At 37.9% G+C, this 60,948-nt stretch overlaps 2 protein-coding genes across 3 annotated transcripts; one reads left to right on the plus strand and one right to left on the minus strand.

The window, feature by feature from the left end:
- Positions 1 to 34,137: 34,137 nt before the first annotated feature.
- Positions 34,138 to 38,635, plus strand: RRM2 (Ribonucleoside-diphosphate reductase subunit M2; the record flags this gene model as incomplete). Its single annotated transcript, XM_012944831.3, has 4 exons — positions 34,138 to 34,263; positions 34,304 to 34,333; positions 34,367 to 35,227; positions 35,262 to 38,635. 4 exons carry the CDS (start codon positions 34,138 to 34,140, stop codon positions 35,421 to 35,423), a joined length of 1,179 nt encoding a protein of 392 aa, XP_012800285.2. The 3' UTR covers positions 35,424 to 38,635.
- Positions 38,636 to 38,941: 306 nt separating this feature from the next.
- On the minus strand, positions 38,942 to 52,997 carry CHMP1A_1 (Charged multivesicular body protein 1A). 2 transcript variants are annotated; one of them, XM_035732397.2, is made up of 6 exons: positions 52,721 to 52,997; positions 52,599 to 52,676; positions 52,396 to 52,542; positions 52,163 to 52,366; positions 46,196 to 46,317; positions 38,942 to 40,313 (listed from the first exon to the last, which is right to left on the minus strand). In XM_035732397.2, exons 1-6 carry the CDS (start codon positions 52,769 to 52,771, stop codon positions 40,292 to 40,294), a joined length of 624 nt encoding a protein of 207 aa, XP_035587413.2. In that variant the 5' UTR covers positions 52,772 to 52,997; the 3' UTR covers positions 38,942 to 40,291. The 2 variants fall into 2 exon arrangements, with proteins under 2 accessions (XP_035587413.2, XP_051072249.1); XM_051212109.1 differs by having other exon boundaries at positions 39,835 to 40,313; positions 52,163 to 52,542.
- Positions 52,998 to 60,948: the final 7,951 nt, after the last annotated feature.

Below are 60,948 nucleotides of genomic sequence, written 5' to 3' on the forward strand. Positions count from 1 at the left end.
ATCATCTTTCTTCAAATGATTTATTACCTTATAGTACAACTTAAGTAAACTCATCTCCAAAACCATCAAATACAGAAAAAACAGATAGATAAATAACTTCAGAAGTAAATAATAAACTATAGTTTACGATATATTCTCGAGTTGACCTGTAATTTAGAAAATCCTCATTAGTATATCACAGTTTCTTGGAAAATAACGAGTACAAATCTCTGTACTCAGATTTAACTTATATTTAGTAATACAACCAACTAGGTGGGATAAGATCGAATCTACGATTTACTAGTTGAAAACAAACTTTCACAACCAATAGGCTACCTATACACACTGAATCAACTCATTATCTATATCTATATATCAACAGGATTTGTTAATATTTGTTGTTTGAAATAAATCATTTAATAATTTGGCGGTTTCATTTTTTTTTTTTAAAAAAAGTGAGTAGAATAAAAATCAATATTACAACGAATATAATTCTATTCACCTATTTTACAAAATATTAATGAAATATGAATAATTTATACATTAGGAAACATGTGATCAAACAAATTACAATTATCAATATTTAATAGAGAACAAAAATTTAAACACATAAAATGAATTAAATTAATACAATCTAAAGATGACAAAACATACAGTTCATATAACAATAATTCATTTATAAAAAGTCTTTACAGTTTTAGTGGGTACATAATTTTGTATCTATGAATCAATACACTTAAATATTACATATCAACAAATTATTGAAAGTAGTATAAAATAGAACTATTTATGTTGTAAGCAATTTTATAAATCAAATAAAAACAGTCTAAAGATTAATGATAACAATACAGACTGTAATTTTATTTTTTTGGTTAATTTGCAGAAAACAACTAGACCCCTATTTTATAACCATCTTTAAGTGAATAACAAATTGATGTTTATTGATTTTGCTTCCGGTTTAATTTCATATTGAGGCTTAGTTTGATTAGAACTATATACAGCTGTCTCCAAGTTTTAAAAAGATGACAAACTGAAACGCGAACATACATTTGTAGACCTCATCTTCCTACATATGAGAATTTACTAAGATTCAATCAAGAATAAATAATAAACCTATCCCACCTTCTAAGCTGATTAAATTTTAAGTAGTCAGTGAGATGTGAATGTTCTTTCTTAGTGTTCAAGCTGGTAAATATCAAAGTGGTTAAGCACAACTGATCTGTATTACAATAATGATTTACTTGTGATATGGATTTATGCCTTGAAATCATCGGGCTTTCTACACCGGTAGTCAATGTAAGACAAAGTAATGTTGCACGGCAAAAAGCTGTACAGGATTGGCTTCTGTAGTTCTAACACAAACCTCTGATTGGGATCTTAGAGTTAGCACAATCCAGTGGCTTTAAACGCTACCGGACATGACTTAGTATAAAAGCCATTAATGAAGCTATTTGTTTCTCCTATATTCTTCACAACAGAGAAACTCATTTAACTAGAAAAGATTCTTTCTTAGTTGCATTTTTCTTAACTAAACCATATTTGTTCACCTGTATTTTCATTGTATCTACCCCCCATATCTTCACGACAATATTCCTGTATTTGATGTAGGACTTGCGCTTTTGTGCCTAGTTGTGCTATATTTTGTATATTAAATAAAATTTTGAATACCTAACTGGGTTAGTAAAGCAATAAGCTCAATGATATGTGTGGCTGGCCAGTTTTCTTTTTATTTATTTGTTAGAAGGTATGATGCTAAATGACCAGTCAAAAACCAACTTAATATGGTTGTACAAAATTATATCATCTAAGATACAAAAATGCTCTGTATCTGTACGAAGAATGAATTTTGTGCAAAAACCCAAACGTTATCTTATGTCTGGATAGTCCGTTTATACAGCATAACGCCAATGTTAATTCTTTTTTTAAGACCTAAGTTTAAGATTTAAACGTAGTGTTGATTCCCCTTTTATATACAATCCATATAGAAAGTAATTGATCATTTTATGATTTTAACACCAACACCTTTACTCTATGATCGTAAAAAATAATCCTCACTTTTGGATCTAAACATTCTCAATACTATCGAAAGGTTTTTTGCTGCTCATTCAGTATATGTGATATAAGACGTCGTTTATTTTGAAATTTGCCCAAAATGCCTGAAATTCACTTCGATTTTGATGTGCTCATCTTTATATTATACTTTCACCGTACCAACTTAATGTGAACTTAGTTCAGTATGACACGCAGCTCGGCTTTTCGCAATAATTCTGTTTATTCTTCTTTAGATTTCATACTTGTTAACTAAATATCACGTATGAGTGAAGTTAACGTGTGTATTTTTACAATTCGAACAAGTTTTTGTCAAAAAGTCCATTAACAAAACATCATTTATAATATCTGAGGGATACTTACACTTGCTAACAATGGGAAAGTATGAAATAACTATAATTTATCATTGTTAAATACAATTCTACAAAGCTTTTCCAATGTTGTTACACAACCACCACCAAAACTACATAGGACTGTGTACAGCATCAATCAGAGGGATATGATAAGAAACACTAACTTCCACAAATAACCTAGATTTGTTTGTATCTGTCTAAGTTTAGACCTTTCTACTTTGAACTCAATGACTTAATATATGAAGTGATTAAAAAGAATGCTCCAGTGAAACAGCCGGTCACAGACAACACCAGAAATAGTAATATGTTTTAGTTTAAGTTAGCTCACCTCATATCAGCAAATTTAAACTAACTAGATAGAAATTAATAGAAAGGAGTTAGTTTCAAGTGAAGTGGAGATCTAAATATAAGGAGTATAGTTTGCAGATAATAAATAGGACAGGGAAATGACAAGTATGAATAACATGAAACTCGTGGTTGATAGAAAAATTAAAAAGTGAACTCCACTATGACTGGTTGTTTCCTATTGTCAGCAAACGTCCCTAACCATTAAATAGGCTGAAATGTTGGTGTCGGATTACATTATTTCCTGTCAGGAACTACTTACACAATTTCTATATTTCGCTTTCAAGTCTCACCTTACATAGATACATAGGGACGGTAAATTAGTAGCTCTATCCATAAAGCTTTAGCTAATTCCGCTCGGATTATTACCAGATATTTCAGAAAATTAATCCAAAATGGAACTTGGTGGTTTATGGATGCAGAGGTTTCTCAGTTGCATACAGTATGGATTTTCGAGTTCATTGAGTAAAACCTATGGTGTGTAGTGTTCAGTTATTGTTTCATCATGGACTAAGTTTCGCTACTTTAGTTTTACTTGTTTTCTGATATGAATATCATCTGTTTCACCATAGTTTTTTAGGCACTGATAGATTTTAATCATAAGGCGGAAATCCAGTTCAGATGAGTGAAATTTAGACGATCAATAAGTTTTCCATTAACGCTATTGCTTCCAAGATCAAAGGGAATACTTCTGTTTCCAGAAAGCCTAGCTCATAAACCTTCTGGTGTACCAATGCTAGCCAATCAACTGATAGTTGTAATTGTGAGACGAAAACCCTCGAAACTCATTCGGAATTTCAAAAATAGAATCCGTCTTGCACGAAAGCTTGGAGCTATTTCGCATATATCTATTTAAATGAAAGATAAAGTCAAGGAGTGGATGAGCTATTTGAATGCTTGACCACAGATTCCGGCGCTGATCCACCAGCAACGACTTGGGCGGATAAGCAGAGCTGTTAACCTCCATTCTCTAGACATGGTGTATGGCACTACGTTAGTTTTATACTTGTTTGATAGGAAAATGCAAGCTTCTATATGTAAGCTACTCCGTTAACAATACACATATACCACCTTAATCAAATGTATGACATATTTTCACCTGTGTAAAGTTTGACATGCTTTAAGTATTTTACGTGTTTGATGGAAATACAGTATGTAAAATCACTGCATCCTGCAAACGTAAACTACTTGAATGAACTGTGTATATTCGATAAAATTGGTTGGGATAATCTGCATATCTTCAGATGACATAATTCACCGCAACAGCCTTATTACATCAGAGCTAAACATTACACAGCAAGCACGTGAGAAATCATCGAGCTATCTGAGCTGAATTCCTCCAAAAATATATCTAACACCTCGCGGCGAGACTCTAATTTAGGGACGAGCCAATCAGAAGCGTTTGGGCAATTTCAAGGTCACGGAGCCAAGTTCAACACGCGATGCTAACATACGATCGGTTCACAGCGGATTTTAGAGAGGAGGTGATTAATAAGAGGTTACAACAGATGGGACGGCGAGACTCTAATTTAGGGAAGAGCCAATGAGAAGCATTTGAGCAATTTCAATTATTAGCCAATCAGAAGGCTGTATAAAGTAAAAATATATTACAAGAAAGTAATGAATTACAGTAGATATTCTTCTTTTACATGATTTAAAAACTTGTTAAGGTTTGATAAAGGCTCAGAAGTTCTAAATTCATAATGCATACGGTATAGAAACTCGTCCATAGGGTTAGGTTAGGGGTTAGGGTTAGATTAGGGTTAGGTTGCTAACATGCGATCGGTTTACAACGGATTTTAGAGGTTAGGGTTACGGTTAGGGTTGTAGCCTCTCAATAAACACCTCTTCTCTAAAATCCGATGTAAACCGATCTCATGTTAGCACCCTAAACCTATGGACGAGTTTCTATACCGTATGCATTATGAATTTAGAACTTCTGAGCCTTTATCAAACCTTAACAAGTTTTTAAATCATGTAGAAGAAGAACATCCACTGTAATTCATTACTTACTTATATATTTTCACTTTATACTAACTGTCTTCTGACTGGCTAATAATTGTCAAGGTCATTTAAGATTCGTTCAAAGGTCGTCCCTAAATTCGAGTCTCGCCCACTTCGCAGTTTTGTAAAATAGTGGGAGCGAAATCAAACTTAGAAACATCTATCTAGTTGCATAACAAAACTGATCGCTGCGGAAAAAATTCATGGAAAGCTCCATATACAAAGTCAGACCAGTATAAGATAGCGGTGCCTTTAAACAAACGACTGTCCTGTTTAGTTAGCATCTCCCGATTCAACAGAATCCAGAATGACTAGAAAGATTAAAATTATTAGTTTATCAACGTCTCATCGCATATATAAATCAAAGCCAGAAGTCAAAGTGAGACAGAGAAAGCATGTTGCCTTCGAGAGATAACTTCCTAAAATGTCCTTAAACAAAAAAGTTTATCTTTTTGGGGATTTATTAAAATGAAAAATATACATAAGTAGAAAGCAAAATAACATCTTATATGACGCGAATTTAGCAACAAGTGCTTCCTTAGAATACACAAGTGCTACATTAAAATTCAGTCAAAACTAGGGAGAGATTTACTACTCGAAATTAAAATCCACTGTCGAAATCATCAGACTTGACCACCAGATAAACCAGAAAGAAGATGGTTGCAAACATAAGCGTGTTGGCTGATAACGTAAGTCCACAAGCACCCCATAATATCTACAAGAAGCAAATAACTTTTCGCTTTATACTTACGAGGGGATTTTCTTTAGGTGCTCGAGCAAACAGTATAGGCAGTGCATATGCGGATACTATCACGATTGTGGTCAGAAAAACACTCACATCCCCCAATGAAGAGCTTTCCTGGAAATTTTTAGCGACCAGCAATGGAATTGGTGCTAGTATGTAAAATATCAGCATGAATAGTGGCCACCAAACACTAAACACGATTAAACTCCTAAATAATTCTGTTACTTGTACTGTGGTAACGCACAGGCTAACAGTAAGAATGTGAATGAAACTGATCCAGCAAGCGAAACAAAAATTACGGCTTTAAAGTTTCGAGTAATGATATCGGTTGTAAAGCAACATACTCCTAATCCCTGTCATTGTATCCCAGGTAGCGCCAGAAACTGCAAACGACCTAGACTATTAGAAAACCCGCTGAAAGTAAAGTGACCATCCAAAACCCGTCAAGTTTCAGTTTCAGTTCGGAAAGGACAAGAGGCTTGATGGCTTGTGTTAGCCCTGGTAATGACAGTTTCTTAATTTATTTTGCAAGAGTCGACGGATGGAGCCTCAAACACATGCTGAGGTAATGAATTACACTCGATAATGATTCGATGGGAAGTTGGTAGTGTGCTGACAAGTAATATGTCCTGAGCTTGTGAATTTTTCTGGAGTGTCCTTGTAAATCCTCTGTTTTCGAAGACAAGAAAAATGAGGGCATATCATGTGTAAATTTATCACTAAGCAATTTGGAAACAGTAATCGATTACCTGCTTGCACATCCTAAATTACATGATACTGTTGTAGAATCCGCCAGAAAATATTTACAAAACTCCCTCAAGGAATACGAATGGTGTTATGGATCTGAAAACTTAGTTTACAATTGGCATTTATTACAGCACCTCCCTGATGACGTTCGTGAACATGGACCTTTGGATAGTTTTTCAGCCTTTCCATTCGAGGCTTATATGAGACAAATTAAGGATTCTGTGTTTAGTGGGTTTGCAGTAGCTAAGCAAGCAGTTCAGCGTTATGCTGCAAAAAATGTCTTTCTGCGATAAACATCAACTTAGCTCTTTAACAAATACCACCCCAACATGCGCTCCAATAAACAAGTAATTATGTTTAAGAATATTAATATAACTTCATTTAAGCCAGATAATGTAGTAGTAGTAGTAAACGGACAGCCTGGTTTAGTCACTGATATAAAGAAGGATGGACTACTAAAATTCAGATCTTTCACTGACCCACGTAATTACTTTGAAGATCCTTTCCCATCTAGTGATATAGGAATCTTTATGTGCTCCGTAGTTAGCCATGAACACACATGGATATCACTTAAGGACATTGATTGTCAATGTATAGCCATAAATTGTATCAATAATCTCGTTATAATCCCATCGTTGCATAATTTAATGTAAATGCATTTTGTTTCACTAGTGTTGAATTAATGACGATAAACAATTTAATTACGTCTTATGTTATTTTTAGCCCACTAACAAGCGATACGTCATTGTTGACGTCCTCAGCAAGAAACAACTTATGATAGCATCCAAGGAGTGGATAGTAGGCAAGGAACTTTGCCTTTTTCCAACGGAGCTGGTCGACACGCACCTGCGAAACTGCGATAAACCAGATAACAACTGGTCAGTTATGAAATGTAATGTAATTTACGAATTAGGTAAGTAACAAACATAGAAACTATAATTCACTATAGATTGTTTGCAGTCTGCGAAAGATCTATTAGTTTCTTTACAAATACTAGGATCTCGCCGTAAAAACACTTCTACCGATGAAAACACATTGTCACAGAGCACAGAAAAGCTCAAGAGGTCTGTACAATAATCTTACTAACATTTCCTAGAGGTGCAATGAAGCATAAAGAACAATTTATTTACAATTCAGCTGACATTGACGTGGCTGAGATGCAGGCTGGCAATAACCATGTTCAATATCCGAAATTCCGGTTGTTTGACAAATTCGTCTCGCCAATTGCCAAGTAACTTTCATTACTATTTAGATGTTCACGAATTAGTTCGACGCAATTAGAGACATCACCGTCAACATCGGAATCTAAGCATGTCAGTGGTGATGTAGCGGACCAGTAAGTCACCTGCATCATCAAGTGAACATTTTTAGATTCGACAGGTTGCATACAGTCGTGCAGAACAACTCGTCAACTATGACTGACTTTAGTCAAATGCTGACGTCTAGCTTTACAGTTATGCCGCCACCGAAAACTCTTCTGAATCTTCTAAAGTCCAAAACCCAGAAGAAAGTAATCCTGATGTAGCTGGTGTCCATCCTCTTAAGAATGTTGACTTAGATTCAACCCGAAGTAGTTGTGCTGATGACGAATAGGATAACACAGTCCGAACTCCTGTTAGTGCAACACCCAATTACAGTAACTGTGCAACGAATAACATGAAAACTAATCATAACATTCGTATAACTGACCACACACTTAACGTTAATAGATTCGAACCTGGCAAAACATCTCAAGTATGTTCAACAGCACATGGTAAGCGTTTTTTTAGCGAGTTAGTTTTCTACGGCATGGGGACGCTAACCCCATGCCCAACCCTCCTCCTTTACCCGGGCTTGGGACCGGCGGTAACTCTGGAAGTGCTACAGGCACAGCACATGACCCTCTCCAAATTATGAAGGAGCCGTGATTAACCACAAACCCTGGAAATAAACGTCTGGAACATGTTACCCATACGTCAGGTATAATTAGTGATCTGAATTGTAATTGGCCACTTGGTTGCACACATAGACCTGATAGCCTTCTTGGTCCGGCTCCCAATATGTACACTATGCCTTTATCAGATGTTATATCCAACGGCAATGAGAAGACTTTTTGTAATTCCGCCGGCTTTCCTGCCGGCAACGGTAAACATATTTCACATGATGACAAAGTGGTTGAATCTATTTCCCCTCGCAACACAACTCTTACCTTAGCCAATCCTACGAGTATTCATGGAACTACCAATTGCGATTTATACTCTAACCTGCTTCACTATGATAACTCTGAGTTTCTTATTCTTTCGTTCAATTCCCGCCCTCTGTTCAATGAAATTATTCATCTTAAAACTCTTTTATTCCTTGTAAATCCAACCATTATACTTAATACGGTCATAGTCAAATTGGGTCATTCAATAGTTGAGATTACGATTGATTAATTGGCCTTGATGTTGGCCAGGGGAGGGGGAGTGGCTGAATATATTTCTTCTGTGCGCATAGCTCCGGTTTCTTCATTCGGATGGCCACTGCTTCAGCCGTTTGAAGGACTTTCAGTCTGACCAGTTTTGGCAAAATTTACTTACCTTATAAATAATTGAAAAAGATTGGTTTATACTGGCACTATGACCGGTTTGTACTAATTGGCCCATTTAGTACAAACCGGTCATAGTGCCAGTATAAACCAATCTTTTTCAATTATTTATAAGGTAAGTAAATTTTGCCAAAACTGGTCAGACTGAAAGTCCTTCAAACGGCTGAAGCAGTGGCCATCCGAATGAAGAAACCGGAGCTATGCGCACAGAAGAAATATATTCAGCCACTCCCCTCCCCTGGCCAACATCAAGGCCAATTAATCAATCGTAATCTCAACTATTGAATGACCCAATTTGACTATGACCTTTCGTAGTCAATTGTAATTGTCCCTGTTATCTTTATTCATAAATCTTTGTATTATTCGTATTATTACTCTTTATTATTATTATTATTATTCGTATTATCGGTCAAACATCATTAATCTCCCTATACATGATTTATTCACTTCGCATTCATCCCTCCGTATTACGTCTTACTTATTTGATCGAATTGTAATTGCACTATTATTTCTCTCTCACCCTATTGGACCCATATTTATTCTGATCATGGATCTTAAAATTTCATTTAACATATACGCAGATTCAAGTTAACATTTTATATGAGTCATATTAACATTAACAATTTTATTGTATTTTGTTTATCACAATCCTAAATTCACATGCTCTAAACGATGTACTTTACCCTTAACTTGGCCATTTTTCGGATTAATAATTTGGATATAAAATTGTAGAACCTGAAGAGAATTTATTGAAAAGAATACTCTTCGTTCAAATATTAGTCTTTTAATATGACGGGGATCTTTAAACAATTACTATTTAAGTCCAATGAACGAGAACAACCGCACCAATTCGATTGCGGAATCTCGAGTCATCAGTTTCCTTCGTCATCTGAAGAGGAACTGCAGATGCTGGACACTAGTTTGCGGCATAAAGAAACCAGGGACCGGTTTGTAAGTCATCAACATTAATTTTATAATTTGTTCGTATTACAGATGACAATGGTAACGAGGTTAATGGATGATGATCCTAAAACATCAATGCGTCATGTTCTGTCGCACCTCTTGACACCTGAGGTTGCCAGTAAATTCACGTTACTTGGCACCTCTCCAAAACGAGCACTTCAGAAATGCCGGTTTTATGGCTGCATACGAAGTAACTCGTATTTATTATTTAAACTTCAGGTGCCTTAACAAATCGCTTTCTGTCATCTGGTGTCAACGAAAAAGACCTTGCTCAATGTTATGGATGCTGATCTACCAAGGCCGATCATACGAAGCCCAAAATTCGGCCACAAAGTCTTGTGAGTTTCTCAATGCTTTATTTGTCTTACCCTGAAATTTTTTTTCTACAATTTTATACCCTCTCATATCTTTTGATTTGCTATTAGCCCTTACTTCTTTAAACCATTAGTTATTTTCATAGCATTGTGATATACTATATGGACATCTAACCCATAAAACAAACTTTTCAACTATCTGATTTGCTTGTAACATGGACCTAGTAGAGACAGTGTATTCCAACTATGGGCTTTGATTAAAGCAGTATTCATACTTACCACAAACGTAAGAGAGCCTAACGTCACAAAAGGAGGGAGGGTGGCGTTACTGAGCAGCAAACATGATGGTGGGGAGATAAATTCAATCCACCCATGTCTGTAGGGCAGAACATTTTGTTTAATTACGGCTCCTTATGGTTTAATGGGATGTCACGAACTTATGGTATTGATGCTGATTTATCACGCAAAATACCTCATTAAATCGTGCTACGAACGTTGAATTGGTTTCACTTCCTACCCAGTAATCCTATTACAAGCAAACTAGACAATTCGCGAATATACGAAGCCTACTCAAGACCCTATAATACCTGAAAAAATTAATAATACAAAAAAAACGAAAGGGGCTCTAATAGCTTCGATAAAAAAGGAAGACAGCTAATTGTATATCACAATACTGTTTCTAGCACTATATTTTATTTTATAATCACACATAATCCCATACTCTCAGCTCCTTTCCGAATCGCCTCCATTTGTCAGTTGTATGTCCACTCACACCTTGTTAACACTTATTTTCTTTAACCTATTAAAATGCGCTTTCTTAACAAATACCTTAATAAAAGAAAATTAGACTGAGTAATCATACCTTAAACATTTCTTCATGAATATTGGCTATTCTGCCTCTCGTCCTTTCTTTTACTTGCTCCCTCTTTCAGCCCCCTTGTGATATGGAACGAAAGATTTCATCCTGCACCATCCTCAAAGCCTTAGACATTCCAAAGGGACATAAGGTTGCGACATTTAGAAGCTCCCATCTTCAATGGACCTAACCTTGACCATCAGTTGCACATTCGCAACGCAACTTTCGTGAAGCGCGCCAACTGTAGTACTGATTAAAACCATCTACATTCATATCTTATAAATTATCAACCCAGCTATGTAATTTACTACAGTGGATATTGTATCATTTGTATCAATTTGATCTTGCCTGTAAACTGGCATGCCTCATGTGACAAACTGTTATTTGAGAATAAAATTATTATTATTATTATTAAGATGTGCGACATCGCGACACAAGGTTATTTTCACGATATCCGAGACAAAATGATAAAGCGTAATAGAAGGAAACCAGATCAGGTATGTACTAATTTAAAGTGATAACTTCCCTACGGCCCTATAGTTACAGCCTACAGTATTAACGAACACAACCGTAAGTTCAGCCTAAATTATTTGGCTGTGCCAAAGCATATCATTCAGATGTCGTTGTGACTTGTTTCGGTTTTTAAACTTCAGAATTCATAGGACGACTATTTCAATTCTCAAAAGTCGAACATACGTGGCTGAAGGCAAAAGTTCGTACAATCTTTTTATGTTCTATTTAATTTTTAATAAACATTTTTTGGTAAAACAGCTTGCTTTTTTACTGACATGGGAATCTATTGAAGTGTTGAGAAAGTATGTTTGATTGTCAGTGAACTAGCGATTAAATACACATGCCTTATAAATAATGCATCATCTGTTCCTTCTTTTGCAGGTATTTTCAAATAACAGTGAATAAGCAATTGCTATGGAAATGCAAAACAATCGATGCTGAAGCTTATGCTCTAATGTACAATAATATGCTTTTCCTTTTAAATAAAAATTTATAAAAATATACCGGTTTTCCCGTGGATTGCAATTTTATTTTGGGTTATGCCAATGCATCGAAAATATGGAGTTCTGTGTGTATTTAGGCGAGAAGTAGACAATTAAGCGTATCTGTAGGCTCAAAGTCGACAATTCGGCGGATATTCAGGAGAAAAGTAGGCAGTTCAGCGGATATTTAGGCGAGAAGTCGGTAATTTATCGACAAGGTGGCAAAAAGGGGGAAATCCGCATTATTTCCCCCGGACAGGCGAAAAAGGCGACATTCTGGCGCATTTCTCCTTTTATTTACCCTTTCTCTTCCAATGCCTTCTCCCCTTTATTTCCCCTTTGTTCGCCTTTATTTCCCCTTTTTTGGTTGTTTGGGCAATCTTGATTCGATATTATTGAAGTTTATCATTATCAATCAGATGAGCTTTCTAGCTTTGGATACTTGAGATATAATGCGCTCAGAAAAGTTCAGACTGTAGCTATATCTTAAACCCAGGTCACGAATAGTGTTGAGAGGTTTGAGTGTATGTTTGTGCACAGTCAGATTCAAGTTAAGGCAGCGGCCAATGTGAATAAATCCACTTTTTTCAACAATTAGTGGCAAATTCCACGAAACAGTCCATTCGTATAACTTGTTTATTTCCTCTTGGATTACCTTTGAAATATAGCTTTCTTTCGTGGGAGAAGAGAATGAATAAGCTACTTACAGGTCGTCGGCAAAAAGGAAAGGTTTACCATACTGAAAGAGGGAACACACATCATTGATAAAAAGGAGAGAGTAATGGACCAACCACACTAACTTGTTTAACCCCACTGGTTACATTCACAGGTTTAGAGTAGCAAGATCCAAAGCGAACGATTTGGCTACGTTCTTCTAAAAAAGATTTGAGCCAAGATGAAAGGGGATTCTGTATGCCAAATGAAGAGAGTTTTAAAAGAAGAAGTTTGTGTGAGACACTGTCGAAAGACTTACTAAAACCGAAGTAAAGAATTATCACCGACTGACCAACATCTCTTCTCTGGGCAATTTGATCAAAAAACTCCAGGTGCGATGTGAAACATGAGCGTTTAGTCATAAACCCGTGTTGAAATGGGCCGATCAGACTAGCCGAAAGTAAAAATGATAATAGCTGTTTGTGAATGATTTTTTCCATGGTTCTTGAGAGCACGGATGTCAAATTAATTGGCCTATAGTTAACAATATCACTACGTGATCCTGTTTTGAATCCAGGGGTGATAAGGAATGTTTTCCATACAGATGGATAGGTCCCATATTCCATAGATAGGTTGAAAAGTTTCAAACAAAATAGTGGGAATTCTTTACTCCCATATTTCACAAATGATGAAGGTGTCCCGTTAGGTCCACCATCATAAGACTTTTCAGGGCAGCTATGGCCTGCTTGGTGTTGGAGGGTGTGAAATCAATTTTCGACAGATGTCTGGATGTTAGCATTGGAAATGCAATGCTGGAGCTTTCAGTTCCAGTTTTGTAGCACTGCGAGAAGTGCTTGCTGAATTGTCCGCATATAGTATTCGGGTCGTTAACAATTTAGTCGTGCCAAGGGAATTTGACTTTACACGGGATTTGAAAAGCCGAAGTATTGATAATTCTGGGCTTTTACTACGTAGAGCTTTATTTTCTATATTCATAAAATACTTACGTTTAGATGAAGCATTTCTGTTGATTAATTTAAGTATACTCTGAAGTGCATACACATCATTCTGCTCGTAGTAGCAGCATTTTAGTTTCCTCAGCTTTCTTTTAGAAGTATTTTGGCCCCTATTAGCATTATAAGCCACACGGCCAATAACTGGAGCAGTGCAGTCAAGGCAATATATCAGGTTGTGGTATGGATTGGAAAGCACAATGTCAGCATAATTTGTGGTAAAATAAGTGTCCCATGGTAAACATTGAATGGGACTTTCAGTCCGTTTCCAGGTTTGTTGATCAAAATGTCTGCTCTGGTACATCATTGAAGCTTTAGAGTTCAATTGTATGGCGTTTAAAGAGTGAATATTACTCAATACAACTCTATGGCCACTCATAAAAAACCCATGACTGGTATGCACTGAGATAGAGTCTATGTTGATTGTGAACATTAAATCAAGTATATTATTCCCTCTGGTCGGTTTTCGCACCTGTTGAACCCATCCACAAATTTCTAGTGTTTCAACTAGCTTGTTATATCGACCTGATACCGGAGTCAAGCCCCATGTAATTTTTGACAGATCAAAATCACCTCCGATGATTTTAAAAGTATGCGGTTGGTGCGAAGCGATGGAACAGATGTTTGTTAGTAATCTGTCAAACTTCGTATCCGCATTAGGTGGTCTGTATATGCATCTCACCAGTAAATAATTTTGAGATCCACAGTTTACAGTAACCCAAGTGGAGTGGTCTACAGCATCAAGGGATTTATGCTCAAATTTGCACGCTTGAATGTCTGAACGGACATAGATAATTATATCGCCTCCTAATCCATAACATTTATCGGTTCTAAAGAAAACGTAGTTATCTACATTCAGGGAATGATCGGATATAGATGAATTGCACCACGTTTCCGTATTAAGCGTAATGGTTGGATTTACAAGGAATAAAAGAGTTTTAAGATGAATAATTTCATTGAACAGAGAGCGGGAATTGAACGAAAGAATAAGAAACTCAGAGTTATCATAGTGAAGCAGGTTAGAGTATAAATCGCAATTGGTAGTTCCATGAATACTCGTAGGATTGGCTAAGGTAAGAGTTGTGTTGCGAGGGGAAATAGATTCAACCACTTTGTCATCATGTGAAATATGTTTACCGTTGCCGGCAGGAAAGCCGGCGGAATTACAAAAAAGTCTTCTCATTGCCGTTGGATATAACATCTGATAAAGGCATAGTGTACATATTGGGAGCCGGACCAAGAAGGCTATCAGGTCTATGTGTGCAACCAAGTGGCCAATTACAATTCAGATCACTAATTATACCTGACGTATGGGTAACATGTTCCAGACGTTTATTTCCAGGGTTTGTGGTTAATCACGGCTCCTTCATAATTTGGAGAGGGTCATGTGCTGTGCCTGTAGCACTTCCAGAGTTACCGCCGGTCCCAAGCCCGGGTAAAGGAGGAGGGTTGGGCATGGGGTTAGCGTCCCCATGCCGTAGAAAACTAACTCGCTAAAAAACGCTTACCATGTGCTGTTGAACATACTTGAGATGTTTTGCCAGGTTCGAATCTATTAACGTTAAGTGTGTGGTCAGTTATACGAATGTTATGATTAGTTTTCATGTTATTCGTTGCACAGTTACTGTAATTGGGTGTTGCACTAACAGGAGTTCGGACTGTGTTATCCTATTCGTCATCAGCACAACTACTTCGGGTTGAATCTAAGTCAACATTCTTAAGAGGATGGACACCAGCTACATCAGGATTACTTTCTTCTGGGTTTTGGACTTTAGAAGATTCAGAAGAGTTTTCGGTGGCGGCATAACTGTAAAGCTAGACGTCAGCATTTGACTAAAGTCAGTCATAGTTGACGAGTTGTTCTGCACGACTGTATGCAACCTGTCGAATCTAAAAATGTTCACTTGATGATGCAGGTGACTTACTGGTCCGCTACATCACCACTGACATGCTTAGATTCCGATGTTGACGGTGATGTCTCTAATTGCGTCGAACTAATTCGTGAACATCTAAATAGTAATGAAAGTTACTTGGCAATTGGCGAGACGAATTTGTCAAACAACCGGAATTTCGGATATTGAACATGGTTATTGCCAGCCTGCATCTCAGCCACGTCAATGTCAGCTGAATTGTAAATAAATTGTTCTTTATGCTTCATTGCACCTCTAGGAAATGTTAGTAAGATTATTGTACAGACCTCTTGAGCTTTTCTGTGCTCTGTGACAATGTGTTTTCATCGGTAGAAGTGTTTTTACGGCGAGATCCTAGTATTTGTAAAGAAACTAATAGATCTTTCGCAGACTGCAAACAATCTATAGTGAATTATAGTTTCTATGTTTGTTACTTACCTAATTCGTAAATTACATTACATTTCATAACTGACCAGTTGTTATCTGGTTTATCGCAGTTTCGCAGGTGCGTGTCGACCAGCTCCGTTGGAAAAAGGCAAAGTTCCTTGCCTACTATCCACTCCTTGGATGCTATCATAAGTTGTTTCTTGCTGAGGACGTCAACAATGACGTATCGCTTGTTAGTGGGCTAAAAATAACATAAGACGTAATTAAATTGTTTATCGTCATTAATTCAACACTAGTGAAACAAAATGCATTTGCATTAAAGTATACAACAATGGGTTCGAAATTGCTGCAGCAATGCGGAGATACAACCTAGAGGTGCTTGGGATCAGTGAAACACATTGGACACAAGTTGGACTACAACGACTAACTACAGGAGAGCTCCTGTTATACTCCGGCCATGAAGAAGAAACTGCTCCACATACACAAGATTTGCATTGATGCTGTCCAAACAAGAGCAAAATGCGCTTATAGGATGGGAATCTCATGGACCAAGGATCAACAAAGCCTCGTTCAAAACAAAGAAAGAGGGCATTTCAATGAACATCATCCAATGATATGCGCCTACCAACGACTACAATGAAGACGCTAAAGATCAGTTCTACAATAGGCTGCAGTCAATCATCGAGAAGTGCCCAACAAAGGACCTGACCATTCTGATGGGAGATTTCATTGCCAAGGTTGGAACGGACAACACTGGATATGAAGACAACACGGGACGACACGGACTGGGAGAAAGAAACGAAAATGGTGAGAGATTCGCAAATCTATGTGCCTTCAATAAGCTGGTCATAGGCGGCACCATATTCCCACATAAACGCATACACAAAACCACATGGACTTCACCGGATCACTCTACACAAAACCAAATCGACCATATTTGCATCAACAAAACGTTCAGGAGGACTACAGAGGACGTGAGAACCAAGAGAGGAGATGATATAGCATCAGATCATCACTTGCTGGTCGCCAAGATGAAATCGAAACTCAAGAAGCACTGGACAGTGGGGCGGACAATACCACAAAAGTTCAATACGGCCTTTCTTCAGGTTACTAACAAACTCAACAAATTCAAGATAGTCCTCAGCAGCAAGTTACAGGCCTTTCATGATCTACTCAGTGGAGAAGAGACTACTGTGGAGAGCAACTGGAAGGGGATCAAAGAGGCAATCACTTCAACATGTCATGAGGTCCTGGGTCACAAGAAGCACCATCACAAGGAATGGATCACTGTTGATACACTGGATAAGATTCAAGAAAGGAGGAACAAGAAGGCAGCAATCAATACCAGTCGAACAAGAGCAGAAAAAACCAAGGCACAAGCTGAATACACAGAAGTAAACAAACAAGTGAAGAGGAGCATCAGAACCGACAAACGTAAATATGTGGAAGATTTAGCAACGACGGTGGAAAAGGCTGCAAGAGAAGGAAACATGAGACAATTGTATGACACGACAAAGACACTCTCTGGAAATCACCGTAAACCGGAGCGACCAGTGAAAAGCAAGGAAGGCGAGGTAATCACCAACATTGAAGAGCAACAAAACAGGTGGGTAGAACACTTCGAAGAACTCTTGAATCGACCAGCTCCACTGAACCCACCCAACATCGAAGTAGCATCCACGGACCTCCCAATCAATGTTGGCCCACCAACAATTGAAGAAACCAGCATGGCCATCAGACAAATCAAGAGTAGCAAAGCAGCAGGACCGGACAACATCCCAGCAGAGGCACTAAAAGCAGACGTAGCGGCAAGTGCAAGGATACTCCACATTTGGGATGAGGAACAAGTACCAAAAGACTGGAAAGAAGGACTTCTAGTCAAAATACCGAAGAAAGGCGATCTCAGCAAGTGTGATAACTACAGGGGCATCACTCTTCTCTCAATACCGGGAAATGCCTTTGTAACAGCTTAGGTTGGTTGGTTAAGAGTTGACCCCAAACAACCAAGTATATGCCAAAACAGTATTGTTCAAGTATTCATTCACTTCCTTGTTTTGTATAAGCGTTATATTCCCTATTATCTTATATTGAATGTTGAGAGCCTTTGTTTGTCTGAACAGATAATCCAACGCTCCACTGTGACTGCGCTAAGATCGAAATAAAGACCTATTCACTACTTGTCTGGTTTCTTCTATCAATAGCACGAGGGTTACCTATAGACACGAAATTGGTGAGCCCTTTTGAACACAAATTTAACCTCATTTTTGTTATTAATATTATATTTTTTGTACTAAGTCGTAAAAGTAGACCTGATTATCCGTAAACTAAGTTGGATATATAAATAGTTTTTTTCTTTTTTTTAATTACCCTAAGTTATTCGTGTTATAGAAACCATTTTTTCGTGCTAACTTTATTGCTATATTTGTCACATACCTCATGTCAGACTCAATAGAAACCCATAATCTGGATGATTTGTCACCAGTGGAGATAGACACTGTTATGACTACGAAATCCCGACTTCCAGAATTTGATCGTAGTGATCCTGAGTTGTGGTTTGCTCAACTAGAGCATTATTTCACGAGACACAATATCAAATCTGAAGGGATTCGCTATAGAGATTTGTGTTCTATCCTTCCTCCTTCAGTCGCCAAAGAAGTCCGTGACTTGATTTTAGATCCACCATCACCACAACCATACACCATCTTAAGACGAGAGATAATGAACCGTTTATCATTATCAGATAGTCAAAGAATTCAAAGACTTTTTCAAGGTGAAACACCAGGTGATCGGTCGCCGTCACAGTTTTTACGTCACCTCCAAGTCTTAGTGGGTGATAACACAGTGGGTGAAGCAGTCCTAAAACAAGGATGGATACAAGCTCTCCCATGCTACGTCCAACACTGTTTGGATGCACAAGATCCTGAAACTTCATTATCTCATTTAGCGCGTATAGCCGACAGAATAATGGAAAGAGGTCCTCCAACTGGATCAGGCACAACAAATCACACACAAAAAGTAGAATCAGCAAAAGACCCCGTAATAGAAGGACTCATTGCGAGTGTTAAGAGCCTCACTGAGGCTGTCGCCAGAATGCAAATGGGTCATAGAAACAGGAGCAGGTCACCACAACGACCACGAGCCAAGTCACAAAACAGGTCACAAATGTCCAGACAATCTGGGCAGTTTTGTTGGTACCACTGGAAGTTTGGTGTCAACTCAACCAAGTGCATGCAACCATGCGCCTGGCCTAAGCATAATCCTAAGGCAGCGGGAAACGAGTAACCCCTCCCCAGGTCGCGACGACTGAGGAGGGGCGCCTAAACAGTCGCTTGTTTTATGTTAGAGACAGAAACTCTGGTTTGAATTTCTTGGTGGATACTGGCGCTGCTCTTAGCATCATCCCTCAAAATAAAACTGAGATTAGTCGAGAAACATCATCAATTACACTTCAAGCTGCAAATAAAACTAAAATCGCGACATTTGGGCAGAAAACTTTAACCCTAGATTTGGGGTTCAGGAGGCAATTCCCTTGGGTTTTCACGGTAGCCGACTTAGATCTGGCAATACTGGGGATGGACTTTCTAGAGAGGTACGAATTTCTAGTTGACACCAAGAAACGGCGATTAACACTAAAAGAAACTTCGTATTACACAAAAGGCAAAGAAAGTCACATCAGCTCTCTTAACTTGATTCAAACTCCCCCAGTAACAACAGCGAAATTCCAAGATATACTCGCGGAATTTCCAAACTTAGCTAAACCAAACCCAAAGCCTTCTAAAGACAAACTAAAAGTAGGTCACACTATCAAAACCGAAGGTGCACCGGTTTTTGCAAAACCCAGGAGACTAGCACCAGATAAGCTCAAAATCGCTAGGGCCGAGTTTGATTATATGCTACAATTGGGTATTATCCGTCCCTCTGATAGTCAATGGGCATCCCCTTTGCACATGGTCCCAAAGAAGAATGAAGGTGACTGGCGACCGTGCGGGGATTACAGAGCCCTAAACCGTCAAACCGTACCAGATAGGTACCCAATACCTCATATCCAAGATTTCACCAACGGTTTACAGGGTATGAACATATTCACTAAAATTGATTTAGTCAGGGCATATCACAATATCCCGGTGGCTGATGAAGATATTCCCAAGACAGCTATTACTACACCCTTTGGCTTATTCGAGTTTGTACGCATGCCATTCGGCCTGAGAAATGCGGCACAGACATTTCAAAGATTCATAGATAACCTACTTCGAGATATGCCATTTGCGCAGGGGTATATAGACGACTTGTTAATTGCCAGCCCCGATTTGCAATCACACGAACAGCATGTACAAGCAGTGTTGAAAAGACTGGATGAACACGGAATAAACATACATCAAAGTAAGTGTGTTTTCGGTGTTCAAACTTTAGAATTTCTCGGTCACACAATAAGCCCAGAAGGGATTAAACCTATCAAAAAAGAAGTGGATACCATCAAACAATACCCCATACCTAGTTCTCTAACACAACTGAGAAGTTTTCTAGGTCTAATTAACTTTTATCGCAGATTCATACCAGGTTGTGCACAATTAATGCAACCTTTGACAGATTCACTTAAAGGAAAACCAAAAGAATTCAAACTGTCTTCTGACGCCATCGAAGCTATTAAACAGCTTAAAGATAAACTGGCTCAAGCAACTACGTTGATATATCCGAATTCTCTTTCCCCACTTGCTTTGATGGTGGATGCTTCAGATAAAGCAGTAGGCGGTGCCCTTAACCAACTGGTTAAAAACGCCTGGAAACCAATTGCTTTCTTCTCGAAAAGACTCGCTCCAGCCGAAACAAGGTATTCTACCTTCGGGCAAGAACTTCTTGCAATCTACCTGACCATTAAACACTTCCGACACATGTTAGAAGGTAGGGAATTTATAGTCTTTACGGATCACAAACCATTAACGAATGCATTAAAAGCGAGAGCCGATAAATACTCACCTCGAGAAGTCCGACACCTTGACTATATATCACAGTTCACAAGCGATATCCGACATGTCAAAGGTCAGGACAATCAGGCGGCAGATGCTTTATCCAGACTAGAAATGAACGTGCTACAGCAGTCTACAGTAAACTTCGAAACGTTGAGACACGAACAAGAGCAGGACCTAGAATTACAAAACCTACTTAAAACAAACAATTCAAGTCTTAATTTAAAACAATTCCCATCACCTATCGATGGTATTCTAATTTATTGTGACACGACCAAGGCAATGCCGCGACCTTTCGTTCCCAAAAATATGCGAAAGTTGATATATGATAACTTTCATTCTTTGTCTCATCCTGGCGCAAAAGCTTCAACAAAACTAATCAATGCCAGATATATATGGCGGAATTTACAGAAGGATGTACACAAATGGGTTAGAGAGTGTTCAGCATGTCAACAATCAAAGATTAATCGTCACACAAATTCACCCATAGGTGTTTTCTCGCAACCAGATGCACGTTTTGCCCATGTGCATATCGACTTGGTAGGTCCTTTACCACGTTCAAACGGTTTTAATTATCTGTTTACATGCATAGATCGATTTACCAGATTCCCTATAGCCATCCCGATAGCGGACATCACAGCGGAAACAGTAGCCAAAGTTTTCATGCAGAACTGGGTAACCATTTTTGGTACACCCATAACAATAACGACGGATAGAGGAGCGCAATTCGAATCCGAACTATTTAATAACTTGGCTAAACTTCTAGGCTCCAATAGGATACGCTGCACTGCATATCATCCTCAGGCTAATGGGATGGTAGAACGTTTTCACCGTCAGCTAAAAACCGTCCTTATATCTCACTCAAACCCCAATCAGTGGACAGAATTCCTACCGTTAGTTATGTTGGGAATACGAACATCTGTCAAAACTGACGCACAGTGTTCAGCTGCGGAACTGGTTTTCGGAACAACTCTGAGACTACCAGGTGAATTTATTAACCCTAATACTAACAGTCAAAAACTTAATTTAGAAAATTATGTAGATCAACTACGGGACCACATGTCTAAAATTAAGCCGATTAATACTCGTGAACAATCGCGCGCCGTATATATACCTAAAGACCTAAGCAATTGCACGCACGTCTGGATAAGATGTGACAAAATAAAAGCACCACTCAGTCCTCCATTTGAAGGTCCTTTCAAATTCGTCTCAAGAAAATCTAAATATTTCGTGATAGAAAAACATGGAAACATCGACACAGTAAGTATTGATAGGCTAAAGCCGGCTTATCTAGATCATGAACCACCATACGTGTTGTTAGATCGTTTAACTGACAAATCCATTACGGAATCGAAATGTAAAGATAATAAATCTTTACAAATGACTAAAACGGTTCGCTGGGCACATCCAATTAGTCAGTCAAGGATGTTGACAGTTTCGGCTGCAGGATAAAATCTAACCACGCAGCTAATCACACCCTGCATCTACTTAAAAATAATTTTTTTTTCCTCATTCCGCCTCACCGACAACTCCCCAGACCTTTTACCTTTGATATATACGTGTTATGTTAAATATTTTTTTTAAAATACTGGATACATAAGCTAGGTATTCCGCAACGATGGCTGAGGATTTTAATCAAACTCATACAACTAACACTGGCAAATACAACGAATTCAAAAAGCAACCCAGGCGAGTTTTATAATTTCTTTTTCTGGTTAATTAACTATGTTGGCTGTACTTCTTATATATTTATATACATTTTTCACGTAGACTGGCTATACATATATACCATATGAACTACTTCTAAAAGTTTTCGGTTGAGGATATGTTTAGTAGCTTGATACGATCAATACTACCATTAATAAGTAGTTTTCTAGACAAAACATTTTGGATTAAACCATGGTCAAGTACTTATTAAAGTTCTCATCATTTTTTTTTCATGTTTAGGAAACTTACGTAATGACTTAACCAGTTTCCCTGCAGCATGCTTTTTAGTGTGATCATATAACCCATCTTTATTGGCAATATTCAGAATTTTTTTAATTTCTGACATTTAAGAATCAATAACCGTGAAGATATAGTACAGTGCGTTACTGTAAGGTTACTATGTCAGCCGCATTGATTCCACATACCTAATTTTAAACAACTTATAAGGGAACTGTTTAGTAATCATAACATTGAACTGACAATATGAATATCACGACTATGCTAACGTTAAACCAATTATTATTAGTGGCCCATACAAAGTCCTGGAACTTAACATTAGCGTTATAAAAAGACATTTTATGTCAATAACTGATATATATATATATATATTCGTTAGTTTAAATATAACGTAAAATGGAAATTTACTAAACTTGTAGTTTTTTTTCTATAGTGATAATATTCATGTAAACAAAGAACTTATACTTTTCCAATATGGCACTTTGATATATCAATCTGTCCTCTTGTCATTTTTTCTCTCATATGTGCGCGACTTACGGGCAACAAACATCGTATTGAAGGTGGGCCTGGTGAACAAAAACGCAGGCTCCACACGCACTCGAACCTCTGCCCTCCTGAATGTTAGACCGCGTGCTTAGCCGTTAAGCCACATCAGACCACGGAGAAAGTGACTTCAATATTTCCTTACACCAATTAATCACTCATAATACTGATGAGTAATAGGACTTACACACTTCTGAGGTACAAACCAATTCGTTACTTGGATGAATTGACGATATATTGCTTCAATATATCATGCATACCTAAATCAAACAAGAAAAGGGTATTTGACACAACTGTACTTGATCCGCATACTCTACACAATTTTTTTTGCTTCTTAACCGTATATTCCTTTCCTTTTCGTGGAGTATTCTGATGCGCCCTTGGTTACGCACCTAGTTGTAAAACGCGGTCATCACAGGCTCAAGGTCACGCGTTTGATCGATTTTGTTAAAGAGTCCAACTTCTAGCAAGTTTACCCTTCTACATATATGCATTACAAAAAAGTATTTTTTTGTTTTCATGGTTTTTCGTGCACAAGATATCTACACTATGTCTATTCTCTTCCAGAATACCAATCCGTTCTGGAGACCAAGCACTTACATGGAACCGAACAACTATCAATTACATTTATGTATTTCCATTTTGTATCTTATTATTTTATGCAGGCAGTGGAGCAGTTCTTCAGGTTTGCTTGATTTTCACCATTACCTTTGAAGTAGATTCTTCTTTACCTTTTACTTGAGGGCGACTCAAGAGGCAGGTGAGTAAACACCTGATAGCCGGTCTGAGCACGGAAAAATCGTACCTCACCAACATGGTGTTGGGTAGCCCGCTCGCGGCACTTCCTCAGATATTCTTATTCCACATTCTCACACTTTCTCTTGAAAGCACGCAGCAGACCGTCGTCGATAGTTGTAGAAGAAATCACATGCTACAAAATAAGATAACAAGCTAGTAAAGAAGAGACATCCATGGACTATCGTTGACAGCGTCAGTCGTCACTGATTGTAAGTCAAACAGTGAGGGAGTTGATAATTTTCCGTTGGGATGAGAAATAGAACTAAGGTGTTTTCGATAGATAGGTTAATCGAACCGACGTTCCTACGGAAGTCGACTCTAGGGGGAAGCTAATGTAACAGCTTAGGTTGGTTGGTTAAGAGTTGACCCCAAACAACCAAGTATATGCCAAAACAGTATTGTTCAAGTATTCATTCACTTCCTTGTTTTGTATAAGCGTTATATTCCCTATTATCTCATATTGAATGTTGAGAGCCTTTGTTTGTCTGAACAGATAATCCCACGCTCCACTGTGACTGCGCTAAGATCGAAATAAAGACCTATTCACTACTTGTCTGGTTTCTTCTATCAATAGCACGAGGGTTACCTATAGACACGAAACCTTCACCAGGGTATTTTTAAACAGGATGAAGGACTGCGTAGTCAACCAACCTCGTGACCAACAGGCAGGATTCCGTAAGGATAAATCGTGTACAGTCCAAATCGCAACTCTACGGATCATTGTGGAACAATCAATTGAATGGAATTCATCACTCTACATAAACTTCATTGACTACGAAAAGGCATTTGATAGCGTGGACAGAACAACACTATGGAAACTTCTTCGACACTACGGCGTGCCTCAGAAGATAGTCAATGTCATACAGAACTCAGATGATGGATTACACTACAAAATCCTGCATGGAGGGCAGTTGACAAAGTCGTTCGAAGTGAAGACCGGTGTTAGGCAAGGTTGCTTACTCTCACCCTTTCTCTTTCTCCTGGTGATCGACTGGATCATGAAGACGTCAACATCTGAAGGGAAGCGCGGGATACAATGGACATCTAGGATGCAGTTGGACGATCTAGACTTCGCAGATGATCTGGCCCTTCTATCCCAAACGCAACAACAAATGCAGGAGAAGACGAACAGTGTGGCAGCAGCAGTAGGTCTCAATATACACAAAGGGAAAAGCAGGATTCTCCGATACAACACAGCATGCACCAATCCAGTCACAATTGACGGAGAAGATTTGGAAGATGTAAAAACCTTTACGTATTTGGGCAGCATCATTGATGAACAGGGTGGATCTGATGCAGATGTGAAGGCGCGGATCAGCAAAGCAAGAGCAGCATATTTACAACTGAAGAACATCTGGAACTCAAAGCAACTGTCAACCAACACCAAGGTCAGGATTTTCATTACAAATGTCAAGACAGTTCTACTGCATGGGGCAGAAACCTGGAGAACAACGAAAGCAATCATCCAGAAAATACAGGTGTCGATCAACAATACTTCAGATCCATTGGCCGGACACTATTAGCAACAACGTATTGTGGGAGTAAACAAACCAGATCCCAGCGGAGGAAGAAATCAGGAAGAAGCGCTGGAAGTGGATAGGACACACATTGAGGAAAGCACCCAACTGCGTCACAAGACAAGCCATCACATGGAATCCTGAAGGTCAAAGGAAAAGAGGAAGACCAAAGAACACATTACGCCGAGAAATGGAGATAGACATGAGAAAAATGAACAAGAATTGGATGGAGTTAGAAAAGAAGGCCCAGGACAGAGTGGATTGGAGAATGCTGGTCAGCGGCCTATGCTCCATTAGGAGTAACAGACGTAAGTAAGTAATGCAACAATGGAATTATAACGAGATTATTGATACAATTGATGGCTATACATTGACAATCAATGTCCTTAAGTGATATCCATGTGTGTTCATGGCTAACTACGGAGCACATAAAGATTCCTATATCACTAGATGGGAAAGGATCTTCAAAGTAATTACGTGGGTCAGTGAAAGATCTGAATTTTAGTAGTCCATCCTTCTTTATATCAGTGACTAAACCAGGCTGTCCGTTTACTACTACTACTACATTATCTGGCTTAAATGAAGTTATATTAATATTCTTAAACGTAATTACTTTTTTATTGGTTTTGCTAGTGCATGGTGTAATAGTTGAAGGACTGTCAGTACAATTGATTTTCCTCTCCACTTCAATCAATTCAATAAACATCACTGTTAACACCAGTTACCTTTTCTGCTGCTTTCATTAGCGAACTCACTGAACGAAAGCAAGTCGTGTTTCTTCATGAAAGCTGCTCGCATTTTATTCCACCTTCTGTTATAAGTGGGTCTATGACAGCCAAGGACACTTGACAAGTTAACAGTGGCCCTACGTCTACGAACATTCACACTGACTTCAATTAATCTCATAGTATTAGACTAACAAGGTAGTTAGCTATAATGAACATGAAAATCGGAGAGCACGTCACTCACCTGCATCACGTAAGTTATTTGTGATGGCTCCCAAGCATGTCAGAACACCTTAGCTAAGCAAAAATCAAAGTCAGTGTATATGCGTCTAAACCGAATGCCTGATTCCATAGTTCGTAACTTTTTTTATGGCAATAGTTTTGTTTTTTTTAATAAGCGGTGCTTTAATTTGTCGACGTTTATGAAAACTTAAGTTCTGGATGCGGTTTATTCGAATACTGTTCGTTACGTATAATTGTCGACAAATTTCCCCCAAATACACGACGTAAGACGGAAAGAGCGACATTTCCCCTTTGTTTACGCTGTCGTCTGCTTTATTTCCCCTTTCTACGCCTTTATTTCCTCTTTCTTGGTAGCTTGGGAGGCTACCATGGGCTCATTAAAGTTTCCTAGGCATAGACATCGAACACCTTGTGACCAAGTATTGAGACTGTTTAGCAAAATCTCATTTACCTCATAGCTTGGACTACGATAGACCAAATCAATCAGCAACTCTTCCACTTTGCATTTCAAGCGGCAACTAACTAATTCACTTGTCTCACTCTCATGAGATGCACTGTCGATAATGGCGAACAGGATAGCATTCCTAATGAATAGAGCTACTCTCCATCCTTCACGTTTCTGGATTCTGAAGGCTCCTACCAAATTAGATCCCTGGAAATCAAGTTCCATATTATCTATGGGCTACGTCCACCCACTTTCTGCGATTGTGATTATATCTGGCTTGGTAGAGTGTAATAGATCCGAAGTCTATTTAAATGGCTTCGTGCTTCACCCAGAGTGGCCTCGGCACCATCCTCTGTCGAAGCCCCACAACCAGAAAATTTACAATTTTTAGTTCCTTTTCACCAGCGTCTAACCTAAGTTGTAGTTCTTTTTCGGCTCCCCGTCATTTTACACGGTCTTCCAACGGCAATTCCTTACGGATAAAGACTCTTGAACTCTTTAATTTGTGTTCACTCTGTAAATTGATTCCCATTAATTTGTAGATATGGATACTACTTTAAGGAGCTTAGTTTTAAGTTCTCTTGACTATTTAGACCACACAACTTTAGTAAGGTGACTCCAGAGATGTTTTGAGGCATAAGTTGACTTAGTAGCTGTTTTATCAGCTCAATGTCATGCTCAAAACGAGTTTTTGGTTTAGAGCTTTCACACTCCTTCATTCTATTGAAAATGACTGACCTGTCACTGTGATCAGCCTTCAATTTCTCGACTACTCTTGGGAATGTGATATTCCCTTTTATATCGTTATTTCGTTTTTTGCTTACAACCTGTACCCATTTGTCAACTTTGGTTGGAGTAGCAACTACAGTCGCGTCAAACATACTGTGGGATTCCAGAGGGTCTTTGACGACTTGAGAAGTTAAGCTATGTTTCCCGCTAGAAGACGATCGAGCCTTGCGAATGCGGCTCCTGTGCGTTTCCTGCTGGATACCATTTAGATGACGGCTGACAGAGGAAGTCTCTTTTTTGCGTTTTTTAATTAAGGCAAACCTTTTAAAAACTGTCTTTCCTACTTTGGTCAATGTGAGTCAGCTGTTTCCGAGCCCACCTGATTTCACATCACGTCAATTTGCGTATCGAAAGAGTGAGTGCTGTCCGATGTGCCCCGACCGCGCTTTCCGAAACACTTTTTTGCAGCATTTACCGTTGAGATGGCCTCGGTCAACAAGCTATTTGCGTCCGGACAGCACTACTGACAAAGCTATGCGCAACCGTCTTTACTGAACCGTTCGTTAGTCGCAGGCGTCGAATTCTTGAAAACTGTGTGGCACCAACTTTTGCACTCATCGCACTGCATGCAGCTTTCAACAGAATACTGACAGTCCGGACGCTGGTAATTTCATTTTTGGATTGTTCAGTCATCAAACAGAAATCCTTTTTAAAGAAAGTAGACACAATAGTACACGGAGACAAATGATACATGACCAAAAAAGTGGAAAATTGTTAAGTGTTAGAGACAAAAGTACTAAAAAATACAGTAGAAAACAAGGCACCCCAAAGTACCGACGATAAACTACTTTAGAAACGAAAACACTACTTTAATCGAATACTTTAACCGAAATAAATTCAATTAAAGTATAAACAGTAGTCTTGATACGTAATTCCAGATGATTTCAAATTGTTCTGGATGAAATAGGGGAAGCTTTCGCTTCACAGGCTTTTGTATCCAGTATCAGTGGAACACCTATGCCTCCAGGAAAGAACTTATATACATATAACGATAAGAGGGATAAAATAATGACAATTTGTGGTAAGACTGTGTCCTTAGTCCTCTGTTATATGTCAACTTTTCTTTTAAAAAACTTTGAGGTCGCTTGAACTACCGATTTCCAGAATTTGACTACTCTTAGGGAGTAGAAGGTGTGCCTACAGTCAGTTCTGCCCTATGATATCTTCAGTTTCTGGGTTTTACACCTAAATTGTGTATTGTGACTGAGCTTACGTAGGCATTTAAATGGATACCCAGGAGTGCTTATGATGTTGCAGGTCATGGGAAAGCCACCTTTGAGACACATGTACTCTAACGGATGAATGTTCAGTGATCGGAGGCGCTCATCATAAGGCTTGAATTTGAGTCCTCGAACTGTTTTCGTGGCTCGCCACTTAATACGTTACAAAGTCTCTTTATCCTTTTGGAGTAAAAAAGGAAATACTAAGTTTTCGTACTCCAAATGTGGAAATTTCTTCTAACGAACTGACCAAAAAAGCCTTTACGTTACCGGTGCAAGGCTTGCTCAGAACGCATGTTTTTCGCAGTCAGCGTACAACTCTAGATCGTAGGGTACCAACATAATTAGATATTTTTTCAAAGTGGGATACTTACAGAAAAGAACTATCTAAGTTGTATCTGTAGTTAGCAATATGTCTCAGATGGACTACTTTACACTATGAAGTATAAAAACGATGTCCGTTGTTATATACCCGATTTTTAGTTGAAGTCAGATCCTCATATGGTGTCAGTTTATTACTTTGATTGCAAACTTTTATTCGAATTCCCACATCCTCAGCGAAAAGCAGTAAATAGGAAGATAATTGCTAAGGAAGGTCATCTATGCAAATCAAAAAAGGAAGGGGTTCAAATACTGCACCGTGAGGGGCCTTACAAGGTTATTCTGTAGCCTGAGAAAAAGTGAAGTTTACCCTGGCCCTATAAAGTCACTTCTTTAGATATTCAGTAAGTCAATCAATCAATGATTACTTGATACCTAATCGTTTCTGCTTACTGATGAGATATGTATGATTGATCATCAAAATCTTTTGATAAATCAAGGTATATGACACCAACCTTCACCTTGAGATCGAGGAAGGTTTTCCGTCTGTCCACTTCGGTCAAGAGGTTGGCTATATAAGAGCGACTCTTTCTGAAACCATGTTACCCAGGTGAAAACAAATGTATGGATAATAAGCAGTCACGTTTAACACCATATACTCAAAACCATATACTCAGTTAGTTTGATATTTTATAAGGTACATTGATCATAATATTATGGGGAATAACACTTCTCACATATGAATGTAAATAATATTAGCAAGAATTGTATTGTCAACATGACTGTTGGCGCGCTTTGTGGATGTTACTACTTGGCACTAAGAGTGTCAGCAAGGTGTACCGGTAGTCTTGAGGGAGTTGGTGCTCCCTGACGGACTCGATCCCGTGTCACCCAGCTTCACAGTCAGTGACGTTACCACTGAGCTATTCGGGTCGCGAAAGACCTCCTGTAGGACTGGGATGTAATCACGATTGATTGATCACCGGATGATTGCTGGGAATAAATCCACATACATTTGAGAGCTTCTAGAAACCACAACCTTATATCCTTCTAGAACAGCTGAGGCATTAGTGATGGCGGAGTTCAAAGTCACCCGTTTCATACGTATTTTTCGTTGGTATTTCTCAAGGAGGCTGAAAAAGAGGTTAAGGCAAAGAAAGAACGAGAAGCAGAGCGGACAATGTTTAGGAAGGGATAGTTAAAGTATGACTACTCAGTCAAATTCTCTTTTATTAAGGTATTTATTAAGCAAGAGCATTCCAACAGGTTAAAGAAAATAAATGCAGATTAGGTATGAGTGGATAAACAGCTGACAAATGGGGGTGGTTCAGGAAGAAGCTGAGAGTATGGCGTTATGTGTAGTTATAGAATATAGTACCGAAAATAGTATTCTAATATACAAATGGCCGTTTCCCTCTTTTGTTGAAGCTATTTCAGCCCATTTTTGCAGATTTTATCGCGTCTTGAGCAGGCTTCGTTCTGTCGGTGCATGTTCAACATTTTTATTCCTTTTATAACTTGTAGCCTGTGTGCCTTGTTAATGTATAAGGTAATGATACCGCCAAATATAGAGGAGTGAATTACCGATCGGATCAATGACGTATAAAACACGTACGAGCAGTCTAGAGTCCTTATTGATCCTGCTTTCCGCATAGCCCAGCCAGTTAATTCCAAAACACAAATCCCAGCCTCTGCGATATGAATCACTTATTTCAAACATACGGGGTTTATATACCAATCAAGCAGACCACATCGTATCAGTAGAGTAGAAAACAACATTTGTATAAGATTTAGGCAAATGTGGCTGCGAATAAGTGAGATAGTAATTGATGGACAGGGCATAATTCAAGAATGGTAAATCGTGCAATAATAGTCCATAGGTTGAAATAAAGCTCATAATAAGAAGGACATGAATATGAATAGTTCAGTTATTAAACAATTATACGACAAAAATGTACGCATAGTATTGGTCCATAAATAAATCCCAAGTTGCCATTCATCATGCTTATCGGGACATAACAACTCCTACATAGTATACGCCATCTTACCAACGTTTGCGAGCGTAGCTAAAACGGTACTCATTACACAAAACCATGGTCACATATTTGAGAGGAATAAGTTGTAAATCTAATTCTTAAACAAATCCTCCGTGTTATGGCTTTTAAGTAGCGTGCTGGTTTGATACACATTTGTAGCCACGGTGTAACGACAGTAATTTGAGCATATGACTTGAACAAGCTGTAAGATCCATTTTGAATGCTTTGTGTGTTTGTGAAAATCCCTCCATGTATATACTTGCACCTTGTTCCTATTGAACCTCTTAGTTGTACATTGTTAACTTTTACTACATTTGAATTGTTAATATTTGTATTTTATTGTAGTTTTCGTTTTTACTACACCTTCACTAATTTCACGTGTTTCTTCCCGAACTGCACTTATGTTGTTTTACTTTATGCAAAGTCTGGGCGGCAGCCATTTTGGTTTGTTCTTGCTTTTGATTGCTTGACCTGTGTTGACTGGAATTGTGCATTTTGGTTGTGAATTGAAGCACTCTATCAGAATTGAAAACACTCTGTGTTATAGAGCGACCAATTATTACCTTTTGAACGAATCTGTACGTGATCTATCCAGACAGGATAGAATAACATTTATTTGTGGTGATTGGTAATTTTCTTGCATCCTTTATCAACTTTCTTATTTATTGTAGTTTAGATTTGATCAATTGAACAATTATTGGTTGGATAGCTGAGTGGCCATATTTGTTTAGGTAATAATGTACACTTAAATTTATGATAAATTATAGAACCGCTATCTTACCCAATTACTTTGTTTTGGTTTCAATCGGGCGAGGGCGCGTATTTGACTCATCCAGACAGATGTAGTTTGGATCTTACACAAACAGCTAACGAATCAAAGTTTATTTCATTAGATCAAACTAAAGTCTTCAGTACATGAACGAAGTTTTTGTATGAGTCAGAAAATTATATATTCAAACACATACTCCACGATCTATTCAAACAATTCTAATGAAGAAAAAAACAAATTACTTTAAAAGCACAAAATATCTCGTATGTATAGAGGCTCTATATCTGACACAAGCGAGATCATGTGCTGTTTGTTATTGAAATAAATATGCTGCCAATCTTCGAACATTTTTATCGACTTACACCGCATTGAAGCGAATAAAATGAAATAAGTCAAATATGGGGATTAATTTTGAATACATACAGTTCATACACTCATTGATCTGAGCAGACGATCAGAGAAACTCAGCAAAAGAAGTAAAGCGAAGCGGAACGAAGCGATGCGCAGTGGAGAAGGCAAGTGAGCTGACTCGATTTAACCAAATGTGACTCAGTATTTACGGTCAGACCACCAATAAATTGCAGACACATGATAAATACGGCAAGCAATAACAAGCATACAATCACATAAAAATAGTCGTGGTTAATTAGCCAATAAGTGACAAAATCAAAACGTCGCTTAAGAAGAATAAATAAATTGTCTTGTCCTGAAGCTAGAGTAGTATATGCCACCTTGAAGCCCCATATAGAAAATGCCGATAATAACAAAAACTGGTTACACAATAAGTCTACGTTAACCATTCCCATAGAAGAAAAGGTTTTTTTACCACAGAACATGATGAAGAGCAAGAGGAATGGTTCACAAACAAGTATTCGGTACCTAAGAATCAACAAGAATAATTCAAGATGAGATAAAATATCTCTCTTTAAGGACCCGAGTAACCATTTCCAGCAGGTAGTCAGAGATCAACACCCATCAACTGAACCACGCCGTAACCTCGCGTTTGGTCAAACACGATTTCCTATCAATAACCTGACAACATACGACAGTAAAGTTATGTAATAAAGGCAAATTTTCAACCAGAGTCAAATACTAAAAGTAAAAATAAGGAAAACTTAAGAACAGAAGACGTTGGCAGATCATAAGTGTAGATCATCAGTGTCGGATGATTGGGGGCCAACTCGAGTTAGACGGGACTGGTATGACCAACTGCTAACCTTGCGGCCGGCACCTAACGTGGGCTGCCCCCTCGTCATGTCAAGGAAGCTTTGAAGACCGTACAACACGAAGGACCTTACTACTGAAATATATTAGTTAAAGTAGGCACTAGTGAAAACGTGACAACCACCGCATGGGCCAGTCCATGACGAACGATTAACTAATGTGTGTTGGTTGTCCTTGAATTTGATGACGATGTGTTCGATATTCAGTGACGCAACTGCCGGATGATTTGGCTAGGGCTCAGTGAAATTGCACTGACCTCACATGTGGTTACATGAGATATGAGCCTAGTTAAAACACAAGACAGGAAAAAGGGACAAGCAATTAACCATAACATTCCATAAAAGAATTTTATGGGGTTTTCGGCGTATTGTTCCTGTTGTACAAATTGTCAACATATTTTCTATTTCCTTCTGGACTACAAGTGCTATGTCCAAGACCGAATACTGGTACGGAGACAGAATGCTCGGGTGCATATTTTCTTTTTTAATTATCCTAAAAACGCAGTATTTAAGTGTGTGTCGGTATTCAAGTCAGACAGAACTCTATGTTCATAGTCGAATACAATGCATTTGGAATTTGAATCAGTTGAAGAATAATGTGCAAAGGAATCATTGATCTATAAAAACACCGTAATATCGCAAAGCAATTTTTTTCCATCAGTTGTAGAATGGCCATTCTGAAAACAATAATGAAATTGATCGCTAATCAATGATTAATATATGTTGGTCATTCCTTGTTTAGATCGACTACATCCAGCTATAGCAAAATATAGTAGCGTCGAGTTCCGTTTGGATTTGGTTATGACCTCTGATTCAAATAAAGAAAATGAGCTGTCTAAGTATATTGTGAGTTTTTCCTCCATTTTATAAGATCATCTGGTTGCAGAAAGAATATACACCGGGCATTATCGAGAAAGTAATTCGGTTTTCTTAATTATAGTACTTATAGGAAGTCAGCTATGGCAAGCAGTTCTCCGTCACAAAAAGCGAAATCGAACTAGAACCCTTACTGAAACCAAACCCACACCGTTTCGTCCTTTTCCCCATAGAATATCACGATGTCTGGCATTTTTATAAGAAGGCTGTAGCTTCTTTTTGGACTGTGGAAGAGGTGGATTTGTCCAAAGATCTCATACATTGGGAGTCGCTCAAGGTTGGGGAACGTCATTTCATATCCTACGTGTTAGCTTTCTTTGCGGCGAGTGACGGAATTGTACTCGAGAACCTCCTAGAACGCTTCAGCCAGGAAGTCCAGATCCCAGAGGTTCGTTGCTTTTATGGAATGCAGATAGCTATCGAGAATATTCACTCTGAAATGTACTCTTTATTAATTGATACATACATCAAAGACTCCAAAGAAAGGGACTTTCTCTTCAACGCCATAAGCAACTTAACTTGTGTTGCAAAAAAGGCTCAGTGGGCATTAGATTGGATTGGAGATTCCAAATCTACTTTTGCAGAACGTTTAATTGCTTTTGCAGCAGTGGAAGGTGTTTTTTTTTCTGGTAGCTTCGCAGCTATATTCTGGCTTAAGAAACGAGGTCTTATGCCTGGACTGTCTTTTAGCAATGAATTAATCAGTAGAGACGAAGGACTACATTGTGATTTCGCTTGTCTATTATTTAAACATATTATCAAAAAGCCTTCGGAAGAACGTGTCGAGTCAATAATAAGAGAGGCGGTTCTAATAGAACAAGAGTTTTTATCAGAAGCTCTACCAGTCAGCTTAATTGGAATGAATTGCAAACTGATGTGTCAGTACATTGAATTTATCGCAGACAGGCTACTAGTTGAACTTGGTTATGAAAAGGTTTGTAAATTTTCTTTTAATCGTTTTCGTTTAGATGTATCATTCTGACAATCCTTTTGACTTTATGGAAAATATATCGATCGAAGGAAAGACAAACTTTTTTGAGAAGCGAGTTGGTGAATATCAACGTGCTGGTGTCATGTCTCGAGCGAGGGGCGAATCAACCCATAACTTTTCTGTTGATGAAGATTTTTAGTGTGACGAACTATATTTTTATATGAATAGATATGCATTTATACCTTGACAATTATAGATCTTGACCAGTCTTATCCGTACTTGGTTCTCAGGGTTTCATATCTGGGGCTGTAATCGCTCTGTTAAAGCGACTCCAGTACTCAATTTGTTATGACGTATTTTTGACTCATTAGTTTTCTCGCTCTGTGGTTACTAAATATACTTTTCGAGTGGTTAGTCACATTTCCTGTGCTTTGTGTTCCGAAGTACGAGGCTCAGTCTACGCAAAATTCTGGTGGTCGTTCGTCACCCTATCACCTAAGTCGCAAAACCAGATCAGCAACTGACATAAGGTTAATTGTGGTGTACTGGCATTCAAACTGTGAGATGTTAGTACGAGTGGTAATATTAAGTAAGTAGAGTTAAGATTCTGGTTCCTGAGCACTGATCAAGTAAAGGATATGGGAATCTTCTATGCACAATTATTTAAACATATGGCTGGCGTTTCACGTTAAGTTATCACCTCCAAATAGTGCGAGGGATTGTCGAATACCAGTGAATAGGACGTCGCTCCAAGTCTGGTACACTTATCAGAAAGCAGTACTTGGTTCTAGTAACTGAAGGTTAATTGTACATGGTGGAAAACAAGAGCTACGGCAGGGTGATATTGCGTACAAATATTTGATCATAGGCCCCTTCAAAACAGTCAACGTTGTTCGGTGGTGTGCGGCTTGGTTAGATGATTTTACTAGAGATTACTCCGTAAGGTAGTATAACAATTCTTCGCGATGCTGGAATTAGATTATTATTTGAGCATGAAAGACTAGTTGCTTAGTATCTAGCGTCATTTCAAGGGACTAAGAAGTCTACTGAGAGGTACTGCGTGAATCGAGCTGCCAAAAACCAGTCAAGCCTCCTGATCCGTGCTGAAAGTCCTCGAGATACCGGACCAGGACTGATGAGACTCCCAAAATAAGAGCAGCGGTCGATGCGTCCAACTACTTCAGTCCCTACCAATAATTTGGGCGATGGCGCAGGGCAATCCTGAAGTGACATTTTGGATATTGAAGGAGGGGACCGCATCCCAAACATGTTTGCATTTTTATTTAAGGTAGTCAGAAGGCTGCATACTGTTAATGTCTTTAGACAGGACTATATTATATGCGTATCTTAAGTCAGCAAGAGGATCTCATGGCAGAAGATCAATTCCTAGAAATTTGGGTGATGTAGGTTATCTCTAAAAGTATGTTGATGTCAAACTTAAACAGAAATGGGAAGGACGGATAACCCTGACGTACACCACCTAAGGGAACGAGCCCTAGTTATAGTTCGCCATAAATCCTGACTCGACGAATAGTGTTTGCGTAGAGAACCTGTACAAGGTCAAGTTGCTTCTTTGGTAACCCTCCCAACAACAGGCAGTGCCACAGAACCTCATGGTCAACAGAGCCGAACGCCGCCTAGGAGTCGAGGAATACAATCTGATTCTTACGTCGCTGTTCCAGAAACTGCCGAAGGGTGAATATTTCGTTCATACATTCACGTCCAGGTTGGAAACCAGCCTGGTTCTTTCTAGCTTACTTTTAACGAGCTCTAGGTAGACGTCGAAGTATTGTTGTTAATATTTTAGACACTTAATTAAACTGATTGTCGTAAGATTCTTATCTTTTCTTATGGACTAAGTCACGTCCCAGTTTTTGCTCGTTCCCTTTATTGAAGTACGGCATATCGTCTATTTGCAATTCACGAACCCAAATTAACAATAGAACCAAACTCCACTTAGATACCAAAGTTTATTCGCGATTTACAGATAGTCGACCCAAATGTCTGGCTCTATCATAACCCAAATGAATGGGCGATGAAATGCTAGCTTCAATAGCCATTTTGGCCTTTCCTTTACAGTAGTATAATAAATACGACAACAATTGGCCCTTATCGGACAGTTTACTCTCGATAATGCTAGTAAACTGACCAATAAAACGGTGGTACTGACTCGGTTGTCCATCAAAATATATCATACCGATCTTAGGTAAAACCATATTATCAACCATTGTATGTAATGTGTCCTTCGATTCCTCAACCCAATCGCTTTTTGAGATGTTACATACCTCCCTTGAGTGATTATTACACCCAGTATCACAATCCAAATAATTTTCCACTTTAGCATTTATCCCACATATATCTACGGGTAGTTGTTCATCGTCCTCGATGGCCTTACATTCTAATTCAGCGATATTAACCTGTTCTTGGAGATCTAACATCTTAAGTTGCCGTTCTAATTCAAGTCTCTTTTCTAAATTCCTTTTCCCCAGTAATGCTTTACCTAACTTTAATCTAGAAGTACTAAGCTGACTAGAGGACATACTATTAATACTAACATCGTCACATTTATCATCATTAACGTCATACATACCACAAACAGCTCTGGAAATTTTACCGTCCAATTCGTCATTTTCCCTCGGTCTTTTGCTTCGAGTTTCCATAGTACGCCTTTGTTCTGTAGAACCAGAATTTGGACCCGAATTATTGTCCAGACTAATCCAAAGTATGAACACAGAACCAAGTTGTTACCAGATCTTAGCTAATCTAACTGCTAAAACTGGACTACCATCCTTTAAAAAATAATTCACCAGGCTCTGCTGCTCTTTCTCGCTACAGACCATTAATAGCTTTCTCAGCCTTACTAAGAGATGGAGGACTTACATCAGTTTGCTTGTAGATAGTGTGTGGCCGAAGACCAGTTGAACTATTCCCTAAATTATTGTCCTCTTCGGTTCAAACTTCTGGATTGAAAGTGAATAATAATCATCTGTTTACGAGATAGTTTTAATAACAGTTGTATCATAAACACCCGCTTCTTTGGTAAGTTTAAACAGTTACCTATTGTAGCCGCCCTTTTCATCTATTCCGCTTTTGCTACCCACTTCTGCTCGCGATAACTACATAGGCCTGTTTTACCAGCCAACGCTTAAGCTCCCTCATTGTGTTTGGAGCAAGACGGAATGATTTTCCGAGCATCTATCAATTTCGTAGACACCGCTGATTTTCACTAACCAGACAAATATGTCCTCAAACTAGAGCGTGACCCGAGTCAAAGTATGTGCTCCAAAATGAGCGAGTTTTTTGTCGAGCTCCTCCAACGATGGTTAGTAGCGATGTGATTTATTCGAGTCCATCAATGAGTCGATTGTGGAAGCCGTCAGACGAAGTTTCGCCTTATGTTCAAAATCGGTGTTTTCTAGAAATAGATGGTTATCTGAGCAAAGCTGCGACAGACGATCGCCGTTATTAGAACTGATTATAATAAAGCCATTTGTGTGGTTTTAGTCCTCATTGAAGCGGCGGGTAACTATTGATAAAAGAAAACTGGAAGTAAATATTTCGTTCGTTTCCGTGGTTAGGATGTATTATTTGGATACCAGGTCACTCAGCATCTGAGTAATAAACGACTACTATGCTTTTTTTATTAGCTTGTCTTGCTTACTTTTGTCGTATTTCATTTGTATCGTTGAATGAAGCAGTTTAAATTCATAAACTTTTGTGCTTAGCTTTCCACTAGTATACACTTTCTTACCTATTAGTCGTCATAGTTGAAAGCGTTGGCTATTATTCCTATGAGTATAGAGATCTTTCACTTCTATACTCAATCCATCCACCAGTCAATCAGTAACGTAGGACTGGGCACATATGTACTTTAGTTCGAGTTGCAACACCACATCAATACACAGCGATGAAATTATCAAGATAAAAGTAGTAATATCGCTGATAGTAGAAAAGATTGGAAATAGACTAAATGATTAAAAAATGAACTCGTGGAATAGGAAATTATGAGACAATTTTCAAACTCAAGATGTGTATTGCGAAAAAGGAACGCACATGTGCCATTGAAATTGATTTTGAGCAATATCAACTACTGGTTACGATAACCGCGCAGTCACCAACCAAGAAGACTCAGAGCCACAATCAGTAGCTCTCTAAATTGGTGCTTCGTTATCGTTGACAGCCTCCTATCTCAGTGATGATCCGTGCTTTCAGAAGAGGCTGCTTAGAGGGTTGGGTCAAGTGGGAAGTACAATAATACTCAATATGCAAGCAAAATTATAATTACACTACTTTGCACCTTTTAATCACAATTTACACAGCGTTGAAACTGATAAATTTCGAAAAGAAGCTTCCCAAGATATAAGTTTTCCATGTATTTATTATTTTCAGAACAACCTAGACTCATGTCAGTAAACACAATATGTATGACATGACTTTAGAATACCTAAAAACTAAAAATGACACCGAGATACACTTCAAGTTTGAAATTGTCTTCACTTACGTAAATAACTAAGTTTACAGAGACATGTAATTGTAACAAGTAGGATTTTACGCCGTTACTCATTTTAAATATGTTTCACTTACGCCATAAAACACAGTAAAAAGTGAAATTTAAGCGAACTGGTTGTTTAATAGGTCAACGATAATTAACCACAGTCGGGCTAGTTTGTACATAACGCTACTAGAAAAACAAAACACTGCACTGGAAGTAAAATTAAATGAGTGTAACAATTAATAAATGATACTAGTAAATGTATTAGACATATACTACATTTTATTCACAAAATCATTTCAGTGATAAGCGAGCAATACAAAATATATAATTTCTTCAAGGATCTGCAAGAAATCTGAAGGTGCATCATATTATAAACGTTTTGCGAAGTGAAACAAAATAGGTCCATTTGGGTTTGTACAACTAATTTCAAAGAGAAAATATCCTTCAAAGTAAAGTTTAGAAAGAGCAAAAATACAAAGATGAGCTTGTGAGTAACCTGTTAACGATGAAAAATAATCAGAATAAATTATTATTGACCAGATGGAGCAACAAAACATTGAAGTTGACAGGTTTTATTGACGGAGTGCAGCAAGCCTGAAATAAAAATAAATAAAGATTTATGAAGAGGCGGTGGCCATGTTATAGTCTGAATACACAATCCAATAAAGGTAACTATTAGCTCTCAAAAACAAAACTCAAGACAACACATCTGAAAAGATTACCCACATTCGATTAATGGCCTCTAAAAAGATTGAGAAGCACACAAATTACAGTACCTGAAAGTTAATAATAAATCCAAGATGAATGGAATAACAAGATTACTTAAATATCAGTCAACTCCAGCTAACTGAATATGAAGAGTCGAGTATAATGTGAGGTGAAAATATAAAGTATTAAATACAATGGAAATTTAGGATTAATGTCCGAAGTTAGGCTATGGAGATAAAGTGCTACGTCATTAAGTTACACCATACCAAATTTCATCAGAAAAATCATAAAAATGTGTCTGAATAAGATAAAACTACCAACATTATTTAGCTTTACATAACTGTTGGGTACGCAACCCACAAAATTTTACTGCCATACAATAAACGTTTGGTTAGATCTTTTTGTTTTCAATAAAGTTAAATACATGGATTTTGTCCACAGCATACATACATATGTATATATACCATCAAAATGAAGAAAATACTGAATGTTATTGACTTTACATATAAATGAAGAGCTGAACAAACGTTAAATCTAATCAAACATATAATAAATTAACTATTTTGAATTTACAGAGAAAGGTACTGATTCCGTGTAGCAAATAAAGTGCAAAGAAGTAATGGTTATAATTACTGGAACTAGCGAAATATAATGAGCGAGAAAGGATTTTAGTGTAACAACCTTTAAAACTAAGGATGACACGTTTGTGTTGTGATGTAAATATGGTAACAATGCATCTTATAGAAATTACAGACCACTTATATGAAGTAAAAAGCCATAAATATGAATCAGTAAGTAACAGTGAACTATGTTGTCTTAATTAACAAAAAAAAAGATTCAGTTTCTTCCATTTACTACTCTAAATTCAGGAAATTTGCACATTATTTTTTGAAGAAGCAACTCTCAGGAGACCGAGAAATGTTAGAAAATCACTGTTCTACTTTAATGAAAGTTTATAAACACATAATTATTTAAAAATGATTTTATGAAAATGTATTTGTGGGGTGTATTGGAGCATTTGATTACATGAAACATTCATTAGCATTAGACATTTGTAGTTCAAAATGTTGATAGTTATATTGACCCGTTTCACGAATTGATGTTTAAACTGTAAAACCCATGATAACAGTAGCCAAACATCGCAACACCGATAACAACAATCGGGAGTTCAAACACATTTTGTTCCATATAACCTAACAGTATCACTAACCAAAAGTGTAGCAGCTGACAGCTAGAGTACAATTTACATAATTTACGAGATGTCCCATCTCATTTTGTGCCAAATAAATGGCATCAGTCATCCGATTAACTTAATTCAAAGACAACGACAGTCAAATGAATGTGCAATGGATAGATGATAAGCACTTATTTATTATCAGTGAGGAGTTCCAGAGATTGCTCAATTAGATTGAGATAATGAACCGATCAGTGGTAGACCACCATTAAAAACCTGAAAGCAATAAACGACTGTTTCGTCCGTGCATGGAATTCCTCAGCAGTGCACGTCTACGACTTCCCAGGACCTCCGGGCTCGCGTGCGAACACAGCCTCTAGACCACCGAGTCGGCATCCGACAAAGTTATTTCCTACCTTCAATCAATTCACGATATTGCGCGACCGTTTTCCATTGCTTTTTGTTCGTAACTACCTCACATTCGACACGGTTTAGCTTCACTGGTCAGTTAGACATTAACACCGAAGGTCCTGGGTTTGAGTCTTGCGTGTGGTGTAGTCGATATGTACTTCTGAGGAGTCCTATGCCAGGACGAAATGGAATTTCAATGCTCTCCGGTTTTCAACAGTGCTCTAACATTGCTCGATTCATTATCTCAATGATATGTAATTATTTGTAGCTAAAAAAAACGTTTAAAATTTAAATGCAAACAAAATAAAGCATTATAAACGTAAAATATTCATGTTCATTAGCATTGTATTGAAGAGGTAGGAAAAACAAAAATGTAACCACATGCTGATGTTGATTCACAAAATTTAAAGAAATAACCGAGTTAGTAATGATCTTTGTTATCTTATGATGTGATTCATGTGAACTATTTTACCATGTAATAAAAAAACATATTATACGTTTTTGATCACAGTCGTTTAGTAAAATTAAAAAGAATGGGATATAACAATGATACATAAAACTACATATCTAAGTACGATTATGGATGGAAAGGGAAAAGTATCAAACAAAACCAATGATCACGAAGTTTTATTTCTTTTTTTTCATAAAAAAGAAAGCAAAGTAAATATTATAAACACAGTGATTGTTATTATTATTATTATTGAAATGTTTTTGATTGGTTTTCTTACCTAATCAAGTTATGCCTTGATGATAAGAATATTGATGAAATTATGAGCTGACTATATTATATATATAGTAGGAATGAATTTTCACATTTAATTATAAAAAAGAAGCACAGCTTAGGACAAAAATGTGCCGCTTTTACCAATAATATGGATAACTTAGAACGTACTATTTACTATTAAGAGTCTAAACGACATGTAGATTAAACTCAATGACATTAATCTTTTATTTAAAGAGAGAGGCGAAAACAAGAGATATCCACATAATTCATGAGATTCGTTGATTTGTTTAATCTACATCAATAACGCGTAACTTAATATCTTATTCAACGGACATAAAAACAACCAAAAGCTTGTCAAACATTATCGGATAATCTATGTTCATACTACAGAATGACAGATGACGCAAAGTAAACGACTACAAGTCAATGCATCGATTTAAGTTATTACAATTAACACCAGTAAATAAAAGTGGGGATTCAACCGAATGATAGAAAATTAGTTTCCTTCTATGAAACCTAGTTTTTCAATTATTATCTTCAAGTATCTTGAAGATCCTAGTTTTGGTAGCGGTCACTTAACCTTAAAAACTAGAGACAATGTGGATCAACACCACATCTTCGTTTGACTAAAACAACGCTTCTTCTAACTTACGTTTACTACGACCAATGTCGTACAACAAGTAGGCAACGCATCTGTGTAAGTAACAAACATGTTCCAATCACTAGGTTTGTGCAAGTTTACAACACTGTCCAACTACAAATCCAATTTTGTATTCATATGTAACCAATGACTCAAAATTACCAATGATCACATACATGCATCCCTGTCACGCCTCACAAATTCAAAGGTCATATCCTTCAAATTTAACATTGAACATAAAAATGTAAAGGACGTAAGATGTAGTACAACTTAAAGTAATCCAATGAAAAAGAATCAATAAAAATGACACTAAATTAATGAATATGATTACATTGATAATGATAGGGAAAGGAGGTGAAATGGTAAAAGGAATGAAATTAAGAGAAGAAGAGTACATGACTTCAAAGAAGACAATAAAATAATGTGTCTGTGCAACTTAGACCCACTTAAAAAGATATTCCCTATAATTCCCAACGATATTTTGATAACCCCTTCTCTTAAAGCCCTGATACGGCCGATGGTGGGAAGTCCATTTTTCCCTTGAAAATAATTTCATATGACCACCCGTTTATAGCCACTGCCTTTTATACTCACTGTCTTGTGGCAGGGGTGTAGTTTACAGAAGAGAAGATGAAGAGTGTCTGATGCTTAACCCGGATTGGTGGATACGAACAGTCTACCTAGGAGAGATGTTAAGCCCGAATTCCTAACCGATGGTTTATATACGCTCCAGGATCCTGAGGGATTAAATGGTACATGAGTCCAATCTTGGCCACCGACTACCATGGGATGGCATCTGCTAGCGCTGCTTCACTGCCGTGTGGATTATAACTTCCATATCAATGGATCAGGGAATGTGTCCCTAATAATACTATCTGGTTCGGTCTAGGCTTTAGAAAAGTAACCCACCCCTTTCACAAATATGACGGAGAATAATTGCTAGTTATGTCCATAACTAACCAATCAAATCGTTGTTTAGGCGCCCGCCATGTCAATTTGGTCTGATGTATCTGTAGACTATCCCTGTTGCATGTGACCTGCCAATTGAAGGACATTATTATCCTATTATATAAGTGTGATTCAATTTTTATTCATTTCGATAAGACACGCAATACTGGTCGGTATGTTTGTGCATTCCACTTAATGACTATAATTCCTTTAATTGTACTAATCTAATTGTTTTTACGTTTAGAAACAGATAAAGTTTAAAGCCAAGTTGTCCCTGTTCTGACTAGCTTTCAAATAGCCTCTGGGGTCGCCTGTATCGCGTTTACAGTTCTAGTAGTATATCTGTAGGACAAATTAAATCCTACAATAATTACGAAGAAACTGATCTACATACTTTGATTCATTACTAATTCAAAAGATAATTACTAAACATTTAACTCAAATGTTTTTGTTTTACTTTGATCCATTTTTCTATTTCATTTTGTTTACTTTAATTTGCCAAATCACACAAGAGCTCATCAATGGTGAAAATCTTTTTCTGAATAAACGAACCCAATTTAATGACTGACTGAAAGTTTGAGCGCTACCATCGATTATGAATTCGGAATCAGCTTGAATGAAACCATGTGTGCCACTAGAAATGGACTCGTTCAACGCTCCCACATTAGTGCATATACGAAAACAGATAATTCTGGCTATGTGATTTGAAAGTTTGAACATCGACGTTTTCCGTATATCCGAGACCTGTATTCAAAACTCTAGAGAAATTCTACACGTTCACCAGTTTTACGTGCGTCCATCTGAGGACTCTATGACATTCCCATGAGGTACCGCTGTCAGTTGGTCTTGCACTAAGCATTAGAGCAAAAGCAATACTAATCAGATGGATCCTCACTAACATTCTTTTATGTGCTGTTAGATTAAAAAAGCCACACACAAAACTGTCTTTTCGTCATCTTCGCCTACCGTCCGGCAGATTAAAACACGGGTCCAATCAAGGATCAGTTCAATCACCGGTTAAATTATTTCAAGACAGAGTGTTCAAAATAAATTATAGTGCTAGCAAGAGATTTAAATGAGCAGGTCAGACGTCTGGGGAGACAGGAGAGTCATCTGGGTGGCGAATGGGGACTTTTCGTTGGCAGGTTAGATAACGCTGACCGACAGAAAAATGGGAGTTTATTTAATGCTAACATATTTTACTGTATCATACCTTGGTATAAAGTCTAATCACAGTGACTCAAGAAAAATAAATCAATGACATAAACTATTAGCGATTCGAGTAAGAATGAATATTATACAATGTTACTCTTAAGTACAGATTAAAATTAAGAGGTGAATTGCTATAAGTTTTTGTAGTCAACATGTAATCAAAAGAATATAAAAAAACATTCTTTATTAGCAAGAACTTATGTACTACTTTATTAATTTGAACACATAAATATTGGTACATTGGGACACCAAATACATATGTGCCACAAAAGTCACTTGGTTTGTGTGGGCTGTGATACTGCCCAGGTGCCCAGACTAAAGTAAATGGTTTTCTTAGTGGGTCACACCCGGAGCCTTCGACCTAAAGGCAGAATGCACCCACCTAATAAACATTAAATGAGATTTTCCAGAAAAAATTTGATACAGCTTAATTTTATCAACAACGACTAATGTGACGAGTAATTATAAGAAATTCTGCAAATTATTTAAACCTGGGAGATAAGGTCACTCCAAAATATTTCTATAAATACTTAGTGGTGACCCAATACACAAAAAGTTATAAGACCACATTTGAAAACATATAGTTATGTACATTACGCGAATGCTGGATGGGTTCACACACGCTAGTGTGAGAGAAACTACACAAGTATACAACTAACCTTCTTGTAAGAGCGTCATCTTCAGCATCCCTAGATGACTCTGAATTAACGGAAAGTGTACCACCAACAACAGGAGCATCTGCAATAGCGTGTGAAACTTCAAGACTGTTTTCTTCTGCCACCTACGTAAAATTCAAGGAACAATCATAGAACTAATGAAGTCCGAAAGTTCAGAAAACAATGTATTTTTGAAGAAAACTTATCAAGCAAATTAGTGGGAGAGTCAACTTTTTGTTCACACTGGCTGAAAAACAAATCCATACAATGGAACAGTGTGAAATTGTGGACAATACAAAATGGCAGTTTTTAGATAAAAGAAAGGGGAACGATAATCAGTATTGCAAATAAACTACTACGGCAAATGGTTTAAGCGGTAGAAGTACCAAGTGAGACTGCTTATTCCAAGGTAGAACCCTACATTTTTGATGGAAAATAACAGAACTGGGTTAATTAAGGTTTCAGGCGGTATTTAAATTAAATTGTCGTTTCGATACCGACTAAAGATTTACGGTAAGCCAAAAGTCACTAATATCATGATATATATTTTTTATAAACCCCTTTTTATAAACTAGCTTTTTTATTGACTGATCCTAGAACTTGTGAAAACAGGACTCAAAATGGAAAACAACTGAAAGTGGTACGTAAATGCGAGGTGAATGTAGAGATCAGAGACCTGAGCCAGAACGTCAGAACTACGCCTAATTAGCTAGTAAACCAGTACGTCTTCCAACTTGTTTAATAGATATGAACCACCAACCTTAGGTATCTAAGCAATTAACTAGACATGGTTGATTGTTTCTCCTCTAATCCTAGTTAAATAGAACTTCTTATAATTCATTTAAAGTTCTAAGCCGAGTGCCAGTTTTCTGTTCAATCAATTGGTTCGTAGTGAATGGATGTTCGTAGATTTGCTCCCCTCCCCACAACTAGCCGATTGACGATAGCTCACAAATCTATTTTTTCGACTGTTTCACTAACTGACAATACATTAAATTCCTTAATTGATGAAAAAATGTATGTTTACTTCTACATATTGATTAAGAGTTAGAAAACTGACAACTTCATCATAAACTCGAAAGTAGTTTCAGGAGATAGAGGTGCTTTCTTGAACTCAAATTGTTAACATTGGTTGCAAATGGAGCAGAATCTATAACAATATGACAAAATCTAGGATACAAAGATAATTGACAATAAACAGAAAGAATTTGAGCACAACTGAATGCATGTGGATATTTAAAATATCCAAGCCTCTCACACTGGGAAAATATTACTTCTTGGAGGACCTGAAAACGAAATCGGATTAGTGTTGATGGCCAACATCTATATGGTTTTATGACAATGGGATGATTTCCAGAAAGACTTACGGAAGTCAATCATGAATAGTTTCCAAGAATACTTGCTTTTAACATTGCAATTTACAATTATACACCTGCATACTAATTAGATAAATAATCATTATAGTAGTTTTTAGGACTGAATGAATACTAAACTCTTTATGACCAGACAGACGTCATCAACATAGAGCTTGGTACAGATGTACGTTGGTAAAAGTCTCTGCTCCACATTAGTAGATAAAATGAATATAACATAAATAATTAGTTATTTGTGTAATGTGGCAGCAAAATGTAAAAGAAGAAAATGTCTGAATACATCTCCACTGTGAACGATTCTGGATCATGTTACTCTAAGTCATCAACTATTGATAACCATCACGTGCCAATCAAGACACAAAGTGGTTAGGCACACGTAAACCATGTCCACACTCCTTAGTTCAATTAAGAGTTACGACCTCAACAAGTGATTTGTCACCTTTGCCTGGTACCTTATGATTGTAACCCCGACATAACTCATTCCGTTGTTCCATGCCACTTCAGCAATGTCCCGAATGCGCCTGATGGAATGGCGTATGAGCCAATCATTGGTCCCCGGCTACCATGAGACGTTGCTCCACTGCCTTGTGGACCAAACCTTTAGGTCGAAGGCTCCGGGTGTGACCCACTAAGAAAACCACCTGCTTCAGTCTGGGAACTCGGGCAGTGTCACAGCCCACACAAAAATCAAGTTACTTGTGTGGCACATATATATTTGGTGCCCCTTTGTACCAATATCTGTTCAAATATATAAATGTCCTTGGAAGGTTTCAACATTTATAAAGGTTGTCTATCCGAGACCCGTATTAATAACTCTAGTGGCGTACTACAAATTCTCTCTCCATCTGTCGCTTCGAAAAGCTTGTTTCACGTGCGTTTATCCGGGGACCCTGTAGCATGTTCGTTTGATTTTTCAGGTGTTAGTGTCATATTAAGCATCAGAGCTGAGACAGTAATGGCCGATTGGATCCACATTGACAGTCGGTTATATACTGTTAGATTCGACAGCTCAATCAAAGTGCAAAGACATCGGTACGAGAAACGACGTCTCTTCATCATCTCCGCTTATGCTTCGACAGAGCGAAGCTCGGATGCGATCAAGGATGAGTTTATTAGACATTGTAGTACTAGCAGGAGACTTGAATGCTCGGATCGGGCGTCTACGCATAGATGGTCGTTTAGGTGACCTATGGGAACTTGTTGATCGCACGTCAGATAACAGTGACCGTCTACTACAACTGTGCACAAATTACATGGCTTCTGGCTACCGGGCGTCTTTCCTCTGAATCTTAAACCTGGATTCAGGTTGACCACATCGATATCAGCTAAAGATGGCGTGGTTGTGTACAAGATTGCCTCTCCTTTTATAGTACCTATCTGGACTTTGATCATTCCCTTGGTTGTACTAATCTTACCTTGCGTTCTAGTGGCCAACAGATTGATGTTGGTAAATTGGTTGCAACTAAATATCAAACTGAGCTCAGTTCAAGACTAGCTGCCGTCCCACCGAAAAGTATAGATGAGCATTGGTCGCAATTGCGTGATGGAATGAAAATGGTGGGTAAATCCGTTGGCAGTTTCGTGAAAAGTTCAGCGCACAAGCACTGTTTTTTCAGGCTTTTTACAACTCCCTGTAGCACGTCGGTTTACTTCAGGTGACCGCATGTCCGACTATAAACGAAGACTATTACGTAGTGAAATTGTACCAAGCTTGCATAAGGACCGAGACGACTTTTGGTCGGAGCATGCCAACGAGTTGGAAGTAGCAGTTGCTTCCGGTAACCACTGGAAGTTCTTTAAACTCATCCGAGTCGCTTGCAGAAAGAAGTCTAGTGTGAGTGAAACAATTTGCGAAGATGACGGGATGCCAACCACTAACATTTACCGACGTCTTAGATGATGGGCAAGGTTTATCGTGAAGCAGTCCAACTGGTCGGCTGCCCCGGCAACTTCGATCAGACTGTCCTGCCCTCCATGGCCTGCGTAAACTGGTCCACCAAACGAGGCGCAAGTCTACAAGAAACTCCAGCTCATGGAGCGCCACAAATAATCAAACCCAGACGACTTACCTTCGAGCCTTATTAAAGATGATGGCAACTCTCTGGTTATGGAACAGACTGAATTATTTGCAAATGTTTGGCAATCAGTGTTCCAACATCGTCGAATGACTTAATAGTTGTATCTATCTTGAAAAAGGGTTCACTTTGTTCTTGTAACAACTGTCAAGGGATAAGTCTACTTCCGATTGCGTTCAAGCTATTGGCTTCCGTCATACTTCGTAGGTTGTTCAAAACCCGAGAAAGATTGACTCGCGAGGAGCAGGCTGAGTTTCGTTCTGGTCGAGGATGTATTGATCATATCTTCACCCTCCGCCTAATGTTAGAACACCGCCATACTTATCAAAGGCCAACAATCGTAGTGTTTCTTGACATCAGGGCTGCCTTCGATTCATTGGACAGGACTGTTCTCTGGGATTGTCTATTGAAGAAGGGTGTGCCTGAGAAGTTTATTAACATCCTAAAAGCCCTATATACAAACACCTCAGGCAGAGTGAGGGCATACAACCACCTCTCTACATTGTTCCATTCGAGCAGTGGGGTTAGACAGAGTTGCCCAATCTCACCATTCCTCTTCAACTTTGCCATCGATGACATTCTGGAAACAGCTCTGATGGACGTAAGTAATGGTGGTGTGGATCTGTTGCCTGGAGAAAGACTCCTCGACCTTGAGTATGCGGATGATATTGTCTTACTGTGCGATAATGTTCAAGCCATGCAATCCGCATTTAATCAGTTGGCAATCAGTGTCCGTAGGTATGGTATGTGCTTTGCACCTTCGAAGTGCAAAGTACTTCTACAAGACTGGCAGGATTCCAATCCTGTACTCACTCTGGATGGTGAGCAGATAGACGTAGTCGAGAAGTTCGTGTATCTGGGTAGCTGCATAAGTGCTGGTGGTGGCGTGAGTGATGAGACCAATGCACATATAGTGAAAGCCAGAGCGGCTTATGTCAATCTGTGCCATCTTTGGTGCCTTCGTGATTTTAGTCAGGCTGTAAAAGTTCGGATCTACAACGCTCTATGCTTGTGAAACCTGGCCTCTCCGAGTTGAGGATGTTAGACGACTCTGTGTTTGATCATCTCCGAATGATTGTTGACATCCAGTGGCAACTCCATGTTAGTAACGCAGAGGTTCGGCATCGTGTGTTCGGGCACAGAGACGATAATCCGATTGGTGTCACCATCTTGAAACACCGACTTCGGTGGCTTGGACATGTTCTCCGAATGTCGTGCCAGAGAGTTCCACGTCGTGCATTATTTTCCGACGCCGGGACTGGTTAGAAAAAGGCAAGAGGTGGTCAGTTTGACATGGTGCCGTGGTATCAAAGAAAGCTGTACAGGACTGGTTCCTTTTGGTCCTTCATGACTTCCTGGTTGGGGTCCTAGAGACGGTGCAACAGTGGTTAGAGACGTTATCATGTATGGCTCAGAATAGAAGCCAATGGCGATTCTGCCGTAACTCTTTTACTTTCTTCATAAAAGTAAACGTAACTTATTCTGGTTGTATTTCTCCTAAGCTGTTTTTCTCATTATCATTTCACTCACCATAATTCCTGTCCGTTGTTCTTTTATTATACGTACTTTACATTTTCTATCTCTTCACAACCTCATTGTTATTGTGTGGCGCATATGTATTTGGTGCCCATTCATACCAATTTTTGTGTTCAAATGAATAAATAAACTGAAGGGACCATTGAAACGAGGGAGAATTACTATCGTCGATGTTGACTAAGATAGTAGTAGGTTGAAAGAAACTTGCTGAAAGCAAAAGCAGAATGCTGGATTGATCCATGAAGTCACTGACCACTGATTTGTCACGCTGAGGGAAGAAGACTACCTGTTTGAAGACAACGTGAATGTCACGACCAGTGTTTGGAAACACCGGACAATATGGCTTAAAATAGGTTGCAATGGTAGATGTTTATTCACATCTTACCATCCTATATGTCCCGAGTTTCATAATTATTTAATAATTTACCCTGCAAATCTACTCTTCCTTAAACCGTTATAAATTTTTATAATCACTGGTGCTGAGATCTTTATTCCCGCAAATCTACCACGCTGGGATGATGTGATGTAGCAACCAGAGTTATTATGCATCTATACCAAGGCTCGACATATTTAACCTTGTGTTAAGTGGTTATTTACTCTGAAATGGCTTACATCAAGTCACGAAACGTCAGAAATATGATTTTCTACCCATTGGGATGTAACTAAAGACATATTATTAACAGAGCTAATATGTTTTCTAGGGTGAATAAGACGGATTTTTCTAAATGTATGAAGGCATTTGAATTATGTACTTTATGAACTAATTTAGAATCTCACAACACGCTAAAATTTTCTCCGTGATGATTAAAACTTTCACTATCTAAAGCAGTAATTTAACCATACCTACTGAGACAAACTGATGCAAGACTAGGATGCGGACCAAGACTGTAATGCGACTGATAAACTACCCGTATTGAAATGCTTCACAATGAAAATACAAGTTGGCAAGTCATAATATACCAATGTAACGATTGGCCTCAACTAACCTGTTTTATCAACGAATTAATCTCATCCTCAGGAGCTGAAAGAGTAAATATATTTTTCATGGAATTTTCCATAGTTAAAGAACGAATATCGAGACCTTCAAACTGAGACTCGAATTTACTCATGACCTTTTCGAGTTTCTCCAAATCCATGGTGCGCATAACTTTTTCAAGTTCATTCGTGACAGAACCAATATTTTTTACCACCTGAAATTACAATGCCGAGAGAAATATACCTGATTCATTGTGAGAGCAGTTTGTACGCGTGACTGGACAGCATCAAAACGAGATGCCATCCGGAGGTAATTAGTGGACTCTTTCTGTTTTCTAATAGCATTTTCAGCATAAATTCTACCACACTCAATATTTCCAGATGTTAAAGCCTATAAAAAAGCAAATGTTTAGACCACATAATTCTAGACAATGAACTATGGTTTACCTTTTTTAGTTTTTGCTTTTGGACTTCAGATTCCCTTGCTGCCTTTTCAGAGAAGCGCATTACTTGCTTTGCTGCGATCTATAAGCAATGGACAATTTTGTTAACAATGATATGTGATATACCCTGAGTTGTATTAGTGAGTCTTGTAACTTATCTGTACGGTTTCCAAACATAATTTGAAGCTTGAATAAGAACAGAGACTTGTTATATAGCTTCCTTTTGACAGAGAGATGTAAATGGTGATGTGAACGTGAATTCCTCAAATGTAGCTTCCTCCGTTTATTTTCCCTCTTCAAACCTTACATTCCTAAAACGCGCTGCTTCACCTTAACAAATTCAGATTACGAATTTCTTCATTTTGAAGACATGAGTGTGGAAATAGCCAATGTGGGTTTAATTTGTAAATACTTACACACTATTATTTGAATTTTGCATAATTTCGTCTAGTCTGTACAGTCATTTTTATTGGCCATAAATTGTTGTTTCAACCGACCGAGTAAAGGCCATCCAGGAACAACCCGCCAAGCTTTCTGCTTTGTTCTAACCTTCCTTTATCATTTGAGACATACTTCGTTCCATGATTAAACCGAGAATCCATAGGCACGTTCGTAATCTGTAATTGATATATATGAATATTCAACCCAGCTGCTTGATTTCAGTCCGTACCAGTTCAGCCTATTTTCAACTGTTGCGAGGGTAACTGATTTCGTAGATTTACCTAGCTCTTTTCTAATATCTTAGACCCGAACAAGTGACTGCAGTTGCTTTAAGGAATATGTCAGATCTATTAGCTAAGATACTCCAGTTTATCCACCATTCTTTTGAATATGTCCGCAGTTTGAGCTGCTGTCACGTTCAAGCGCGCATTTCTGATCATTATCAGTTCGGTGCAGAAGTGTACAACTAGTTGGTTCTAATGTAGTGAATATTTTGTGTGCTTTCACCCACTATTTACTCTAGAATGCGAGACTATGAGTGTATGTCAGACCCAAAGTTGTCATTACCTTGGTGTATGATCGCTTTTGTGCATTTTTGTGTGGAGGTGCGCATAAACTCTTTTCTATGTATGTATTTTAGAGATTCATCGACAGCGGAACAAATGGGTAGAATACTTCTAAGAACTCCTGGATAGGCCGGCTCCAACGAATCCACCGGACATCGAAGCAGCACACACAGATCTTCCTATAGATGTCAATCCACCAACGGCGGAAGAAATCAGAATGGCCATCAGACAAACCAAGAGCAGGAAAGCAGCAAGACTCGAGAATATACCAGCTGAAGCACTGAAGTCAGACATCGAAGTAACTGCAAACATGCTTCACCTTCTATTCAAAAATATTTGGGAGGAGGAACAAGTGCCGATGGACTGGAAAGGGGGGTACCTCGTCAAGATTCCAAAGAAAAGAGATCTGAGCAAATGTGAAAACTACAGAGGCCTTACGCTACTATCAGTACCAGGGAAAGTCTTTAACAGAGTGTTGCTGAATCGGATGAAAGATGCAGTAGACGCTCAACTTCGAGATCAACAAGCTGGATTCCGTAAGGATCGGTCGTGCACAGAACAAACTCCGACACTACGGATCATCGTCGAACAATCAGTTGAGTGAAACTCGTCACTATACACCAACCTCATTGATTATGAAAAGGCATTTGACTGTGTAGATAGGAGGACGTTTAGAAACTTCATCTTGAAAACACTACGGAGTTCCTAAGAAGATTGTCAACATTATCCGGAACTCATATGACGGACTACAGTGAGAGGTCGTGCGTGGAGGACAGCTGACAGCTGCATTCCAAGTAAGGACCGGAGTAAGACAAGGCTGTCTACTCTCTCCCTCCCTCCTTCTTCTGGTAGTCGACTGGATCATGAAGACCTCGACACCTGAGGGAAAACACGGAATACAATGGACAGCTCAGAACCAATTAGATGATTTGGACTTCGCACATGACCAAGCCCTCCTATCCAATAAACACGAGCAAATACAGATGAAGACAGCCAGTGCAGCTGCAGTCTCTGCATCAGTAGGTCTCAACATATACAAGGGAAAACCAAGGTCCTCAAATACAACACGGAGAACACCAATACAATCACTCTTGATGGCGAAACTCTGGAAGATGTAGAATCCTTCATATACCTGGGTAGTATCATCGATGAACAAGGAGGTTTAGATGCAGACATAAATGCAAAGTAAGGGCCGAATTCCTACAGTTGAAGAATATATGGAACTCAAAACAAATGTCTGTCAACCAATATCAGACTGAGAATCTTCAATACGAACGTCAAGACAGTCAGTTCTACTGTACGGAGCTGAAACTTGAAGAACTACAGCGCCCACCATCAAGAAGGTGCAAGTATTTATAAATGGTTGTCTACGCAAGATATTCAACATCTATTGGCCGAATACCATCAGCAAACAAACCGGCTTCCATCCGAAGAAGAAATTAAGAAAAGACGATTGAAATCGATAGGACATACATTACGCAAATCATCAAACTGCATCACGAGGCAAGTCCTAGCTTGGAATCCTGAAGAAAAGAGGAAAAGAGAAAGGCCAAAGAACACATTATTTTGGGAAATAGAAGTAGATATGAAAAGCATGAATAACAACTGGAATGAGTTGGAAGGGATTGCCCATGACAGTGTTGGATGGCGAATGCTGGTGTTTGGCCTATGCTCCTTCACGAGGAGTAACAGGCGTAAGTAAGTAAGTAAGCATTTATGCATTTTATGTGATAAATAGCCTCATATCTTCTATCAAGAGCAAGGTTAGCGTTTGTGACGTTTTATTTTATATATAAGCCACCGCTTTTCGTAGGGCACCTTATTGTCTTTCACGGCGTTCTGATTTTTTCTTACTCAGACACTGTACTTCGCTAGCTTTCATACTAGGTGACCAATTTCCTGGTTGTTGCTGTATGGTTTATAGAACTATGGTCGACTTCGTTATTAGTACTATCATAATAATAGAACTAATCCTAAAATTGTAGATTTGTCATGTTATGGCTACCTAACCTATAAGATCTTACGTGGAAGTCACCTTATTGTCTACACTGACTCGTCCTATCACAGACATTACCAACACATGATGAACACATTTAGGCTGGAGATAGAACAGTATATTTAATATGAATAAAAGAGGTAAGTTACCCGTGGGTGATCACGCCTGCAAGGTTGAGCCATGCCATCCGATCGAATTGGATATTTTCGCGTTCACCATTGTTGGCCTTTGCTCCGGGGTAAATATTGAATATCTATTTTTCCAGTTATCTCATGGTCAGTTTTAAATATTGTGTGATTAGGAACAATGCCACTTCTGATTAACCAATTCGACTAGTTCTAGGGGCTAAAAATCTCATTTGATGTTTGTTGAAAACGTGCAATACTGTTAACAATTTTGGTCACTCAGCTTCTAAATTAATTGATAAGTAAATAGTTTTGGTCTTTTCCGTAGCTTATCTAACCGGTGTCTAATGTATTACTGTACCAGTTTTTCGTGGTACAGAATATCATTTCCTGCTGAGATAGAAACTTTGAATTTTCGATTACTTGGCCGTAATGGTACTATTGAGTACAAACCTGGCAATTTGAACTTGACTTAAAGATTGTCTATATGCTCGTATTAGTTCGCATTTCTTAGATGTCTTTATATAATGTAACACCATAATTGCTTGTTGCGTCCACGCTTTCGTTCTCTTGCGCGAACAGAAAGGACGTTAAGACAAGGGTTTTCGCGCCCATGTTACACGTTGTTGAGGATTTTGGGTGTCGTTATTTATCAGCTATTAGCAGCATTTTTCTCTGCCTCACGTCGATTTTCGTAGTTTGTTGTTATTACATGGCTTTTACTAAAGTTTATTTTTAGTTTGACGTATTTGTTGCCCACAACCTGGGTAGATGTTTGGTAAGCCTAATGTGGTTATTTGCAACAATGCAAACTCAGGCTAGTGCAATTCGTCATTTATCAGTTCAAAAATAGACTATCATAAGATTTCCAATCAAAAATGAGCTCTGAAACCTTTTATATTTGATTCACCTCCTCAATTATGTTGGCGTTGAACATGGGCGTTGGTAGTTGTTTATAAAATGTAGGTTGAAGCAATAGTGTTAAAATATTTTTGAATGTTATATAGGTTGCTAATATACAACCATAAACAGTACTATCCATTATAAATATAATTGTTTTTGACTAAACAAACATATTATTATGTAACGTATCTGAGAAAGAAAAAAATTGTAACAATTAACGTTGATAGCCTTTTCTGAACATATCCAGGAACCGTGTATAACATTACTGTAAGTGCTACATTAATTAATCACATTTTCTTCATAAGCCAAACTATGCATGTTTGTTTTGAGCATAGTATTTAAACCATGTTGTAATTAATACTAATTTATGGTGTGTTTGTTTTCAAGTTAACGGATAAATTTCTGTTAACAGAATCCGAAATCAATGACCAGATTGCAAAGTTTTATTGCATATTGACGAGTGGTATCTAAATTGTGCTTACCAGTTGTGTAATTAATTTATGTAAACAGTGAATTACTAATAATATTATGAACGTTGTAATGGGATATTTCTCAGATTTCAATTAATAATTAAAGTTTATGAATCCGTTTATATGGTACTTGCAGTTTTTGTTAACACTATATGACTGAGTGAAATTCTAGGACGGTTAGAATATGAAGAGCACTGTTTACATCAAGTAAGACACTTATCTGTACATCCTGTTAGCTGTAATTTCATTTACTTATTGGGTTTGATACTGATAACGAAGTTTATTCATTTATTTCACGATTGAATTGTTGTTATTCAGAATTGCTTTAAGCTGGGAAGGTATCCATACGTTTTCTGATATGCAACTTATGGCATCTGTCAACTAATTGAAAGGTTTAAACCTTTTTAATAATCAAGTCCATGCCGGTGAACAATTTGGTAAATTTCTGAATGTGGAAGATTACGCGAAGGACAAATCACAAGTTGACGATAACTATGCTTTGTATTGACTACTGCCACGTTTATTCATCTAGTAAGATATTTAAATATAAACATAAAATCTATACCCAATCTTTTGTATCATAAATCTTGTAAGTATGTTGAACTACAGTCCAGTTTGATGTTAATAATACTTTGATAATAGACCCAATCCCGAAACAGTGGATATGTCATGTGACTACCTAATCTGTAAAATCTTATGTGCAAGTCACATCATTATCTACACTAACTCATCGTATCGTAACAATAAGCAATGATATTTAGTACTTTTGAAGAACACATTTGGGCTGAGGGTAGAACATTATATTCAATGTTAATAGTAAAAGGTACCGATCCAAATATACTGTCATAGTGAAGAAACTTTTGTTCACAACGCAACGTTCTAGGAAAACTCCTACACTGATGCGACACTACAAGTTTTCGTAACAAAACGGTGATTCATAAAACAAACAAACAGTTATTCTTAATTTTCAAAAACAGTTAGTCGTCAACATTATTGGTATATCTTCCCATGAAACTACGAAGAAGATGTAGATAAAAATTGTGCAACAGTTTATTGATGCATCATTACTACTGGTAAAGGAGAATGACGTATGAAGCAGAAAAATAGGTTTACAAGTTGTATATATAGTGAAGTCGAAAATACAACCACAAAGAACTTTAATGGTAAACGGTCTTGTCTAGTTATTGATGATTCTTAAGTGAAATTAACGACATTTCTCTCAACTAGCATCGCGAAGTGTTCACCTTATTTCTTAGTAATCTATTGTTTGTGCATTCCTTTGCTTCGTTGAATCCGTATATACTCTTCGCTTCGTCTGAATAATGTCATTGTCGTGTTATTTTAGAAGTTATTATTATCTAGCTTCCATCTACTGCAGTGTTTAATTATTTGATGAGCTATGCAGTTCATATTTCTTAATTGATTAGGCTTACTAACAAGAGTTCGTCTTTTAACGTGTTCCAGTAGCATATGATGGCAAGGATATCGGCATGTAACAAATAATTGACAATTGCACTCCCAAGTGCTTGTATCCACTTAATAATGCTTGCCGCAGTCCATCAGAAACAACCAGTTACCATTTTGATATTTGATACAAACAAAACGCATATTTTCCGGTTTCAATAAAACCTTTAACAGTGCAAACGGAGTAAGTACGTTCAGCAAAAAAAGTCACCGTCGCAGAGCGTCGTTTTCATGGTATCTGCCGGTTATTATGGTATCTTCAGAAATTTTCCCTGCCGATGTCATTGCATTCCACTTGAAAACCTTGTACATACATTTGTGCAAACTGTCGTTTTTGCGTACATATCTTCATATTTGGCGATTCAGTGTCTCCACACTATTAGTCGTGTTGTTCTCGAGAGACAAAACACTTCCACTAAAAGCTACTGCCCACATACTTTTACGAGATATCTAAAATCGTTGCAGATACTGGCCCACTCGTCTGTTTTTTGGTTAATAATTCTGAAATATTGATTAAATTCACTGAATAAATAGATTTCTAGCAATACCTCTCAACAGATTCTGCGGTTACTAATCTACTGAGATAAGTTCTCAAGGTTTGTCGCGCATCTAAAGGCAATTTCATTAAAATCACGATTGGTGTACCTTTACACGGGAAGCGAGACACACGTGGAAGACGCACAAATATATATTTGCATTACCATGTGTAATACGGACAGCCGCGCTTTCCGCTCGTGTGCAATCCATGATAAAAGTTTACATTTTTAACGTATTTTCCACTAATTCTCTGAATTTATCGAAGATCCACGTTACATTTGCTCGCAATTCTTTTTGCGTCCATCCAAACAGAACGGGACGCCCTCGTCCAAGATTATCGGTTATTACCAACTGGAATACCGAATATCTACAAAGCGGAAATTAAAAAAAGCATAATCACATTTTATTGTTTGTATTGTAAGTAGAAACAACACAAACGAATTCTGGATATTTCTTATGTAATTGTATCTGCTCATAAGTACTAAAAAAGATTCTGCTGACATTTTCTGAATACTCTCTCACCTCACCCTTTTGCAGCAACATATGGATTACTTGCAGTCGCGTATAACAGTCTGAAATGTACTTTGTTACACTTACCTGTAGAGCGTTAAGCTTTCATAGTCTCCACATCAGCAGCAGTGAACTGCTTACCAGTTTGGTCCTCAATACTTTCTATTAATTGATCTTTTGACTGTGACTGCAATATCACTGGCTTTAAATTCTCTTTTTCTTCTAAGGACAACCTTCCGATCCATGGATCATAAACCAATAATCAACTAATAGATGGATGATTTTGAAGCACCTTATGTGCTTTTATTTCATATTCTTCACTTTCCAATCTAACACGGAACCTTGATTGACAGTTTAGACCTTATACGTCACATATTAGTTAAAGCTTTCAAAGTTTTTGATTCACTGTCAGACCTTCTGATTTACGCTTACGACAAAATGTGAGATGAAGCATCACAAACAAGTATTTAAATCTCATGTCCTTGAGCAGTTTACTTTCGGTGTGAATGTACTAAGTATGAGTGGTCTGAGAAGGGATAAAATTATCCCTCCATACTTTTTGTAATTCCTTTAGCGCACTATCGAAATTAATCCAGCTCATGAAACGCTTGTTTAGTAGTATAGGTTAAAACATCTCGCTTACGTCGACCGAATTGTCTCTTGAACATGAAGCACTACAAACAGCACTTACTATATTTAGAAAAATGTTGTTTCTTGCAATAATACTTTACTAACTGAAGGAAGTACCACAAATATTAGAGACTTACCAGTGACTTGAAATTTCGTCTTAAACTTTGCGTTAAACAGCGATTCACACTGACTTTGCGTATCTATAACGGATAAGTTATTCTTGTCTTTGATACACTGTTTTCTGGACCTTATCAAAAAATTAAACAAATGTGGCGAGGTTCCCTAGAGCAATCAGAAATACAGATCAAGTTATGAAGCACCAATAGAGCCAACGTGTACACTACAAACCAGAGGAAGCTAAAACAGCTTTCGGCAGTTGTTTTGTGCCTTTTACTGCAGCAATATACAACTTAAATATGAAAAAACTTAATACTTCTGCAACCCAACAAACCCAAGGCAAGTGGAAAACGGAATGACCGCCTCTTGTCAATTCGTTCAAGATCGTTTTTACCCTGCCGTTCTTCCGTTACCGAATCACAGCAGATAGATCTACGTGTAACTTGAGACCCCAAATAACAGTAGAACTAAACTCTTATTCAGGTACCCAATTTCGTCTGTAAATTACAATTAATCAACCAAATTGATGAGACTAAAATTCATGGATTAACCAATCAAGTATAAGATAACAGGTATTGTATATTGGCGCGAAATA

The sequence above is a fragment of the Schistosoma haematobium genome, chromosome ZW (assembly GCF_000699445.3).
Source record: "Schistosoma haematobium chromosome ZW, whole genome shotgun sequence".
Classification (NCBI taxonomy): domain Eukaryota; kingdom Metazoa; phylum Platyhelminthes; class Trematoda; order Strigeidida; family Schistosomatidae; genus Schistosoma; species Schistosoma haematobium.

Excerpts from the sequence above, each read along its gene's own strand:
- CHMP1A_1 (XM_035732397.2), bottom strand. The coding sequence starts at position 52,771 with ATGTTTGGAAACCGTACAGATAAGTTACAAGACTCACTAATACAACTC. Across the intron at positions 52,543-52,598 it reads AAAAGCAAAAACTAAAAAAG|GCTTTAACATCTGGAAATAT; the intron begins GTAAACCATAGT and ends GCTTTTTTATAG. Across the intron at positions 40,314-46,195 it reads GATGACGCTCTTACAAGAAG|GCTTGCTGCACTCCGTCAAT; the intron begins GTTAGTTGTATA and ends TTTTTATTTCAG.